The sequence below is a fragment of the Amblyomma mixtum genome, chromosome 3 (genome assembly GCF_055824585.1).
Source record: "Amblyomma mixtum isolate Tamu chromosome 3, ASM5582458v1, whole genome shotgun sequence".
Classification (NCBI taxonomy): domain Eukaryota; kingdom Metazoa; phylum Arthropoda; class Arachnida; order Ixodida; family Ixodidae; genus Amblyomma; species Amblyomma mixtum.
In genome coordinates this window covers 278,962,697-279,034,785 of record NC_143014.1, presented here as the reverse complement: position 1 = coordinate 279,034,785, position 72,089 = coordinate 278,962,697, and the positions used below count along the sequence as shown (strand labels likewise).

The 72,089-nt window shown below is 46.0% G+C and overlaps 1 pseudogene across 1 annotated transcript; it reads left to right on the top strand.

Moving 5' to 3' along the window:
• The first annotated feature begins 35,404 nt into the window (after window positions 1-35,404).
• LOC149354997 (uncharacterized) lies at window positions 35,405-67,438 on the top strand (annotated as a pseudogene). The gene is made up of 9 exons (XR_016289685.1): window positions 35,405-35,543; window positions 45,874-46,027; window positions 48,102-48,228; window positions 51,720-51,911; window positions 55,793-56,199; window positions 58,029-58,191; window positions 60,522-60,787; window positions 62,575-62,737; window positions 67,113-67,438. The product of XR_016289685.1 is annotated as an uncharacterized LOC149354997 (transcript).
• The last annotated feature ends 4,651 nt before the right edge of the window (window positions 67,439-72,089 follow it).

Here is a 72,089-nt window from a genome sequence, read left to right as displayed (position 1 = left end):
CAAGGTTTGCTGGATTCTTTAAGAAGCCGTATGACCTGCGATGCTCCCGGAGCCTTTCATTCAGTCATCATCGCGTCTGGCCGACGTATTCCCGGCTACATGACACCGTATTTTATACACAACCTTGCAATGGTGTAATCGTGTAAATCGTTAACGAAGGCGTCTCTGACGGCGTGTTTTCGGATGATGAAACGGGTGGGAATTTAGCGAGTGGCGGTGTCAGGGCGAATCTCTTGCATTGTTGACTAACGAAAATAAAAAGAGCTTTATATAGGAGGAGGAGGAGGAGGAGGAGGGAGGGAGCTCCCACGAAAGGATTTCTGAAAATGCATGCCTTGTCGTTGCCTGTTGAGAAGAAATGGTATGCAAATATGATTTAAACCGTCGCGGTTTGGTAGAGCTGGAACAGTTAAAAGGTGCAGTGAAGCTGCAAATCTTCACGTTTGACATTGAAAGCTTTAAAGCGATGCACGTTCATAGCGGGCGTCGACAACCTAGGTTTTTATTTGTCTCTGTATCCATTGCACACAAGGACAAGCAAATGGTTCCATCGGGTCATCTCGGATTTTAACTTCATTTGCACTTTACAAAACTTGATCTCAATCAGGACGAATTTTTCTTCAGCTAAGAAATTTCTGTGAAAGCTTTATAGCTTTCCTTTCCAGCCGTATGGCTGCGCTTGGTTGGCTGCCAATGAGTAATTACTCCTTTATTACTTGGCCTGAAAGCCTGTGAAGTTTGGAGAGAAAATACTCAAAAATAAGTGCTTTAGACTTGCTTGCCTTTCAAATTCACACTGCTAATGGAGTATTCGTGTGCAAGAAAGCTCCTCCGAGTGCAGCCGACCGAGCAATGAAACATTACCAATGGTCCCGAAGAAGAATCGAAATACGGAGCCACTGCCGGCAAACCAATGCGCTGTGCTCGGTACAAGCAATGGCCCCACCATGTGTGCCTGCCAAACCCGCACTGGCGCAGACGCGAAGGCTTCACGTCAAAGAGCTATATGAGGAACAAGAAATGTGGAATCTTATCGGGTATTTAATAAAAAAACAGCACCTTTTATCCCTTTCACAAATGCAACACTAAAAAATAATCCTTTGATAAAGAGACATTTATCAGGGTCTACCACTGACTTAGCAAAGAGCAAAACATGCTGCTGTGGTTCTGTACGGTACAGTGCATCTTCGCCGTGAAGAATAGTTAAAAATTTCCCGCCTCAACAAGGGCGGCGACGGCGCCATACAAGGACCCATGAACATTGCAATACTCGTCTCGGCGCCTTTTGCATCGTGGCGTTTTCCCCTGCAGACAACAGATTGCGCAACCACCGCACTTCGGCGAAAATCCGGCGTTGGCGGCTTTCGTGTCCTCAGTTCTGGCGCGGACGACTACGGATTTGCATCATGCGCGGCTGAACTAGGCAAATACCGTTAGCAAACTTACTACGCCGTTGTCAAATTTGGTAGGAAACAAATCTTACCGCAATAGTCAAGCTGTGCACGCAGTTTGACTGCAGACGAGCCAGTGGTTGAGGCGGGAAATTTTAAGTCTTCCCGACAGATATGCACAATGCTGTGCATGCAGCAGTTTTGAGGCGCGATGCCCACATATGTGCACGCAATTAAAATTTGCGCAAATGTGAAAATTTGTGTAATATTTTACGTTTGGCTTCTAATAGGTAATGTGATCATTATTTACAAATTACATAATTTTTATCTTTTACGTTTAATTGGCGCCTAAAAGAGATGCCAAAATTAAATGCACGCGTGGGGCCGTAGCCCGCAGACATGCCAGAACTATATATTATTAATAATTTTCGTCTCAATAATGTGTCAGCCTGCGTGTACCTTGGCTTTAATATATTTTGCAACCTTTCTTGAAGTCTTTACATTAGGTGCACCACTTCGAAGCCTAATTGTACGCTCGTTGAAACATCAGAAGAAATTTTTCTTCATCTCTACTTTCATATTACAAACTTCTATACGCTACATATATTGTCCGCAACTTGAGTACGCATCTTCCATTCGGGACTCCATCGCCCTTACCCTAGTAAAAGAACCAGAGGCTGTACAGAATCACTGCGTCCGTTTCATCTCAGATAACTATCACCGGACAGCTAGAGTCACGCTTATTATCTCTAGCCTTCATGTTTGACTGCTCTATGATTGCAGTATGCTTAACATATTTTCAAAAATTAGGCGGTAAAAGGTGCATGAAATCCACCTCTACGCATTATTTATGAGGCCAGATGGACAAAAAGATGCATCCCGGCCGCGGCGCTTGCATTTCTTTGGAGGAGAAATTCTAGAGGCCCGTGTACTGTGCGATGTCAGTGCACGTTAAAGAACCCCAGGTGGTCGAAATTTCCGGAGTCCTCCACTACGGAGTCTCTCATAGCCTTAGTCGCTTTGGGACGTTAAACCCCATAAACCAAACCAAACCGGATGGATACAAAGTGAGATAACTAAACTGCTACTCGCATAATTGGCTAAAATCAATTAGTGAAGTTTTAAGTGATTGCAGTAACTGGCAATGTTTATATAGAAACTTGTAAGGAAATCGCATTCCTAAAATTTGGCCGAATACTCCTAGCACGCGTGTATTTCAAAATACTCGCGACGAAATTTTGGGCTTGTTTCGCGCAATTGGCATGCAAGGCAGTGACGTTCGGCACGAAACTCCCCCGGCGTGACCTGGTGTTTCGCCTGCCAAGGGCGTAAAGCGGCCAGAGAAGCTGATAAACGTTTCCCTTTCATTTTCGACAGTCGAAACGTAAGAAGCGCCCGACGCAACAGCTGCGTCACACTAGTGAAGAGTTTAGCTATACTGCTACTGCCTTACTTGCGGAATTACGCAAAATCTGCCAAAACATTGGGGGCGAATATCTCGAAACTCTACCAAATAGAGTAACCTACAAATTCTACCACCTATAGACCAACACCATGTTTACAAACAAAGTGGGGGTTTTCGGCAGGCGAATCCGACTGGGGTGGAAAGAATGCTTGGGACTCATAAGAATTTACATGGAAGCAAAAGCTTTAAAATCAGTTTTCTGTTTTTACAGTGCACCTGTGATGAAGAACTTCGTGAAGAACAACGAAAATTATCCTAGAACACGCTTTTAAAGTTTGAAGAGTCATTTTGAAGGCGACGTATGTTTAAAACACCGCGAAACGTGGGCATGGGAGTCTCCCGCCGCTGGCGGTACGAAGTGGTAGCGCGACCCATAGAAACACATGTGAGCAAAACTTCCCAAATTATATTTATCGTTTCAATGAGCACCCATGGAGGCACGCCTCTTGGTTAACAGTTGGCGGGTGCTTTGAAGCAAAGTGTGACAAACTGCGCTTGATCCTTTCGAACCTTTTTCCTAAATTCCACAATAAATGCGCGTTATGAAGTCGGGCATACCCCCAAGAGGCTCTCTATCCGCTGGGTGTTTCTCTGAACTGCGCAAGCTTCTCGTGTAGTGGGACGTTTCTGCCGAGCACGCTGTATTCCCTTCCATATATTGTCCTTCGAACAATACCAAGGTTTACATTTGAGACGGTCCTCAAACAGCACGATAAACTAACTGCGCACTGCAGCAGATGACTAGCAATCTGATTACACATATAGGTAGCGCTGGCGGATGCCGCAGGGCTTTACCGGAGGCGGCCGGGAGTATGGTCTGCGGCGCCGTCTGCTACAGTGCGTGGTTCTACTTCGTGGGCTTTCCATGGAGTTTAAGAACTGATTTTTCCGGTGATTCTGTCCAGACTGTTTAGCTTGAGCGATGTTTTAGTGACCAAATGTAGCGCACACGGAAGAATGTCGGATGTAAAGTCAGACTACACAAGAAGCTTGTATATTCGAGGAAACACTCAGCCGACAGAACGCCTTTTGTAGGCATGGTTGGCTTCATAAGCATGTTTATCGTGGCGTTTTGTTTTAAAATGGAAGCTTTGAAATGACCACGCTTTCTCACATTCTTATTTAAAGCACCCGCCGACTGCTAACAAACAGCCGCCTTCATGAGTACTCTCTGAACCGAGCAAATATTTCGGGAAGTATTGCTTACACGTGTTTCAATAGGCCGCGTTCCCGTTCCGTAGCCCCAGCCGGCAATCACTCCCACGCGCAAAGAACGCGGTGTTTATTAAATGAATCTCCTTCGAAATGACGCTTTGTACTTTAAAAACTTGTTATAGGATGAATTTGGTTCTTCTTCACGAACGGACGACATCACAGGTGCATGTGAAATCGGAAAACTGGTTTGACAACTGTTGCTCCTATGTATTCCTATGGGCGCTAAGCCTACTGTTCACCCCCAAGTTTTTCGCCAGTCGTTCCAGCCGGCGACAGCAACGCCATCGTATCTTGTTTACGTAACATATCGGCGTTGGTCTATCTGGTATAAACATTAACGCTAGCCGCAGTTGTTCAAAACTTCATAAATATATTTTAGTTAATTTGTTGTCTCACGGTAAGAATTATCTTGCTTTGTGTCCTCGTGGCCGTATACCTTATGTGTAGTGATGGATTTCACTTACCACTGGGCGCCTAATTCTAAGAAATATGCAAAAGCTTAAGTGGGAACACACTACATACTGTCATAATCCCATATAACATCACAATCGTTATCTGCTGTTTTTCCCGTCTTTCGTAGCAATTAAGATGGTTCTCTTTTATAATATTTTGTTTGTTATGAACATGTACTTTTCATTTATATTGTTTTATTTTGTGTTCAGCTAGTCTGAACAATTTTCTTATATCTAGAGCTGTCACTTGAACTTCGTGTTATCCTTGTGTTGACCGTGTGATTCACTTTATCTTTAATGGGGAGGTCATGAGGGTAAAATAAATAAATGTGCGTTATGTTCGAAATAAAACTTGTGACTGTATCTATTGTTTACAGGTTGCAAGGTAAATAGACTGGTACCAACTACGGAAACTGTAGACTAGGAGCCGACACCTCCCCTGCATGGTTCCGCAGGCTTATTGCACAGGACGTTGAATATATGAGTACATTTTGTAATTATTCCTTTTTACCTCATTGTTTTTGAACTTCTCGCGCATTTTTGTCTTTGTCTTACTCATTATTTGTTACATTCTATTACAATAAGCGGAGCGAAAGCTAAAGGGCACAATGCCTAACAAAGGCTTTCGCTACGGTTGACGTTCAGCGAGTTTGTAAAGGAACATATTGGAAGAGCATTTGACAAGACCATTTTAAAATATAGACACAGATTCTGAAGACAGAAATGTGGTGAGATGAAATGTGGGTACCACATGAACAGAACAGCAAAAAAAATCTGCAACAATAAATGTAGTGAGCTGAGATTAACATAACATTTAACTGTTTTGCAATGACCAAACATCAGACAAAAATGAATCATATTCAAAAAATGAAAATACTACTACAGGCGATGATTTAAAAATCTGTAACGTGGTGGCACTGTTACCAATTGTAAATCAATACACATTCTCAGGCACAACAAAGCAGAACGAACAATATGTAAGTTGTACAAATCCAATGTCATGTTTCAGCAATAGTACTTTAAGAAACTTTTTGGAAAGTGGTGTGTTAAAATTGAAGAACGCGTCAATGCGATTCAGTAAAGGAGGTATATTTATCGTAGTCTGTATGTTGCCGGCCATAGTTCGTTACTAAAACGGGTGTCCTTCTGACTCCTCTCCAAAAAGAGAATGCTGTGAACTTCTGGATAGCCTAGTGGAAAACAGAATTTAATGCATTTTCTTAACCGAAACTGAACAAGGTTTTGAGTCGTATAGAGACACTGCCGGCTTAGCTCTACTAATAGAAGGCAGACATGTCTATTCCAAGTTACTTTGAAACCGTAGACCTAGACAAATTTTTGCGTCTTTGCTGAATCTAATTCATTATTGCGGAACCGTATAGTTATTTTACAACATAGAGGTTTATTTATTAGTGCCATGCTTATACATATACTTAGCTTTGTTAGTGTTTAACTGTAACTAATTAATAGCCAGCCAATGGCCGGCAACGAGTTAAGATAATTATTACCTCTATTCTGAAGTGGAGGGATCCACACAAAAGGAAAAGTTTGATATCGTCTGCATACATAATTAATTTTGGATAACTTGGATTACTACATGTATCATTGACATACAGATTGAACAATAATGGTCGAAGAATTGAGCCCTGCGGCACACCATACAGTACATTTTAAAGTGACGAAGATGCAGTATTTATTGTAACATAATGGTATAGATCAGTTAAATATCCCATCGTTAGGTCTAATGTACCACGTACCTCGTATGCCCTACCTTTAATAAAAATATTTCATGGTCCACCGAATCAAACGCGTTCTGAAGATCCAAAATTATCCTCATGGTATACTGTCTTCCTTCTATATGCCTGTTCAGTTTTTTTTTATTCCTGTAAACCTCATAGATCATGTTATCTTCTGTTATAAAACCTTTTAGTGTAAAGCTTATGACACCTTCGTACACTTTCGATAAGACGGGGACCTCAGATAACTGACGGAAATTCCTGGCTGAGTGATCCTTCCCACTGTTATGAATTGGGCACACTTGTTAGTTTGAGCTTATCAGGAAATATTGCAATCTGATGTATACTATTAATATAATGGGTTATAACGCCCAGAGATTAGATTGGAAATATATTTTATTGGAACTGACTTCATTTCTGCGAATCCAGCCACTATTTCGTTATCAAGATTTGATCTCAATTTCTCAACTTCAAGCAGTATAGTTGGCAACATTGCAACATTGCTAATTAATTGCCTGATATTAGGTTCGGGTAAGACAAGCGCTTCTTCAGGTGGGAAAACAGGACTATATTGTTCTCTGTGTATGAAGTGCTTAGCGAGTTAGCGGGAGCTTCATCGTCATTAAGGTTTCCCTGTGGTGAGGAAATAGGGGTAATTTCGGTATGAGAACTGCAGTTTCCAAGGTTTCTGACCTCTCGCAAAATTTTCCGGGGGTTCTTGGAAAAAACTGAGAAACTTTTCGCAGTAGTCTAACTTTCCTTTCTAGAAAAGAAAACTTCATTTTAGAAAAGAGGTATCCCTCACCTTTTTACTGCGAAAACATTCTCGTTCTCTTGCTTCCAGGAGGGACCCAATGGTATTAAAAAAAAAAAAGTTCTGAATAGACTTAAATTTCTGAATCATTAAGTAGATTCTAGCCGTCGGAAGGAGAAATGTTTTCATTCAAAAGTATGCCTGGCGCATAACGGTGATAGTAGCATATGTGCCCAAGCTATATGAAGCTATAAATGGCAATTAGAGCACACTGCTGCACGTATACTGTTGCACATATTGGACCGTTAAGTGAACACTTTCAAAAATTTTCAAAGATAGGCTTTTTGGGATAAAAATATTAAAAATATGGCTTTTGCAGTATAGTATTACCAGTGTTGGCGGGCACCGGAAAGACGGTGATTTGTATTAAGTAGTGAGCTGGTTAACTAATTTCTGATAACTAACTTTTTAACTCTCACAGTAGTCAAGTGCTGCAAATAGCGATTAGTAGCCGGTCGTTAGTAATAGCCATCTCATTTTTTAGAATTTCGAAAACGCGATTACTCTCGCCGCTGTGGTTCCTCAAAATTTGGCTGTATCGTGCTAAAATACATGCGTTTTCGAAAGCATGCAGGCAAAGCAACCCCTCCAGTGCACGTTACTAGTCACAAAAGCCAAATTTTGTCGAGCCGCAGAGCCAATGGAAATTGCGTTTCTGAAATTCTAAAAACTTATGTGGCTATTACTAACCACCGCCTACAAGCCTGTAATTGCAACTCGGCACATAACTGTAACAGGTAAAAAGTAATTACTAATGCTTGTTGATCAGCTTACTACTTAAGACGATTCACCGGTTTTCTTGTGTCCGCCAACACTGGTAATATTATGCCGCAAAAGCCACAATTTTACCTCAAAAAGCCTATTTTTGAATGTTTTTGAAAGTGTTCGATGAAGCACCCGGTGAACTATTGCAGACATACCGGTCCATACTGTTTCACATTGAATATACAATGTCTAAAATATTGTTGGCATTCATAAAAGTATGCAGACTTGTTGGTGTGAGGACGTGATAAAACAGCCTGCTCGTTCCAATGAGCCAGCGCTTTGTTTCACCCCAAAATTTCTGTGTCCAAGAAGACCTATTCAGAATAAAGAACTTTCACTAGAAAAACCTCCACTACGCTACGACGCACTCCGGCGTGGATGGGCTCCCGAGCAATTTTACTGAAATCTAGGCTCGCGGGGCTGTTTGCGTTTTACGCTGGCTAAACTGTGTGGCGTCGTCTTCACACTCAATGCTGCCAGCGGTGTTCAGGGCGGCTTCGGCAGTGATGATTGGTTGCACTGCGACGAGGATGGTTACAGTTATTCTGAAGTGCGTGAGCGATTTTGTTGTTACCTGCCCTATTTTCCGCACCACTGTGTTATAGGTGAAGACTACCTGAACTGGGGTGGCGTCCGAGGTGTTTTTTTCTTTTATGTTAGCATGCATGCGCATCATGTCTTTGCAAGTTTTGTTTACGCTCCGCGTTTGTCGGTTTGGTATGCGAACACAATTTTTTTCACTTCATTTAACTTTTTTTCCCGCATTTCTGAGGTTTAATTATAACACTTCAAAGCTCGGCTCTTAAACGTCGGCAGCTTTTAGAGGCCGGCTGTAGTCTGCACTCTTTGATGAAAGCTTCATCCCTCTAATTATAATTTGTCTGCGGACGGTGGGCAACTGTCTTCCGGTGGCTTGCCTTGCTGTAGCGCAGGATTTCTCGTTTGAGGCCAGCCGGAAACCCCGTTTCTTTGCGGCATTGAGCAGCTAATCACGATTGTTAAAAACAGGCACTGTTATGCCCCGCTTCCACTACAGTCCTGACACGAAATACTGGCCCGTAAAAGGTGACGCGAACAGGCTCAATTCCAGCAGTGGGCCGGCAGGACGCGCCACTTACACTGGACGGGTCGCGCGAGGAGAGAGTGGCGGCGCAGAATAAGAGCACGGCCCCACTGAGCGGCAGCATGCGCCGCATCTCGCCCCGGGTTACGCGTACGATGTGGCCCACGCACATCGCCGCCAGGGTCCGCCACGCGGTGTCCGTGCTGCACGCACGTAATCCGTCCTTGAGGATAGATTTATGCAAGTAACAATCCCATATTCTATCAGTTACCTGACTCTAATGAAACCTGGCAAACAAGTGAAGCCAATGACTGTTCACTCAGTCATAGATTCGCTTCCGTGTGAAACGTTTAGGCAGCTTTTAATACAGCAAGCACATGCTTTGGGATGATATATTTAGTCATTTAAAAGTAACCGAAAAAGTCATAGTCAGCTTTGCGCATCCAGAGAAGAATCCGAAACATTGCAGTAACTCAGAACATTTCACGTAGTCTCTCCCTCCCAACTCAGCTGTGGTTTGGTTAGGTTATGTTTGAGGGTATGGTTTGAATGAGGTCATGGTTTGAGCTATGGTTTGAGGTTAATGATGAATGCATTTTGTATGATCCGAGCTCTGCTAGCATAGAAGGGTTCTATTCACGAGAAGAACACAACGGGCTAGGACAATATAGTTTGCCTATTCAAACTCAATTCTGTTTAGCATTTCACCCTCGGCCCAAACGGTTTCAGGTCTCCGTTGTAGTCCACATCGGCAATTGGGAGCGGAGGATGATGAAAATGCAAAAGCATCTATATCGCTATATTATAGTTATATACTGCTAGAATTGTTATATTATACTTGCTCCACCTTGTCTTATTGAGTGTATTCCTATAGGAGGTTGTGGCCAAGTACTACACCTGGGCGGTCAAATCCTGTTCTGTTGAGGAAATGTGTCGTCGTCGCTTGTCACCGAGATCAGGCGTGCCCCTGGCCTGGTTATGTGATTCCATCTACACGCGATTTTTTTTTTGCCGGCGAAAATGTGCGTGTCCTCGCATTTTGAACCGCGGTCCTCTTGTATATGAGGCGGACGCTCTACCTCTACGCCATCGCTGCTATGACAGGTTTAATAGGAGGGATATGGAACAGACCTTTCTCCTGCAGTGGGCGTAGTCAGGTTACCGCTGATGGTGATCATAATGACATGCTCGAGACGCATGCTGTTAACCTTTATCCATCCTTCGGTGCTAGGAATGCAAGATGGCCACTGGTCACTTATCACCTTCTAGACTGTCTCTGGTCTTTGCTAGCATTTCCAGTGTCTCAAATAAATATATGCACCACTTTCTTGGGCAACTGACTCCACATGTTGTTCAGACACCGTCGTGATCACAGAAACCTGGGGTATTTTTTAACGATTCATTTCGTGATTGTCTAACTTCCTCCTCTGCCACTGGTAGCTGCTTCCAGTGACGTAGGCCATTGAAGTTGACGACACGCTAGTCAGAGTGGGAACATGCTCATGATACCTGTTATTTGCATAACGCACTCCAAGCCAAAGCCACATTGGCGGACTGGTGCCGGCGCTGATCAATGACGGAGCACAACGACGTGTTTTAGACGCCTGACAAGCTTCTTCCGCGCTAACTTAATCTTTTGAAAGAAAATGTGAGGCGGTTGTGCGGCTAATTGCCGCAGCGTGGTCCCTGCGACTCGGCCGGACTGCATGCAGTGGCGGTAGGATGGATAGTGGCAGCGCCGCGACCAACTGTTGACGCCTGTGATTCGTGAATTGCCTCGTCACCTTTTGCTGCTTTCATGACGACCGGAACGAAGGGAATCGCTAAAGAATATGGCCCTTGCAGGCATGCAGTTTGTTACCGTGCCAATCCTTATCCATTATTCTGCTTTTTTGCCACGAGTTAGCATCGCGTTTGATAGCACAGCCTGCGTCTAACAGTTCTCTCTAGCTATCAACCCTTAGGTCGCAAGCAACAGCCATCAATGATACGAAAGCAAAAGAAGAAATCAGAAAAAAAATGGTTACAGTATACAGCCCCTGGCTCAAACAAGCGTTCTTTGCGGTAAAATGGTTCACAATACACGTAATTTTCAATATGTCGTTGTGGCTGACAGACACAGGGGCGGTGTTCTTTTGGTCATATCAAACAACATTCCCCTCTCGCACAACTCGCCAACCGCGCTCTTGAAATTATGCGGGAATTAGCGGGCACTAACTGCAAGAAAATGGTGCAAGCCATGCGCTTCTGTCCGCCTACTCCATGGTGCTCATTTCTTATTGGACTTCTTGGTGAAACTAATTTTGCTTGCGCATGTGTTCGTTATCACCGTTCTCTTGATTCTGCAGTTTTAATTTTCGAAACTTAGGCTTGACTACCAGGCTTTCTATTTTATCTTGATTTCTGAGGGAGGCAAAATATTTTTAACGCGATGGTGTTAAGGGCCCCGATGTACCAGAAAACCTGGCGTTGCCGGCGTCGGCATTGTCAGCGCAAAATAGGGTGGCGTTGGGCCGTGGCTACCCACCGGAGAAGCAACTTAGGTGGCCACCTACGTCACGTGACCTTGTGGCGTCGCCACAAACTGCCCACCTAGTTGCGAGCAAACTGACCACCGTGACAGGTGGCTGTCAAATGACTGACTGATCGCGAGAGGTCACGCAACTTGGGTCGCGCAATTAGCCCCACCGGTGGCAGCGCCTGCCATCTCAGGGCAGTGGCGCATCCCTTAACCGCTACACCATTGCGGAAGGAGTGGATAATGACCAATTCCGCTTATATGGGGATCAGATCATTAACGCTATCGTGGCATATCCTTAAGACGGAGCCTAAGTGTCCCCTCTATTTTTTTTTTAATTGTGCTTGGATTTCCCGTTACCTCAACTGATTTCCGAACCTTCCACAGATTGTAACAACGCTTTAAACTCCCATGACCTAATTTTAATCACTCTGCCAGACTGTGTCACAGCAATAAGTTGTCCACCTACTTCGAGTGTCCATTCGCTAAAGTGGTTTCATCAAATACCAGCTGTTATAAATTGGGGAGAAAGAAAAAAAATACTCCACACATCTACCATGGAGCAGGCTTATGTGTAATTTATAAAGAGCTTCAATATTTATTCGCACAATTCTTGAGACATTTTTGCTAGCTTGTTGTGTAAAACTGGACTATATTTTCATTGAAAAATGAAGACCAAGCTGAAAAATTCATTCCTGACCGTATCATTCCTTTCACTGGGATGCCCAAAAGACGCGTTTGTCGAACAGAAAGGATGGCTTCTACCGCTCGGTCAAGCTAGCAACAAGTAAGCTTTGTAACTGGAGAAGTCAACAGTTCTTGCGAACGATGAATGGAGCAACCCGCTCAAGGTCACCGCACAGCACCTCACAGTGATCAGTATCCATTTTTTGGGAACTGAACACGTGTGCTTGATGACTATGTTGTGTCTTAATTTGCCCAATATTTTCTCGCAGGCTCTCACCTGAGCTCCAATATAGGGCTTTGATCGAAGCCAGCTGGTGCGGAAGCGTAGGAGAAATGCCGTTTTGCATAACACGTACATTTTCCTTTCATCAGAAGCAGCTAATCGCCTTACTTTAACGCACAATGATAGTGACGCCATTGATGCATCTAAGCTGCCAAGACGACAAAAAAAAAAAACGATGGAGAAGCGCCGCACGAGCGAGAAAAAGGCACAAATACGATGCCAGCCACCGTAGGAAGAGGCGCCCATTCTCCTTCGAATGACGCTAGCGCCAGTCGTAGCGGCGGGTTCTGTCCCTCCTGAAGAGTTCTTTCACCACACAGGCTTTAAAGACAAAGTTTCGTACTGAAGCTTTGTGCCTTATTTTGGCAGTCGTTAGAATAAGAAGCAAGCAACAGTGACTACAACACTTAAATTGGAACGTAATAGTAAAGAGTTGCTGAAAGCCACTAAGGTTTTCAGCAGCCGGCGGTACTTACACTAAATCTGCCATGAAGGCGTCCACTTTCTCCCTGAAGTCCGGCCAGTTGTCGAGGGTGTCGCTCACGACGCGACCCACAAAGGGGACCATGGTGGCGAATATGGCTCCGCCTACTACAAGGTTCCGCACGCTGCACCATCCGTCCGTGCCTAACCCGTTTGCCCGGTAGCTGAAAACCAGGTACGTTCCGAGCGCAAACAGCACTCCCACCTTCGTCACCAGCTGGCGCTTAAAGCGGGCCGATTCTCTGCAAGAAGAGATAGGCAATCTATTCACTGCCTATTCTGCCAGCATTGGGAAAACGGTTCGAGATTTTATGACCCGCCGGATAACCCGAGTATGCGGGAGAATCAGAGCGTCTACTATGAATGGGGATAGCTAGGTGCTGGTGAGTAACAAGACTGGAGTGCGAAAACTGCCCGGTTCTTGCCTATCCTTCAAAATAACAGCTTCGAGAGCCGAGGCACTGCAAGCTGTGCTGCGCAAACACTAAAGTCGGACTGCCAAAAGTCATCCTTCATCTCCATTCGAAGCATATCACCGCACAATACACACAATAACTTATGAGGAGTTAGGTGTTTCAATGACTTTAGTCAGGCTACATTGCGAGGGTTCTTACCTGACTCCCACAGATTTTCCGTGGTTGGGTTTTAGTGAGCGCTACAATGTTCTGTCATAACTCGCTGCCACCGTTACACCATCTTGTACGGCGTTCGGCTGGTGAGCATGAGGATGCATTACGAAATCCATTTCTTTGCTTTGCACTACGGTGCCTCGTTCACTCTTCGTTCTTCCACTCCCTCTTTTGCCACTTCTCTCACAGCACGGTTGATGTGTTCACCGAGAGTGAGACAGTTACTGAGGCTTTCATTGTGTTGATAACCAGTACACTCTTCTCGCCTTCCCAGATTCAGCCTGCAGTAATGCATCACGTCTGCTGGGTTTCTGCGTCAAAAACCTTAACTTCGTAAGCAGCAATTAGAGCGATAGAAAGCACCTACTTATATTGCAAAAGGAGAACGTTTTTTGCATTAAAGCATGCCGCCTTGATCTTTGCAAAATACCGTAAATCAGTGGTGCTCTCCAGAGCCGAAAGCTGCCTCCTAATGCTTTATAGATATTCTGCGCACTATTGCTGCTTTTACCAAGCTGAAAGCGGGGATCTTCAACCAGCGCAAACCTGTGCAGCTACTCCAGAGCCTTAGAGGTGAGTGAAGGACTGCGAGAGCCAGGATGAAAAACTTTACATTTCCAAGCATATACTTATATCTGCTCTGTCCTTCCGCGCAAGCTCCTCGAGATTATTACAGCCAAGACCCCCGCAGGATATTCAAGATAGGGTATCACTCCCCGAAAACACCGTCGAACACGTCGAACAGCAGGAGTGCATTTTTGCGAGTAGATACCTGCTATACAGTCTCATTGCTAATATTCTGAAAAAATCAGCCTTGCCAAGGTCTGAGAAGTCTTGGCGCAGCTCGTGTACGCAAAGTATGCACACGCTATATATATATATATATATATATATATATATATATATATATATATAAGGGAAGGGGAATGAGGGGCTCGTTATGAATATGAGAGAAGCCAACAGCCACAGAAACCAAGGGGCACAGGTGAATGTTTATTTATTTATTTATTTATTTATTTATTTTGTGGTGTTGATCAATTTAGAGTATTAATGAATATTCTATCGCTTAAAGGTAATTGATTAATTGCTTAGCGAGGGCCTCGGTTCTGTCAGCCTTGACGCCATAGGAAGCATAAGAGGGTTCTCACACACAGCTTCCACCCTCGCCGTTCGATGGTGTTCTACGTCACACCAGCGGTAACTCAGGACGTTCTACGTCCGCCGCTTACGAACGTGGGTGGCGCTGATGAACACTCTCAAGGTTAGGCTATTTGTAAACATAAATACCCCCGAAAGCAGAAGATTTGACAGCCGTTGCCGTAGCTCAGAGGTAGAGCACCGGACGCGTAATTCGGAGGTCGTGGGTTCGGATCCCACCGGTGGCATGTGGTTGTTTTTTCTTCTGCTTTTAGACGCAAACCCAAGAGTTAGTAGGATGAGGAGGTCAAGAAGGCGATAGAGAAAAGTCAGGAAGCATCCAGAGAACAAAGATTTTTCAAGAAATGGGGGGAACCAAAAGCTGAAGTAGCCAGAAAAATAAAGGGCATAAGGGAAGCATCCTATTTGATCAATGCAAAAATTATAAGAAAGGGGGCCCAATAGATGTCAAAAGTAAATAAGAAGGATAGAAAAGAACCTCAGAAATTTTGGAAACATCTCAACTCCATCAGTATTAAGACTAGGCTAGAGCAAAGGTTTATAGTTGCAGTTCACGGTATTTGGCTAGAAGTGGATGAAGCAGTGGAACATATAGGGACAAGGATAACCGAAAAATTTAAGAACAAGGAAATGTCGCACATAATTTATGAAAGCAGCATAGACCGGTCACTGCAGTTGTTTGGATTCTACAAGAGAGTGGGAAAGGGCAGAGAGTAAGGTTCCTTGTAGTACGTCGACAGGACAAGACGGTATTCCGATTATGTTAGTAAAGATGCTAGGACCAAAATGGAAGCAAACATTAAGAGACGTAGTGAGCAAAATAATAACAGATGGGAAAGCCCCAATGAATGGGGATTAGGCAGAATGAACATGATACAGGGAAAGGTGCACAAAGCTGGCATAAACAACTACCGTCACATGACAGTGACGTCTGTGGTTTACAGGGTGGTGATGCAGATTATAAAGGACAGACTACATGCATGAGTGGAGAACGAGGGGGTGCTAGGGGAGCTACAAAATGGGTTCCGGAAACAAAGGAGGTTGGAGGAAGATCTGCTTTCAATGAGGCGGTGTATAGATTGCTGAAAAAGAACACAGACCCCTATGGCTGGCATTTCTGCATTTCTGGAGACGGGCGCTGACTACCAAATGGTTTATTTAACTTCAAAGGCACATAATTTATAGGTACAACCATTACTGATGCAAAACATCTTTCTCATGATCAAGCGATAAACCTTGTGTTTCCGTAGAGACATTGCTTATTAACACACACGCCACAGTTTTAAAGAGCAAAAAAAGAACAAGAAAATCGATATAAAACCGGCTTATAACCTTGCATAAACAACCAATAACTTGTGTTTATCAAAAAATAATTGTACATCTCTCTGCCAGGCTTTGTAAAAAGCGAAAAGGGGAAAAGGCGAAAAGAAGGAACCAATGTAGATAGTTAAAAACATTCGTAGCAAAGCAGTATCAAAAATCAATAAAGGCGATCCCCGTAAAAGGGTAATCAAGACATGGAAATCGCAGGAAAGACGGCAGTAATCACTTTCCACAAAAAGTAAACCGCATAACCGGTCGGTCCAGAAATCGCAGCTTTTTATCAAGCGGTTCAACCGAGGATGTGCTGACACTTCCCTCCCACTTTAGAAATAAGAAAAACTTGGATAATCTCTCGCTCCTGTTTGTCTTGTGCGCATGGAGGAAAAAAAAACTGAGGAGGGAGCGTCCGGCGACATCCTTGAAGCCTAGTCTTAACAAGTAAAGATATAGCAAAAAAAAGAGAGTGTGTCCCCCCGTGATCGTACCACGTGATAGCGTGAGGTAAGGTCAAGCCCCGCTGCGCGCGCGCATGCGCCGATTAGCGCGGCAGACTAACTGTAGATCAACTTCCTTGCTGTAGACGCCCGCGCCGCGGGTCGCGCATACGTGCGCACTAAAACGTACCGGAATCAAAACATAAAGGACCGGCTCGGAGAGCGAAAAACTGAGGGAGAAAACGACTTCAAAACACTCGGCTTGCGAACGCTGGTCGCGTGACGTCATGCTCCCTCCTCAGTTTTTTTTCCTCCATGCTTGTGCGTATGCAAGAACACTAGGTGTAATTCAAGAGCGGCTCACAACCACGTTCTTACAATGGTATGCCAAAAAACCGCTGGATTTATTTTTTAGGTTCAAGTTGTATTCTATAGCCGTGCCGTTACAGCATCTTCCCATTTGTCTAATTTAAACACTATTGCAGTAAGTTTGATCTTGCATTTTCTGTACTTTGCGACGTGTTTCTCAGTGCATTATTCGTGCCTGCGATCCCTAAGCATTGTACAGCCTTGTCATGTTTGTACGGGGCATAGAAAACCACGTAGATTCGTTAACTATAACCTGGCTACTCGATTCATGGTTTGCATTTCGGCCTCTGTCGCTTTGTAGAGCAGGCTTAAACAAATGCTGGAAATAACTGCACTTGATAACCAGCACAGACAATTCGAGCCACTTTGTCATCGATGTCAAAACGTGCAGGCAAGATTATTGTAGCTGCCTGAAGATTAGTGCTAGCTACAACCCGTTTTATCAGCTTAGAATGAGCGCTGTCGAAAGGTAGTGCACTTTTCTTGAACCTAGGGTAGCCCACCCAGTTCACATGGGGCGCAAACAACTTTACGAGGACATCTAAAGACTGTATCGCGTTTTCAACAGAAAGCTCACTGTGCTGAAGATGCGTAGGATTGCAATAGTGGCAGTCACCATACTGTTAGGGTGCACCTCTTGTTAAAAGGCAAAGTAATCGTCTACGCAGCGGTACACCTTCCTCACATGTAGGCCAATAAGGCTTTCTTGAATTCTTTGGTCCATCGCTGATAGGTATATCTCTCACAGCACTGGAGCAACTGAGGAATCTATACATATTCTGGACTTCTGTACATTAAAATGATAACTGAAGATGATCGCTGTGGATTCTAAATAGAATTAAAGTATACCCATAAACTGGTAGGAACTAAGTGTAGCGGCTGTTGTCTTCACGAGGAAACGTTGAAAAGTCAACGACGACAGTTTTGAAAAACAACTCCGGTTGATGTATAACATCAGGTCAAAAAGTATCAGGCAAGCCGCATTATGGCATGCAATTTTGTAATCACACAATGTCATCTTCTTACACCACCTCATTCAAAGAACTGTTTGAAACAAGTGTCCGAGTACAAGCATTTAGGTCTCCCTTTTCTCCTCACTTGTCTTGGTAAAAACATATTAACTCAGTATGTAATAATGCAATGAAAAGGCTCGGATGCCTGAAACGTACACTTTGTGTTGCCGCCCAAGAAACTAAATTGGTAACCTAAAAGCTATAATTCGTCCACTTTAGGAATATGGGTCAATAATCTGGAATCCTCATAAACTGAACCATATCAGTAAGCTGGAATCCATCCAGAGGAAATCAATACGGCTTATTTGTCGAAGAGATGACAGAAATTTTTCACCATCATCCACTCTTCCTGCCATAGGTCTTTCCTTCCTTTGTACTCGCCACAACAATGACTGTTTAAAATATTTTCATAGTATTGTTCATTCATCCCGCTTTCTTTCATTGACTGAGTATTTGAAATTTCCAAAACCTTCATTTGCAAGGAGCTACCACTCAGTGAATGTACCATATATTCACGCACGCACAAACGTGTTCAAATTTAGTTTTTTTTTTTCATGTGTTATCTAACGATGGAACTCTTTACCCTGTGATGTGGAATCAAACTGTTATAAATCTGTAATTATTATGTTGAATCATTGTTCTGTGTTTGGATGCTGCTCACTGTTGCATACGTTGTCCTTCTCTTTCTTTATTTCCTTCCTCCCACTCTTGCAATAGACTCATCGAGGCTGCACTCTATGTAAATGAATAAAATAAATAAAATAGTTTATTTTAGTTTAAGTGAGTTTGTTTTATGACATTATTTCCGAAGAAAAGTACCGCAATAGTAATTGATTACTGATCTGTAATTCTTAAGTTACTTTTCGTGGCGGTAACTGAAACCTGCAATGAGTTACATTTCAGATGTAATAATTGTAATCGTAATTGGTTACATATTTTCTGTAACGCGTACAAGACTGCAGCATGCTGTACGGCTTTGGGGCGGGCACTGTGTTACTGAGATAGCAGTGAGAGCAATATTCCTCAAAACGGCGCTATCATGGGAAACTTCGGCGTGTGAAGCCTTCACCACCCAGACGCGCCACCGCCCTCTCACCCACCCATTTTCAACCTCCAAAAAGCCTTCCCTCCAACTGCCTTCTATCCAACGACATGCACCGTGTGACGATTTATGGGGGTTAATGTTCCAAAGCGACTCAGGCTATGCGAGATATCGTAGCGCAGGGTTCCGGAAATTTCAACCACCTAGGGTTCCTTAACGTCCACTGAACTCGCACAGTACAAGGGCCTCTAGAATTTCGCTTCCATCGAAATTCGTCCGCCGTGGCCGGGTGCGAACCCACGTTTTTCGGGTCAGCAGTCGAGCGCCGTAACCACTGAGTCACCGCGGCGGATTTGCACCGTGTGAAGCCGTAGCCGAGGCTTCAGGGCATGAGTGAACGGAAGCCACCATCCACATGCAGCGTCGAGAAACCTCCACCCCCCCCCCCCCCCCCCCACCAGGAGCCCAGGAAGCAGAGGAAAGAATCAGCGGCAGCGCAATCGTATTCAAAGACGCAATGGGAAGGCGATAAACGTAAAGGCGAAACGTACAACCGACACTACAAACGCAGATTAGTCGCATCACATCGTTTATCGGCCGCAAATTTTTTTTTTTTCCAATTCATAGAAAAAAGTACGTCGATAGCTTTGTGCGAATTATTAGGAAAGTATTCCAAAGCTCGAGGATATATTAATTTTGTTTTGAGTAATTTTTAACACGCGCCATTTGATCCGTTCAACAAATTTATTGGGAGGATATTTGATTCACAAATCGAACATTTCGAAAATTGGCACAATCCTTGTCAGCTGCTTACACGATTTAGTTTCGGCGCATAGAGACTTACTCCGCTTTCGTATGCATGCCGACGAGCTCGTCAATGATGTAGCGCGAAGGGCAGATGTGCAATCCTCGGGCGCTGACGGCATCTGACCAGACGGGAAGCGGGTCGGTGGGCAGCGCAGCGTCGTCTGGGAGCAGCTGGTGACGGCTGAGTGGCAATACCGCGTAGCACTGTTGGACGGCCACCAACCCCTCTAGAGGGCCCAGCTGCAGAGGAGAGAGCGTGGTGGTCTGGCCATGATCTGCTGTAGACGACATCTTCTTCCCGTCCTCGCCAGGAGGTGGCTCTTCTGGCGCAGCCGGACATGCATCTTCAGGCACCACAACCTCGATGTTACCTTCCTGGGCAGACATGACTATAAACTAGAGTTTTCTTCTTCCTCAGCACCACCGAATTGTACTACGTGTGCATTGAAGCCGTCCTATCGTAGCTCTCCTTCGGCCACCAGTGCATCTGTGGGAGTGAAACCGAGTTCGGCAACCACATTTTGAGGCAGTCGAAAGGCAGAAAGCCACGCAGGTTACTCAAAAAATTCGAAAAATGCGGAATGGCTATTGTGTTGTAAATATGGCGGGTGCGTGCGTCGTCGACACCCGGTTGACTCTCTTGGCAAATACTGAAACAATATATGGATGCATAGCAGTACCCAACGGCGGATTGGCTGTGCATGTCTGTACAGGCCGCTCCTATTCGAGGGAGAAAAAAGCCTTGAATCGATGATATTACTCTATAATTATGTATGACAAGCACACTTTTTCCTGTTTTATGTAGTGTTTTCCTCTTGACGTATCATATACAAAAGTAACGTTCCGTTTTACTGGCGACATAAAAATTAAAGTTGTTTTATGCTTTCTTGGGATGGCGTTGCGCACACGAACGAACATACACAGGAAGAGGCAGAAGAGAGAAAGAGCGCAATCTGCGCTCTTTCTGACTTCTGCCTCTTCCTGTATATGTTTGTTCGTGTGCGCAACGCCATCCCAAGAAAGCTATGCACGAACTCGCCAAGCAAGAATTTCTTCTACATTACTTGTTTTATGCAAACTGGTTTTTCCGTTTAAAATTGAACAGACCTGTAGTTCGATCAGTTTATTTCATTTGGATGGATTCCAAAGTTAGGTTTTTAATTTTCGTCACCCGTTTCGCTTTGTACCCTTCATTTCGGGTTTCTCGCTCTGATATTCGCATTTTTTGCATTTCTATTTCAGCACATTATAGCTCAAAGGAGTATAGGGACGTAATTTTAATTGCTTGTTTTTCATCTCTTTAATTATAGGCAAGACATCAGAATACATAAATCACCCCGTGGTATTCACCACGACAGCTAAATAATTTATAACTGAATTACTTCTTTCATGTTGTTTTGGGTTTGGAGAACCAAACGATCGCTGTGACGCGAAAGGTGCATTTAGGTGACGTGAGGCATGAAAAAAACTCAAGTACAATCCCCGATACGTCGTTTCATTCACCGCAATGCTTTAACTCTTTCGCTACCGCGCCATAGGCCATCGTTCGCATATGATCGATTCAAATCGCCCGCGCAAAAAAGCTAATTTTGGAGCGTCGTGGACGTGCTACGCCATCTAGTTAGCGAGCACAACAACTGCTCTTTCGATTGCAGCATTGGTTTCAGTGTTTTGACATGAGGGGGCGCCGTGAAAAATAAAACTTTGAACGGCCGCGGCAGCGTCAGCCGGAGAAAATGGCGTCCGCGTCGCCGCGCGCTCCTCGAAAGCGAAAGCTGACACCGAGCACGTCGGCCGGTTTCGGTTTCGTTTTTTGCGATGAAAGCAGAGGTTATTAGTCGGGCAACAATGTACAAACGTCGGATTTCGGTTTCGACAGCGAGATTTCGCCTCGGGGGCCTGGAACGTCAGCGCGTACTTGCATATAAGTTCTGTTTTCGTTCGCTGTGTGTTTTCTGCGGTGCATACGGTTTGTAATTGATGACAGTGGTTTATTTTTGTGCTTCAGGGTCTTGACAACGTATGACGAAGACAGTTTGCCAAATGCTCAAGGTCGCGTCGCGTTTTTCAACCAAGACGACAGCTAGGTGTCCATATCGGCACATCGCTGCAGAGCGGCGCTCGGAGATTCGCTCCACTTCTCGACTTTTTTTTTATACTCTTCACAGCGGAAATGATGAAGACCGTGTGCGGAAACACTAATAAGTATGCATGGATGAAGATTTTCAGCAAATTCGGCGTGACGGCTCATGGGAAGACGTGAATCTGTTGCATATTCTGATGTTCATTGGAATCATCATATACATTGGAATTGTTGACCTGCCATGACTGTATCTCTCCTGAAATACCAGAATAATCTATTCTGGCCCTCTGCCATCAAAAATCAGTTCTCAAAATTGGTTTTTCCCTTTTTTGTTTTTTTTTTTTTGCACGTAACGGACCCGGATAATTCAGTGGCGGCAGCTTCTATTGGCAAGACTTGGAAAGTGCACTGGCTTTTGAACTATATCGATAAAACTTATTTCATCGATCCTGATGTTTTAGAGCTTGCCTAAAATGCCAAATTTTATCAGCTGGCTTTCAGGGAGTAGCTCATTCAAGAAATCTTCGGGTATGATGAGGGAAAAGAAGTCCATGCCCCCAATCCTCTCATAGAATGCATTCAACACCAACCGAAAGGAATGAAAAAAAGAAGAAACTGCAAACTCGGCTATCAGAGAACAAGGGAGGAACAAAGATAAAACCTTATGTGAAGCACTTGTCAGTCTACCTCTGCTTCACATTTTCACCCCTGATTGCTCTTCACAGTGGCACCACAGTCATGACCCATGACTTGACAAGCCATGGAAAGTGCAGTAAATTTTTCTCATAGCTGAAACTGTGAATAATGACAGCTATAAACTTGTGCAACAGTTTGTATATTCCAGTTTTCCTCTAATCAAGTTCGGGCTTAGTGCAGCCGGTAATTTTTGTTTTTGCTATATACTTTTTTTGTGTTTTTAGTGAATTTCACATATAAATGTTCATTTACTTTTGCACAAACAACTCTTCTGTTTGTATCATTCAGAAGTGTAACTAATAAGCTACAATTTCATGCATTGCAATATGTGCTGGCTGTATTAGTTCTTGTGAAAAAAATTTTTCTTTCAGTACACTCCAAATTGTGCATTTTTCCACGGTAGCGAAAGAGTTAAGCCAGCCTCCTCCAAGAGCTGGTACGACAAACGGCGTGTCATAGTTTATATTGCTGCAGAAGCTCTGTAATGTTCGTTTGTTCACGCTGAAAATCACCGAAACGCGGGGTTGTGATGAAAGGTGCAACGAGATTTTTCTGGAATTTTTGTAGCCCCGGGCAACTGAGTCGAGGTTGCTCGAGATTACCGTAGATGCTTTCAGTACCTTAGCTCAAAACTTGTTCGTCGCCTTTAAATTGAGCGCTGCCGAGAGCGGCCGTGATTATATCCTTCGACGGACAACAAGCGCGCTTGTTGCTACCGGCGTAGCCATTCTTTTTTGGGTGCAAGGCAGCCCGATGAAGAGTTCATTTCAGTGCCACACCAGTCTGCTTGTCTGTTGCCTACGGCGTTGTCACCACCAAACTAGAATATTGAAGCTTTTTTCACATCTCACGTGTCCTAAGCACACATCACACGTCATACCCACCGTTAAGTTGTTGAAAGCGAAGTAGCGTCAAGAGTAACTTCAATTATAAATCGTTCAGCGGTCGTAGTGGAATATCATAGGGTGATCCGCGTATACTTATGTTAATGGATCATTTGAAAAACAAAAACATGCAAGTAAAAATTTCGTGCGTATACTCCTTTAAATTGCTAATGCGCCACCAAGGCTCATCGCATCTGTTTAGCGTGACCTTACTTAGGCTCACGTCCAAAAATATTTACTTTAAATGGCTAAAACTAGTTATGATTTATGCTTATGTAAAACAGGTAGGGCATCGTTTAGAGCGTCATGTGCAGAGAAGGCATTGCGTGCGATAAACGGCGCTGGTGCCGCAGCGTCTCTAAAAGGACACCGGCGCTCATCTGCTGGCCACTTAGAATTCTTGTGACTTCTGAGAGACAAAGAGGACAGCATCATCATCACCGTTCATCACACGTCCGGCTCTTGAGCAGTTGCTTCACTGTTCTGGTAAAAAGAAAGTTCTTTTGACGAGTATCCCTTCGTGTATCAGTTAAAGTAGCATTAAGGATATTTTCATCGAATTTTTGTTCTCAGGAAAATTTGATTCTTTCCGTTTTTTTTCTGGCTAGGAGTACGCTCATTCAACCGCGAAAAAGATACTTCTGAGAAATTTTGTAGTTGAGAATAGTAAAATTCAGGGGCACTTTGACTGTCTAAAGTGTGTAGACGCGAAAGCGTTTTCCGCACCATTTTGCCTATGTGTGCCTGGTGACGTCACCACAGCATGATGTCCCACATAATTAATGACGAAGTAATGACAAAATAATAATTAGTGACTAATTACTGATTAATGACTACATGCTAATTAACTGCTAATTAATGACACGTAAGCTTCGCCTTTAGGAGTGGAACGCGACAGCGTGTTGTAGCGCTGTCAAGCAGCCCACGGAACGCCACCACCCGTTCGGTGCGATGCCTTGCCCTTTGAACGCGAGGCTTTTTTAGGAAAGGAAATTACGCAGTAATTCTGTGTCATCTCGGTGGACACCCGAACCGCACCGTACAGGAAGGGAGGAACGCCACCACTCATTCGGCACGACGCCTTACCATTTGAACGCAACGCTTTTTGAGGAAAGGAAATAGCGCAGTAATTCTCTGCTATCTCGGTGGACACCCGAACCGCACCGTACAGGAAGGGAGGAAGTGGGAGTGAAAGAAGAAAGAGAAAGAGGGGCCGTAATGAAGAAACTGAAAATTGTATCTGAGGAAAGGAAATTACGCAGTAACTGTCTCGCATATCTCGGTGGACACCCGTCAAAACGCGGACACATCTGCCGACACGGCTGCCGACACGGCTGCCGACACGGCTGTCGACACTGCTGCCGACACGGCTGCTAATGACAGTATGAGGCATTAAAGGCTTTCGCATTAATAATGCTAATGCCCCCCCCCCCCCCGTTCTCTTGATTAAAAGTCATGGTTCAAAATAAAAAAAAAAGCTTGCACCAGCAAGCTAACCTAAATGATCCGTGTACGAAAAATGCGTACAGGTCATAACTCCTTGTTTGTAAAAATGACCGTTTGGCAGCATTTGGTTTCTTTGGCTTTCATAGCTTATAAAGTATGTTCCTTTTCATTAGAAAGCAATAATCTATCGATATAGGCCTACGTCACTTTGACTGTGGTGTACCTTGAAGAAAAGGCGGTTGGATGTAGGCCATTACGTTATGAGAGGTACTGCAGTCCAATATGACTAGCCAACCCACAGGAAGAGTGTCTAAGCGTTTTACATTATCTGCTTGTAGGAGTCAGATGCGCGGTTCCTTTGTTGTTCATATTCCGAGACTGCCCAGAATTTTTTGAACAGAGAGGGCCCGAGGGGCGGGCAGGCAGTAGGTCTACTGAAAATCGTTGAATATAAATATACTTCGTATAAATTTCTTGTGCATTAACGTTTTGTCACATCACAGAAGATGACCGGACGAAAGGAGCAGTCATTACTCATACCCTGAGATTACTCATACCCTGAGATCCTTTTACTTCAATCGAATTGCTCACAATGACGCCAGGTATTTTGGCTCCAAAACGCTGGCAACTGACACCATGTCGACATTCCTCCACTTGAGTGAAGAATGATAGCCCATGCCGGCGTCTAGAGTAGGTGGAAGCATGAAAGGCACTGTAAGGAATAGCGTAGCGTTATCTAGGACAGATCCCTCCCGAAAATGCTGGCTTTCAGCCTGGCACGCGTTTTACCGCTGAGGAGGCGGGGAAGGGGGTGGGGCGTTGAGCGGAAGTAATGTTTACCTGCGAGTCGTGCGGTAGCTTTCCTTCCCACACATACAGCGGCGGATTTAAGGCACGGAATATTAATCTGGGCTGAGCGGTTCTCATCCCTTTAGCCCCATGCTGGGGAGCTCAAAAACTCAATTCTGACGATGGAAACGCTTTCTCACCCTCGTGCCGCCACGCCCATTGTCGCGACTTCCGAGTGATCTGGAGAGAGATTAGCAGCAATGAACTCATATGCCATTCGAACGGAAAGTTCGACCTCAGGTTTGGCGTCACGTTCGGCTTCGTGTTAGCCGTGGTTCCCGCACAATGTCTGGTTGAATCCGCCGAACATGGGAGCTAAAAGCACTTCATTCTTATTATAAAATGCTCTGCCAGCTTGCGAAACCCCACCGCCTATATATGTTGACCATGATCAAGCTTTCGACAGAATGATCCCTGATATTTGTGGCCACATGTCATATTTTTAATCTTTTATTTATGGCAAACTGAGCTTAACCCTTTAATTCGGAGTGTGTTGCGAAACCGCGACATAATCTTTGGTTGTTGTGAACGCACTGCTACACGGAGCGTTATACAAGGCTTGATGTCGACGGGCTCTCAGTTTCCACCGCTTTCCGGTCAGAATGTAAGGGGGGATTATCAGCAAGCCGTTCGAAGAAAAAGGACGCGCGAATGTGCTACTTCCAACCAGCGTCCAGAAATTGCTCGTCTCATCTGATGCTAACTATTGCAGAAAATATAAAGCAATGTTTAATCAAAAATTATTTACTGTCTCTGAGACTTATAGCTGATGCAAGGTCTCCAATTTGGTCTTTCATACAGCTCGCACTAGCTGCTTAAACTGTACCAAATGCTAATTGTCTCGAATTAGTGGCCTAGCGGTTTATAAGCTATTAGCGGGGCTGTATTTTCTTCATATTGGCTGTTCACTGTCGGTACGTTGGTTAGCACATTCTGGAGGTAGTTATATATCTCTTTGATTCCTTCCTAATCTGGGCATTAAAGGGGTGAACTTTAAATACAGGCACCATCAGTTTAAATATTATTTTTTGAGTTAAAAAAAATAACCACGCGCAAACGAACTACGACTAAAAAATCCCCGATGAGCGACCACGGCATAGATCCTCGCGAGAATCCTGATGTTAGATCCAAGTAAGCTGAGAATTTATCAGCTTGGAACTACAAACTGGGCAGATTGGAAGAAATAATTTTCCGAGCTTGTTATTAGAGTCAAACCAGGTCCGAATCTTTCTGTTCATAATGTAGTGAATGGGACATGGTTTCGAAAGCTTTTCAAAAATCTAAATATAAAGAGTCCGCTTAACCTCCTTTGTCAAAAAGAGGCCTCAGTTCCTGAAAAAAATTGAAGCTGTACAATGCATTATAGACCCTTCTTAAACCGATGTTCTTCTGTCAAATGCAAATTATTAATTATAACTTGGCTTATTACATCTGTGCATAAAATATATTAATGTACATGCATGAAATGGATGGAAGTGCTATGGGCCTATAGTTTGAAATGTCTTTCCTTGAGCCGTCTTTATTAGTAAAGGGAAGCTGAGGAAAACTGTAGGCAGTTTTGTGTACTAAGTAAAAATCGATTAGATGGCGCATTCGTATTTGTCCTACAGAATAAAGGGGCATTCATTGCTAGGAAAATTGCCTTTAAAAGTTTTCCCACCACTCGATTCCATCTCGGGACGTGTACAACCGGCGATGTTGCGTTTCCTTCACATCCTTGTTTGTGCGTGAGCAGTTAGCTTTGTGATAATGAATGATGGACTCGCCCAGCAACCTGCTCTCTTAGTCTACAACTAAAAGGGGTCTGTCATCATCGCCTTGAACTGAATTAAATTACAGTATTTAAAATACTTTTCCCGGCAATTTGTAATGTAATTCATTACTTTTCAGGGCTGGTAATTTCGTAATGTTGTGAATTACTCTGCAGCAGTAATTTCACAGCCAAAATAATTTAATGCTAGCAAAATTAATTTTGTTGAATAATGAGTCAATGCTTCTCCTTGCATCTGCCATGCTTTGGCCTCGCGTTTGCAGTGTTGAGCGTCTACAAAGCGAGAAAGTCACGTGGCCAGCAACAGCCAACACTAGCCAGCCAGTACACCATGGTGCGCGCGCGCATCAGCACAGCCTATTTGAAGAGTCTACAGAACTACTGCACATAATCCGGCACTGCGTGCAGTAGTACACACAGAAGCGCCAAAGGGCCACCAGGAGAGCTCCACGACCATGACATGCCATACGGTGCATTCACACAGACGCACTTCGAGTGCTTGAGCGAGTACTTCCCTCTAGACTGCTTCATATATATTGTCACGTCGCAGAACTCACAAGAAGTTTGAACTCACATCTAACAAAATTGGTTGTGAGTTTTTTTTGGGAAAAAAACTAGCTCGTGCGGCCGCATTTGAAGCCCTCTTTTTAACTCAAAGACAAGATAGTCGACAGCGTCACCGCGGCGACATGCAATTTATGCCCGCCAAAGTGCCTCCAGAACGAGTCAATTGACGAGCAGAATTGGAAGCTTGTCTGCGTCCCGGTGCATTTCTGGCACGATTTGTTGTGAACTAGCAGTCGACGCCCTCCCGCTGTTTACGCGGACGACAACTGCTGAAAAATCAGGAGGGTGGGATCATATTATGCACTGAGCAATGAACTTCTGATTGAATAGCGATCAGTTATACATATTTTGCGATTAAGGTGACCTCATCTACGTCAGGAAAGCGGTTGTGCAATGGGCTATGGCTACCTTTCTTCAATACAGGGATAAAATAAGTTTATTCATAGAGGCACAAATGAATAACTGAAGTGGATCGGCTTCATACAACTGGAGGTATAATCGGAGGGTGTCGGTCTGGAAATGGAAGACTACATGGGCACACAGAATGAGGAAATGGACAAGGAGATCACAACCTGGGAGGTGTGTGCCGCACTCGAGGACATAAGGAGGGATACCTTCCCTGGCGGAGATCGGGTGACCACCAAAATGCTAGCTAACTGCTACGACAAGTCTTTGGAGGCTATCACGGACTTCTTTAACAAATGATGGTTGGAACGAAAAGTTCCAGAGGAATGAAAGGTGGCAGAAGTACTGTTTATTCCGAAAGCCGGTAAAGAGATCAATATCGACAACTTGGAGCCATTATCGCTAACGTCGTGCATCGGCAAGTTGATGAAAAAAATTCTATGTAAAAAAATTTACATACATTTAGATAACAGTGGCCTCTTCCCAAACACGATGTTCTAGTTCAGGCTTTAGCATTAGCATTTTCAGTTTGAAGTATTTCAATTTAACATTAGATCTCAAAGGTGCCTTTGTTAATGTCGAACATATACTCACAAATTTACAGGAGTGTAATTGTGATGTAAGGATGTATAATTATATCTGAGAATTTCTTCTGAAACGAAGAGTTTGGCTCAATGTCCGAGAAGTCAGGTCAGAGTACACAAGACTAGGAAGTATAGGGGCACACTGAAGGGGCGGTGATATCCGCTTTGCTCTTGAACATTTCCTTATTAGGATTGCCGAGTTGGCTGGGCAGCATACAGGGTGTCAAGCACGAGCTGTATGCTGACGACATTGCGATTTTGAGCTCCGGAGAGTCAGTTGGGAGCATGCAGGAAAGACTGCAATGTGCAGCGGATACCATGCAAGAATATGCTGATATTTGGGGACTCCAATATACAGGAAGAAAGGAGACCCTGACCCTGTTATAGCGTTTGTGGGGAAGAGCAAATTCAAGAAGTATCACTTGCGAAAATCCTAGGTTTGTTAACCCTTTGAGGGTCAAATTATTTTGAAGAAAACTTTCCCAGGTGGTCAAATTACTTTATTGCGGATCATGAATCTACAAAATGTATATAATAGAGAATAAATAGTAAAAAAAAATTAGGAACAGTACTTTGGTGACAGCATCACACACACAACTGGAAAATGTTCAATAGAATTTCACGACCGACGGTGATAAACAAGCTAAGAGCAGCACCAATAAAGATAGAAATCAACTTCCGCCGCCTCTGCAAGAGAGTGCCCAAAAAGAGAAAACATGTTTCGCGCGACTCCGTTGCGATCCCGCGGCGGAATCAAAACCGCGTAGGCGCTTTGCCGCAGAGAGCGAGAATACCTCGCGAGCAACGGTGATAAGCAAGCTAAGAGCAGCTCCAATAAAGATAGAAATCAACTTCGGCAGCCCCTGCAAGATAGTGCTGACAAAAAGAAAACTCAAATTTCGCTCGACTCCGTTGCGATCACGCGGCGAAACCAAAACTACAAAAGGGGTGTTGCCGCAGTCTGTGCCGCCGCGCTGAAGCTAGACATAAGTTCTGCTTATCTCCGTAAGAAGGCAGCACAAAATTCAAACACTTCTTGTAAGTCCTAAGAGGTGGCAGCACCCCCCAGTGAGGACGCATTGTTCTTTTGGCGCAAAATTTCAAACGGAAGATCGAAACCGTACCCGTACGGCAAAGACCTTGCGGGACAGAAAACCGCCGCCGTACATATACGGCAAAAACCTTCAAAGGGTTAATAGATGGCAAGGGGCAACAACGGGGAAGGGATTAGGCGATTACAGGCAACAACGTTGCAAGTTGCGCTAAAGATTATTAGAATATCAAACCACAAGCATGGACTTGGAGAAAAAGACACCATAACGTTAATACAGGCTTTTATTGTGCGCAGGATCGCTTACACAGCACCATATCTGAAATAGAAGAAAAGCAAGAATAACAAGTTGGACGTTATAATACGCAAAGTATATAAAAGAGCAGTTGGTATCCCAGTCAGCGCAGGAACAGAAAGACTACTACACATGGACATTCACAATATTTTAGACGACAATATTGAAGGCCATTCCATTTCAATGAGAATACGGTTATCAGGAAGTAGGACAGGAAGAGACGTATTGGATAGACAAGGGCTTCTGTGCATTTGGTCTATGGAGGACATACAGGACTTTGATGACCAGCATAAAAGCAAGATCGCGGTTCAGCCTATTTCGAGAAATACCCACCCGGAATTTCATAAGGAAAAAAGGATGGCTTAGGGCCAACGCCATCGGGAGAACATGGGGCTGGATGAAAGAGGCAATTAACGCGAATGCGGCAGGACCAGTCAACGGGAGATCAAATATAGCATGCACGCATGCCCAAGGGAAATTAGTTAATAGGGAATCAATTCGATGCCAAGAATCTATCAGGTGGAGGAGGAGGCGTTTGCTTTGGCGATGGTTTCCTGGAAGGTTTCGTGTGCAATTACGGACTCCCAGACTGCATGTGGAAGTCATACCAGAAGAATTATTGGTAACCACGCAAGCAGAATACTTAAAACCTAAGAAGACACAGACTTTAAATCCAGAGTCATATGGACTCCCGGACACTGTGCGAGTGTTGGAAACGAAGGCGCTCACGCCGCGGTCCGCGTGCTATTACCCCGAGTCCCAGCACAGGCCCAACATTCGCAGGAACATAATTATTCAGAACGATTATTAGCTACATTGAATTACTCCATCATTTGAGATTACCAAGGGAAGTATCGTCGACCAGCAAAAAAATCTAAATAGGCAGCAAGGGGTCATCCTACGGAAACTGCAATCAAATACTTTTATAAACCCAGTCAAATTCAGCTACATGTTTCCCACTTCTTACGATCCACATTGCGCCTTCTCCGGTGAAGTGGCTGACTTATATCATATGGTATATGTGTGCCAGATGAATCCAGGTATTCCAAGAATCAATAACGCGGCAACTGAAGACTGGGAGGCCGCACTGCGCAGCTCACATTCAAAAGACCAGCTTTCGCTGGTGAACTGGGCAAGTGCGGCGGCAAAAGCCAACGGGCTCCTGGAATGAGGGCCCACCCAACTAACTGCGATTTCCTCTATGCATTAAACGTTTTCTCACTCACTCACTCACTCACTCACTCACTCACTCACTCACTCACTCACTCACTCACTCACTCACTCACTCACTCACTCACTCACTCACTCACTCACTCACTCAAAGCATGATTATATCTGGGAAGAAACGACGACTATATTTAAGGCTTCTGAACATTCTCCCTGGGTAAATGAAAGTGAAGACGCGGTGTATTTCGCTCAGTTCTGCTCATAAAGCTTAGCATATCAACTCTAGACGACTACCTGAAGAGCCGCGAAATTTTAACATAGAATGGTGAAGCCGTGGGCTCTGCCCTCAATTTCTTTGGCAATTAAATTTTTTTTTCCTTTATATAGTTCCATTATACAGGGTGTCCACGCTAACTTTAGCCAAGGGTTAAAAAATCAAATCTTTGAGGTAGGCCAGGGAAACCACTTCCATACATCTACCAACCGGCTTGCGCATCATACGCAATTCTTTGTTTCGCAATTAATTAATTAACAATTAAGATTGTAAGGGATCGTTAGTGTACGCGGGGTCATCGGAACGCGGCTGGGGGCGCTCAAAGCGAAGCGTCTCCTTCCTCGGAACGCGGCTGCTCGCGAATGCGCCGGGAAATACGGGTGTCCCCCGCCCCGCGGTACCGATTCGCGCACGTGCTGGCACGAATGTATATTTGTGTTTGTTTTTACTTTATTTTGTGGTAGAGAGGGTGGTCTACCTTGTAGAAGCCGGAGGGCTGGCCATGCTCTTGAAGAGCCAATCATGTTAAGAGTGCAACATGATTGGAAGCTACCAAATGTGGGCCGGGCCTTTAGGGCTTTAAAACCGGGCCCCGGAGCTGGAAGCGGGGTTCTGGGCTAAGATGAGATGCTATGCATCTTCGGCTACGCCGAGTAGGGGCCTCCCCTAGTGTTAGCCAGTTCCACCTTTTTGTTGTTTTGTATCTTTTTGCCCTTTAATTTGTCTCGAGTGCCTAAACTTGTATATGCAATGTAAATAGCTGTATATAAACTTCAAGTATTCGCCTTACCCCTGCATCTCAACTGATCACAAGACCGTCTCTGACGGGGCACCCCTGGTGCGAAGGAACGCTTAAGTCTTCAAGTGAACGAACCGTCTCTTGCGGGGCACCTCTGGTGCAAGGAGGAAAGAGAACCTGTGAAATTTACTAAGCTAATTTTTCTAAATGCGTAAATATTGACTTCAGACAGCAAATGTGAATAGCAAAGTTGGAGAGCACCTTCAGAAACCCCCATTTCATTTATTTGCGATAAAGAAAGCCTCACGTGTATCTTTTTTCCGAGCTCCATAGAAAGCCCGCGAAATACAAAAAAAATCACGTGAGTAGCTCATTTGCGCGCCACAATTGTGCTGCTCTCAACCGTGGCTTCAGTGAACGAAATCAGCTGCTGGCAAGGCGCGACGACCTCATTGCTCCGGCAGGCCGATATGTCAACGGTGGTTACGGCGCCCGCGAGAGCCAGTCTGCAAGCGTGACGGTGCACGTTGTAGCGAACACGCCGGGCATCGTGAGCTATGAAATGTGGCGAATAAAACTCGTCGCATTTGCGTTAGTTACCTTTGGCCATTTCATAGCTAAAAATGCCCGGCGCGTACGCTGCAACTTGCATCGTCACGCTTGCAGACTGGCTCTCGCGGGCGCCGTAACCACCGTTGACATATCGGCCTGCCGGAGCAATGAGGTCGTCGCGCCTTGCCAGCAGCTGATTTCGTTCACTCAAGCCACGGTTGCGAGCAGCACAGTCGTGGCGCGCGAATGCGCTAGCGACGTGATTTTTTTTTTGTATTTCGCGTGCTTTCTTTGCAGCTCGGAAAAAAGACACACGTGAGGCATTCTTCATCGTAAATAAATGGAATGGGGGTTTCTGAAGGTGCTCTCCAACTTTGCCATTCACATTTGCAATCTAAAGTCAGTATTTACGCATTTAGAAAAAATATCTTAATTGTTAAATAATTAATTGCAAAACAGAAAATTGCGTATGATGCGCAAGCCGGCTGGTAGATGTATGGAAGTGATTTCCCTGGCCTACCTCAAATATTTGATTTTTTAAACCTTGGCTAAAGTTAGCGTGGACACCCTGTATACAATGAAGAAAGCGTGAACCGTTATAAAATTCAAGATGCTCGCGCATTTATTAGTATGCACTGAACATCTGTTAACTAATTTATATCTGTGTACGGTCAGGCGAACACTACGGTGCCGGGGTCTCACCGCAAAACATCTCCTGATCTGATGTGCAATTTTCTGTGTCCAAAAACAAACTAAATTGCTCCTTTAACGCAGAATATTATGAATGATTCCTTAAATATAGGGCATGGTCAGGCGCCTAACATGAAACTTCCTTTCGGACGGAGGCAGAGAGAACATAATTGTTTTTTGGGAGGGAAGGCCGGCTGAAGGATGTTTGGTTTAGATTTAACGTGCCAAAACAACTCAGGCCATGAGGGACGCCTTAGTGAAGGGCTCCGGAAATTTCGACCACCTGGGGTTCTTTAACGCGCACTGACATCGCACGGTACGCAAGCCTCTAGAATTTCGCCTCCATCGAAATTCAGCCGCCGCGGCCGCGATTGAACCCCCGGATTTCGGGTCAGCAGCCGAGAACCATAAGCACTGAACCACCGGAGTGGATTGGTGAAGGAGGGGTAGGTAGCTTAATGCGGGGAGGGTGGGTGGTTATGCCCCCTCTTTCCGACGCCCTTTCGGCGATATGCCGATGCAACTTTTTTTTCGCAAGAGTAATTTAATGACACGATTCCTTAAAGCGAGGCAAATACAAATCTTTCACACTCATGGCCCAGGATGACAGAAATGAAAGAGGGAAAGCTTTCATGCGAGTAATGCGACAGAGCGAGCAGACAGAAAAGGTAGGGTGAAAAATATCGACGGTGCATGCCCTGAAGCTGCCGGTTGGCGACCGAAGTGTCCGCTTCCGCCCCGACTGGCCTGAACCCTGCAGTTCTACAAGTTTATTCTCCAAAAGAACCTCGAAATTTACTGTATGTCCAATGCAAGAGCCCTATACTGCCTTCAAATGTTATCCGCCCTACAAGGCAAAAAAAGCAAAAAAAAAGAGTACAAAAATGTGCTAAATGGTTTTTGTTTACTTTGCGCCCAAAAATACTGCACATTTCAAGAGCTGAATTTTCAGCAAAGCCGGTAGGTGCCTATTCTTTCAACCTTCTTCCACTGTAAAGTTCACTGCGGCAGTGGCTAAGCTATTTGAGCATTCGCCTCGCATGCAGGAGGAGCAGAGTTCGATCCCGAGAGCCGCCGAGTACCCAGCGGTGAAACAATGGAGTGCAAGCTTTTTCCTGGCCTGGTGCTCGGCTTATCTAGGGTGAACTGCCTTGAAAAGGGGTCTTTTACCCCGCGTTGTTTAGATGAAGGTACCTTGTGCAATAGCGCTCCTTGGAAACAGCGGCCCTTGCGCCGTAAAAATTCATCATCATCGTCCACTCTAAACTCCTATAAGGAACCATATCTTCTGCCGCTATGATGGTTTCTGAGACAACCGTAAGTACGCCGGCAATCATCAAGGCTGCCGTGAAAGCATGCGCTAACTGCTAGTGAGAGGCAGGCGAGGTGGTACTCTGAACAGCGCCTTTGTAGGCAAGCTGGTACTTTCAAGCAAATATGCGGCAATTCTAATTTCCCGGCTTCATCTAGCTGCACCGACGTGCACTCTTTCTTTTGCGCGCGGCGTGACGCCTAGCACCTTTATCGCACTTGCGTATACCATAGACAAATATTTATAGAAATAGAAGCCGAAAGAATTCTTGTCTTATCGGGCTTTCGTTCTCTTTTTTTGTTTCGCATTTGTTTTTCCTTTACGCAGCCCTTATCGCTTTCCTCCAAGGCGAGTCGGCGCGGCAGGAAAAATCAGTTGGACGCCTCGGTGGCGAACACGTACCACGAGGGCACACAAGAACTGGTCAGGGCATCGGAATGGACGCGTTGTTCACCTCTCGTCGGTCGCCTGTGATGTCTCTGGGCGGCGGGGCCAGTTGCGACGACCCCCTCGCCACAGCCGCGGCTGTCGGTGAGTACTGTGCCTATATGGGAGAATTACGCTGAGCTTCCGAACAGCTGCGCTTAACGTAGTACGCTTGTGCGTTAAGAGCGATGGCAGACCGCTCTCCCGGATGATTTCAGTCCTCGCTTTATCAGCAGACAGCGTCGTTCGTTGCGACTGCGGCTGCTATTCATAGCCAGGGACACGCTGAAGGCGGCCCTTTCCATTGCGCGAGCCGGAGCTATGCGGCTTTTCGCTCTTCTTAATGCGTCGTGGTTTTAATCCACGCCTGGCGGCGTGGGCAGCTCCAAATTTTTTTAGTAATATCACGCTTGCGTCGGCCGAGTGTCAGTTGTGCGCCGTACTATGGAGGGTAGAGGCAGAACCAATGAGATTGTAAAATAAACTGTAATATTGTACAACGTGCATTGGCGAAACTATCTGGAGTACGCGCGTGCGCGCGGAGCGCACGCGGATGGCAGCAGAAGGCTGCTGTGAGACATGGCGCAGTCTCGACGCCTTGTTGGCTCGCCGCGCTGAGACGGGGCAACCGCTCACGCGCGACGCTGGCCGAGCCGCGACGCTCTGCAATATGGAAGCCATAGAGAAAGTAAGCCTGTGCGGAAACCGTGCAGCTTGTTTTGGCTCTCACGCTTCGCAATCACTGAATGTGGCCGCCGTGAGTGCGCAAAATAATGATAAAAAAACAGAACACTACAATAGCAGCGCAGGCAAACGTTGCTTGCGGTTTTGAAGCTTGCAGCTGTAACCAAAGGTGGTCCTTTAATAGACGGCGTTGCCTGTGTAGTTCGGCCATGAATTGTCCAAAAACGATATGATTATAGCAAGACTGAAATAGCATCGCTGGAGCCTCTCACTGCGTAGGCGCACGCTAGAAGACTGTTTTCAGCAGATCTCATAGGATCAGCGTAAGTGCTTCCGGACCGCCCTACGGGAGAAGACTACGCATTATGTGAGCGTCAATTGGCGGTGCCTCTCAGTGGAATGCAACCAGAGAAGCAGGTGCAGCTATGCTGTCAACAGCATCGTGGGAGGTTCGGATAGATGTTTTCAATCCTAAAGATTCAAGCGAGTTAATAACTCTAAAGGAAGTAAATGGAAATTTGGACCCCGTAGAAGCAAGTGTGGAACATCTAAACAGTCATTTCAGCCAAGTATTTACAGACGAGGCACCTATTTCCGAGCACTTTCAGCTTCCCGTTCCACGCATTGCTTATCATTCTAATCCTATCACTATCACAACAGATGGGGTTCTTCGGGCGATTGATAGGCTTCCATTAAATTTTAGCCCTGGTCCTGATGGCATAGGCACAAAACTTCTAAAGCTAACTTCTCATGTGTCGGCATTATTGTTACCACTTTTATTCCAGCAGTCTTTGAACAGTACCTGTGTTCCAGACGATTGGGGAACTGCACTCATTATACCAATATTTAAGTCTGGAGATATTACAAATCCCAACAACTACCGACCAATTTCTCTTACTTCAGTGTGCTGCAAGCTACTGGAACATATAATATTTACCCACATCATGAAACACATTAATGCAAATGACCTGCTACTTGAAAATCAGCATGGTTTTCGGTACCGGCATTCATGTCAAACCCAATTATTTGAATTAGTCACGGATCTTCATTCTATAATTCATAGCGCCTTGTACACTGACGCAATTTGTATTGATTTTTCAAAAGCCTTTGATCGGGTAGCTCACAAGCGCCTTATCAAAAAGGTGCATAACTTGCAGCTTGATCATCATACTACAAAGTGGATTGAAGAATTTTTAACTAACAGGCAGCAATCCGTATCTGCTAATAACATCGTATCTGAAACTAAAAATGTTAAATTAGGTGTACCTCAAGGATCCGTCTTAGGTCCACTTCTGTTTTTAATTTATATTAATGACATCGCTTCAGACATTAGCTCCTCCATACGTCTTTTCGCTGACGATTGTATCATTTATAGGGAAATAGCTAATCCTAACGACGTTGTCGTCTTGCAAACAGATCTAGATAGGTTAAGTACTTGGTGCAGTGTTTGGCAGATGGATATAAGCACCGATAAAACCAAACATATGACTTTCTCTGCACTCTCTAAAACACCAGTAAACAATTACAGTATAAATAATAGCGTCATTGCGAGCTCATCAACTTTCAAATATTTAGGCGTTGTTCTTTCCCCGGACCTAAATCGGCATAGCCACATAGAATATATCACTAGCAAATCTTTGAAAAAATTAGGCCTGCTTAAACGTCGTTTATATCTAGCTAACCCTGACACCAAACTGCTGGCCTACACATCTCTAGTTCGGGCATCATTGGAATATTGTTCGGTAGTATGGCATCCCCACCAAGAAAACTTATCTAGCTCTATAGAATCAGTGCAAAATAAGGCAGCACGCTTTATTTTACGGTCGTACTCTCGATTTGAGAGCGTTACTACAATAAAACAGTCTCTAAATCTTCTGCACCTCAACATACGACGCAAATTCTTTCGCCTATCGTTGTTCCACTCCCTCTACTACAACCATTCATCTTTTGCACGGAGGCACATCACAGCAGCACATCACATATTATCTCGAACCGACCATGCGCATAAAATTCAAACAATTTTCGCCCGCACAAAGAAATATCAGAATTCCCCGTTAGTCTTGGCTCTAAGGGAGTGGAATGGTTTACCTGCTAGCATTGTAGCTATCACTGAACCATCATCTTTGCGTTCAGCGCTACTAACATTTCTTGAATCAGGCGCAGCATTGTCGTCTGTTTGAACTTGTCGCCTTGTACCCCTGCTTTGCCGTATGCGTGTACATATTATTTTTGTTTATTGCCCAGTGCACCATGCCCGCGATGTATAAAAAAAAATCAGAATTTGATCATTAACACCTAGTTCTTTTGTTCTCTATCTGTATTATGCATGAAGTGAAGCTTGAGTAGTTGTGTTATTTGCTGCCCCCCCCCCCCCTATGTAATGCCCACCCGGGCCCTTAGGGTATCTAAATAAATAAATAAATAAATTTGGTCAATGGCGTTTAACGTCCCAAAGCGACTAAGGCTATGATGGACGCCGTAGTAGAGGTCTCCGGATAATTTCGACCACCTGGTGTTCTTTGACGCGCAGTGATATTGCACAGTGCACAGGCTTCTAGCATTTCGCTTTCATCGAAATGCGACCGCCGTAGCCGGGACCAAACCCGCGTCTTTCGGGTCAGCAGCCATGCATAGTAACCACTGAGCCACCGCAGCGGCGGCAGAGGATTGGTTACATTCGCTTGTAACAATGACTTAATGGCAGCCACCAGTTTGAGCGGTGCCGTCGCTCTGAACAACAATGGTGAATTGGCATAACAGAAACATTATGCACGCCATAGTTGCTCAGTGTCTATGGCGTTCAACTGCTGACCCGAAATATGCGGGTTCGGTCCCGACCGCGCCGATCACATTTAGACGGAGGCGAAATGTTAGAGACTTGTGTACTATGCGATGTCAGTGCCCGTTAAAGGACTCCCAGTGGTTGAAATTGTCTGGAGCCTTCCACTACTGCGTCCCCGATAGCTTGAGTCGCTTTGTGGAGGTAAAACCCACAAGTCAAACTAAAGTTCACCTGGAATCTTTGACGATACAAACGACCTGTCACACCTTGAACCGAAACTGCGGAAATCTGACAACTGCTTACGCACGCTCCCTGCGACCCCTTTTCAAGCATACATGAGCTCGCGCACCCGCTTCTCGTTTATTTGCTTTGAACAAGGTTGCCGTATGCGAGCCGAAACGTCTTTTGTCTATTGTTTTCTATGTTGTGGTCGGCGTCTGCAATGTCACGTTTTGTAATTCACCCCTACCAGACGAGTTTTCGTCCAACTATTTATTTCATAAGCCCAACTAAGCTAAGAAACATTGGGAAACAGGCATGAAGAACAAAATTGTTGCGAAAAAGCCCCCAATTCCCGCCCTTCTCTCCTTTCGGCGAAGTTATTATCTCTAAAGTACAAGGCGTTAGCAGAATGCCTTTTGGGCGGATCAGTGCACCAGTATGCCTAAAAGTACAAGAAGATGATATACAATCTGCACTTCATGTTGTTCGTTAATCTCAAAATCCAAAGCAATTTTTAACATCGTTTTTCTTTTGGGAAGGACAATTTGTCGTGTTTTCGTGCTTGTGAATGCGTGTGTTTGTATGGAAGATGGCAAACACCTAATAATATTTTCGCTAGTTGTTTTTTTTTTCTTCAGTGTTGAGTATGAAGTAGAAAGTCTAGCGGTAGGAAACGTGCGAAGGTCTGCATTGTCTTAACTACTTGTACGGATTTGTTGAAAGAACACGTGATCGCTGCTGTGGGGCCTATTCACATAAATCATAGACCAAAGACCTCATTTCTAATTTGTTAGACGGCCTGTTTAAGGACATCATATTTTGCTTCAGAAAGACTTATCTCCGGTGCAAGCACTTGGTCAAAGCTCACCTGACTATATTTGGACCACTGAGCGGCCAATCCATAGCCCCAAGGCTTAAGGTTTCTAATATATCATAATATAATCTCAGTGCACGTTAAAGAACCCCAGGTGGTCAAAATTTCCGGAGCCCTTCACTACGGCGTCCCTCATAGCCTGAGTTGCTTTCGGACGTTAAAGCCCAATAAAATAAACGAAACAAACATAATATAATCGAAAATGTCTGGGGCCAACCTTCGCAATATTGGCCTTCTGAATCTCCACCCCGCCAATTGAGGCGACAGCAGGATTTCCCAGGAATACGATGAATTTCCTATTGGAGTTTATATGTTTACACCTTGCGTGCGCTCGTGCACAGCGGCAGCAAGCTTCATTTGCAAAACAGCAGAAGGGTTGGGATGGGCGCGTTGTTTCCGTATCCCGTAGTGTCGGGAGGCCGCAGGCAGTACTGCGGATAAGAGGTGACATGCGAGCCTTCCGCGTGCCTGCTCACCGCGCAGATAAGGACCAGGGACTCTGCAGCGTAATCACAACAGCTCAGGTGACAACGCATACAAACAGCTTGAGCTTTTTGCGCCTGTATATGCTCCCACCAGCTTCGCAGCTGCGCTCTATGTTTGGGCGCTGTACCGGCTTTCGGTAGGCACTCGCGTGGTGTTACTAAACAAACTGAGCAGTTGAGTAAAGTAACCTTAAGAGAATTTCAAATTGGGCTAGTTGGTAGTTAACATGGTCAAACATAATTGTTGCGCACGAGAGTTTGTGTCGTCCCTGTTTTGTCCCGGCTTTTCAAAAGCGCAATTATGTTTGACCAAAGTAACCTTCTTTCCTTTCACTCGTCCTTGCTTATTATGAAGTCACGATACAGTCAGGAAGTGCCTCAGGTATTCGCAAAGAAATTCAATACTGTTGATTATTATAGCCGTGTATGTTTATTCGAGCTTGCGAAGACAGAAAAGTGCCTCCCTGTCTTCGTGACACGTCCTCCCCTAAAGAAATGCCACGACTCCAAAAAAGCAGTAAAAAAGGCGGCATTGAAACCGCTGTTAACCGCTTATCAGGCGCGCCGACAGACTACAACGTCAATGAATGCGTAGGTGTGTGCCGGCTGGGCGAAGCGCGTAGATAGTTGAAACCTGGTGGCCGCAAGACGGTGGCCACACATTGAAAGCGTTGCCAAGGCCAATTTATACAAGTGGGAGTTTGAATGTGGTCTAGAACCAAGCGCCTGCTACATCAGTTAGGGCTGTGGAACTGAAGCGCTAAAGTGAAATTAACGGACAAGCAAAAATTACACAAAGTTAAATAGGTTACAGTTTAGTTTAGTTTATTGGGGCTTAATGTCCCAAAGCGACTCAGGCTATGAGAGACGCCGTAGTGAAGGGCTCCGGAAATTTCGACCAACTGGGGTTCTTTAACGCGCACTGACATCGCACAGTACACGGGCCTCTAGAATTTCGCCTTCATCGAAATTCAGCCGTCGCAGTTGGGATCGAACCCGCGTCTTTCGGGTCAGCAGCCGAGCGCCGTAACCACTGAGCCACCGCGGCGGGCAAATAAATAAACAGGTTACATATTAGTGACATAACCCGCTCTGCTAACACTCTCTAATGTCCAGCCAATCCAGACGTCAGCGCCGATTCCTCCTGTATGGGGCGGAGTTAGGCCAACTGGTAGTAATCACACATGTTATCTACCCCATATAATATACACAGACATGGACAGAGAGGGAACAGGACACACGCTCTCTCTCTCCCCGCGTCTGTGTATATGCGCACGCTAGTTAACCTGTTTGATTCCGGCAATCAAGTAGCCCATTTGAGAGCCTTAGCAACTGGAAGTATTCTTGTCATGACAACGGTATCCAGAAGAAAAAATTGTCATTCCCGAGCGGCATTCGAACCACCGCCGGCGAAAATATAGTAGCTAAATTTCCCGGCATATTACGTTCTGCGCCCATATGCCTAAGCTTGCTTCGCAGCTGCATCCTTCGAACGTCTTCGAACATCGGAGACGAAGAGGCTGGTCTACCGTTTGCCGTGGACGCTTCAATCGTGATAGGTAATGTTGCGTCCTTGAAGCTAGTCGTCGCCTGCAAGGGTCTCGGTGAGGAACATCTAACCGCGCAGGAGAGCTTGGGAAGTGCCATGACATCTGCTGCTTACGTGCATAACGAACATATTAAACACAAATTTTGTTTAACTTTGCAATTTTGGCTGCAATATAGGAACTCCACTTACTACGAACTTCGGTTATGGCGGACACAAACGGCGCAGTCGTCATGTTCATTATAAGTGGGCTCGACTTTATAAGGTTCTGCTGGCTTCCGAGTTACGCTGGGTAAGCGGATATCAGACAGCCGACTAACTTCATGAAGTTAATACACAGTAAATTAAAGGATCAATGGCAAGAAACTTGGGAAAATGAACGTCATGCCCATCTTGGGAGAATACAAGACATTCAGGCATCAGGAACCTTTTATAGGAGTAAATGTTTGCCATGCTTGCAATGGACATGCAGCTGCTTACTTACACATAACTTCCTCCTCTATGTGAAAAATGTCGAAACGAGCTTACAGTAAACGTCGTTTTATTGTCATGCAGAAAATAATGAAAAAACAAATTAACGAAAATATTTTTTGCGCATTTGAAACGAAGATATTGCCCTTCACCCAAAGTTGTTCTTAGATCAAAATACAATTGTTGATCTTTCTTGCATTTTTAGATTTCTTAAGGAAGCACATGCCTCAAAGAAACTAATTTCATAAAGTATAGTCTATTAAACACAACAAACAGGTAAGCCGCCATGGTGGCTCAGTGGTTATGGCGCTCGGCTGCTGACACGAAAGACGCGGGTTCGATCCCGGCAGCGGCAGTCGAATTTCGATGGAGGCGAAGTTCTAGAGGACTGTGTACTGTGCGATGCAGTGCACGCTAAAGAACAACAGGTGGTCGAAATTTCCGGAGCCCATCAGTACGGCGTCCCTCATAGCTTGATTCGCTTTGGGACATTAAACCCCATAAACCATAAAACAACCGCAACAAACAGGTAGTTTTAACTTCGTGTTTAGCACATGACAGCTTTAGCTGCTTATGCAGCATAAAGCACAGCAGAACACAACAGAACCCTCAATATCACGCTACGAGTAACTTTTGGAGCCATCGTATGGTGCACACGATTGAAAGACGCCACCCAAAACTTGTAAACACCTCTTGGACACTCTAAGCAGCTGGGAGGTGAGCCTGCAAATTTTCGGTGGGTTTAACTTAAGAAGGCCGCACTTGGAACGCTTTCGTAAGGCAATGTCAGACGTAGATGAAACGTCTTTTGCCTCGTCTTCCTTGGTAGAATATTCATCTTTTAAACTCTCTTGCTCATCATGTATACTTGCTTTCTACCAGAAATAAAGTGAATTTGAATGTAATGCGAAGGCAAGTTAACCGCGGGTCCTTAAGGGTAACGGGGCCGCCGCGGTGGCTCAGCGGTTATGGTGCTCGGCTGCTGACCCGAAAGACGCGGGTTCGATCCCGGCCGCGGTGGATGGAATTTCTTTGGAGGAGAAATTCTAGAGGCCCGTTTACTGTGCGATGTCAGTGCACGTTAAAGAACCCCAGGTGGTCGAAATTTCCGGAGCCCTCCACTACGGCGTCTCTCATAGCCTTAGTCGCTTTGGGACGTTAAACCCCATAAACCAACCAATAAACCAATTAAGGGTAACGGGGTGAATTCCAAAAGAAGGCAAGCGTAGCAGGGGACGGCAGAAAGTTAGGTGGGTGGATGAGGTTAAGAAGTTTCCGGGGGTACGGTGGCCGCCGCTGGCAAAGAATAGGGTTAATTGGTGAGACATGGGAGATGCCTTTGTCGTGCAGTGGGCGTAGTCAGGCTGATGATGATGATGAAGGCGTCAGTCATGGTGTCATCGTTTCAGCAGCGGCGACACGCCGATACTCATTGGCTTTCGTGCGTGCCGCCGCGTCTGACGCTGTGCAGTAAGCTTCGCTGAGCACAAAGCTCTGTAATGTTCCGCGGGTGCATCCGCCTCATTCCAGTCTATATAGGAAATTTGCTGATGCTCTGAGGGAGCAGCCTTACACTCACCAATGACACAATTTCACTAACTTCAAACATAAATTGACTGCTGACCCGAAAGACGCGGATTCCATTACGTCCCCGGCGTTCACATTTCGATGGAGGCGAAATGCTAGAGGCCCGTGTACTGTACGATATCAGTGCACGTTATAGAATCCCAGGTGCTCGAAATTATCTGCATCCCTGTACTGCGGCGTTCCTCATAGCCTGAGTAACTATGAGATGTTAAACTCTGTCAAATCAAATTCAAACATAAATTTCTCAAAGTGGTGCGACCGGGTAATGAAGCCCTCCGATCTTCGGCGGTTGTCCAGGCTAAGATTACTGAGCCTTCAGTAGGGCCATACACTCCTAAGCAGACGTTGCGAACGTCGCCCTGCCGTCTCCGAAAGAGGGCCTGTCTGCTCTCAAATCAGCGGCCCACAAGGCTCCTTCACGTCGACGGAGGCTAGAAACTCGTGCACCTGCGGCTTCTCCGCAGGCCCCTAGCGCCTCTAGAAAGGCAATCGGTGTAACCCCCGGTACGTCGGCGTCTTTTACGTTGCAAGGGTGGCACAGGTCTCTTGAGCGTGTAGAGAAAGAAAGGTACCGAGGAACGGGCCCAAAATAGAAGTAAATTAGTTTTTTTGTGCACACTCTGAAAACAAGCCTGTTTTTTTTTGGTAGTGAAGAACTATACCGATATTACAGAGATGCCAGATTTGTCAAGAATTAAAATTTATAAATTCTTCCAGGGTGAGCACGAGGATGTGAACAGGTTTTCCTGAGCGGTCGCAGTTATTACTCAGTGCGGCAAGCTACACATGACAAAGTCCGTGTTAGTGCAATGGAAGTCATGGACAAACCAGGGACTTTTCGGGGAAGTTTTTCTCTGTAGTTTTCGCATTGGACACACGCACAGATAACCCGCCGCTTTATTCGCACAGCATAAGAGAAAACCACATGCCAACTACGCGGAAAAGTCCCCACAAACCACTTTTTAATTTCGTACACAAAACTAGAGAAGCTAAGTAAAAAAAGATTTCACGTGATTTTATGACGAGGATATTCCGTTCTAGTCTAGCTTAATCATAGGAGAAAATACCTTTCTTGATGTTTCCAGCGTTCTTACGTTCTTAAAAGAAGCCTCTAAAGAATGTGAGACATTTCAGCTTCGATGTTTTGTCAAAAAGAATACACATACAACCAATCGCTTGGCGCATAACGTCCTTAGTTGTGTATGTGTCATGAAACACAATTCAACCAAGGCGCGGCTGAAGCACCGTGCCAGACAGATAAACGCGAGGCAGGGAGAATGCTCTGGTTCCATCGCTGTATATGCACGTGGCACACCAAAGCAGACTTAAAGCACTTCTTTTCGCACAAATTTTCTCTTGAGTCATTCTAAAACTTTGCGCTCAGCCCACTTCGGGGCACATTGTCCCTTGGGTTCGTGCCCCCGTGGCTTGGGTTTGGGCAGTGTCTGCTCTCTGGCTGTATATTCTGGCCACGGCGAGGAACCGGCTTCGCAGAGACATGATCCTCGGAAAGAACATGCACAGTGGCAAGCGCTGTGTTGAATAAAAAGTGCTGGAAGAATCCGCCTTGTGCATCCTTGGTATTGGCTGTATGCTGCGCTACACTTGTGTCCACCCCGACAGGATATTTCCCTATTTAATCGAATCAAACAAAATGAGACTCGTTGCTGCCGTGTGCTCTGTTGTTTCGCTCACCCTGGCCAGCTGCTACAATAATACAAAAATAGCAGGTGGCAGTGCAAATTCTATATAGAAACTAACACACGGGCCCATTTTCTTCGCAGAGCTGCTGAATCACGGTGGCAACGCGGCTGACGCGGCGGTCGCGGCGGCTGCAGCGCTCCAGGTGCTGAAGCCATACGCGACGGGAATTGGAGGCGACTGCTTTGCCCTCTTCTACGACGCCGAGGCTCGCGCCGTGCGGTGCATCGACGGAAGGTGTGCACTTGCATGGCTACTATCTGCTTCCTTCTATTTAGAAAATATGTTGTGCCTCAGAAAGCACGAGTGCAGAGACAGGCAAGAAGAAACAGCGACGATGCCGAGTGTCACTCCCTCTGCCATCAGGGTCCTTCTGAGATATGGCTTCAATGATCAAGGCGGATTAGAGTGACACAACGTCCTTCGGCAGCACTCTGACGATTTCATTTTTTTTTTGCGAAGCTCGAATTCGTAACCATAAGCGGACAAAATCTCCACTGCTGAAGTAGCTCAGCCACAACTGGCTCCCTATTAGGTAAGCTTTGAATCGGGCACACGTGGATGTCTAAATGCCTGCTCTTGGGATATGCAAATGAACGAAGTCAACAGTCACCGGAAACAAAGAAAGCATAGGATGAATTCTAAGGCGGAAGCCTTTAATGGCTCATCGTTGCCCGTCCGTCCGCGATAAGTGTCACTCTATAGCTGTCAATCATTCTGAGGACGTCATCGGTGGTGTATACGCCTTAAGCAAAAATCATTAAGTCATCTTGAAATAAAAATAACAAAATGAAGTAAAATAATAATAATAATAATAATAATAATAATAATAATAATAATAATAATAATAATAATAATAATAATAATAATAATAATAATAACTGTAATAATTATAATTATAATAATTAAATTAATTAGCATCACTTAATATTAAAAATAAAAATATCAAAATAAGTTAATAAAAGATCAATTTCTTACACAATAAAAATAAGAGTTAACAAAAATTAAGTACGTCCTCAAGAGGCGTAGTATGTCGTAACCAGAAATGACGTCACCTATGACGTCGTCATCGCAGTCTATATATGGAGCTTCGACCACCCCTACGACTCCACCTTGGCAGCTGCCGGCGCATGCGCGTGACGACACTTATGGCATCATCACCACTGTAACAGGGACCGCTGTAACAGTACAGTACACTGTTACAGTAAACAGGCGGTAGTGGTTTCGCCTCAACGCATTTTAGTTAGAGTACAGTTCGTGTTCGTGTTTCATTCGTTGCTAATAGTACGTACATATCGCCACAATCTCAGCTGCCGATCTCTCCGATGCCAGTGCGCTAAGCCTTTCTTGCAGCAGCAGTCTGGACCTCCGCCCGGTCGGTGATGGTGCTCTTGTTCGTAAAATAAAAGAACATTATTGCATTTTTTTCACTTGTTCCTTACGATCGCACACTGCGATTTAAAAAGGCCACAATTTCATAAGCAGCAAACCCGCTATCGAAATCTGTGACTCACAGCGGAGCAAAGCAGCAGAGCAGGGACCGCAACACATTTAGCGCAAGCACATTTGCGAGCACATTCAATGCTTGAAAACTGCACAGGGCTGCCTCATCCCTCAGTAAGTCTTCTTTTCGCTGATCAAACTGCTTCTTCGGAGACTAACGTCATCGTTACTTCTGATAAGACAAAAACGAATTTGAGTACTTTCGGGCTCAACAGGAGCGTGGAGAATTCATCATCTCGGTTGTGTAGTCAGCGCAGACTCCTGGGTAGTGTCTTTTGCGCACGCGGACAGCGTAGACGCTCCAGATTCGCAATGGAGGCGTCCACACATGATCTGGTTGTCCCTACATGATCTGCGGTCTGTGGTAGGCTCTGCGGTAGTGGAAGACGTCGTGTGACTGAGCGCAACCTTGACTGCCCAACGCCGTCAGCGGACACGCTAAATACACCCTCTGACAGAAGGAATGCATGCAATGGAGGCTATCAATGCAAATCTAGCCGTAAGCACTGCCAAAGCTAGATGTGTGTTTGGAGGCATCCATATCAGAGGAACATGAGGAGTGTTTCACCAATGCGTTAGCCCTCTAATAGGCAGGAGAGCTTTGGTAATGAGGCTGTAGCTGGCACCTTTGAGTGGAAGCGATTAGACAAGTGACGCCGCCTGCCGCCTCTTGAGTACTTTCTCAACAGACGAGCGAATCCGCGTCAGCCCAACTCGCTAGAGCCGGTAACGCTGCTCAGGAGTATCGGTCATAGATTTGCATGTAAAAGAGACTCTCACCAACCGGAAATATTCATCATGTATGCAGCGGCCCCAGCCCGGCCTCGCTGACTAGGGAGCTGTTCGCTGCCGGTGCAGATAGCGGCATGGAGGCCACCGTGCCTGGTGCCGTCAAGGGTTGGTTCGACACTCTGCGCCACTGCGGCAGCGGACGGGTAATAAATAGCCTTCCTTGCTCTGACGCTTGTTGCTCAAGCAGGCTTTTCAAACCATGCCGAAGGCGCTTCCGCTCGATCTCTGGGCTGAGCACTGCGTAAAGTCGAAGGCAACTTGTCGCCTCATGTGTTGTTGAAACAAAATAGACTTCGGATGAGAAGACGCTCGGGTGCTGCCCGTGCATCAGTGCTTCGGATTTTAGTGTTAGACATTTTAGAAGCGGATAAGCAACCGGTATTTACACCTTTCATGCTCGTACGCGAAAGCGTATGAGCATGGGAAAAGAAACATCCGCGAAAAAATTTCCCAAATAAAGCTTAAACAACGGGGCAACAATAACGTTCAGTACAACGATTACCGAGTGCATGCTGTTAGTTCTAAAAATTACCCTGGCTATTGAGGATACCAGCTTAATTTAAACCACATGGTTCTCCGAGAGACAACCTTTGACGAACGTACCTCACTATTACTAGTAACGAGACCCGAGGGCCCGGATTGCAAGTTGTTTTCCACCCTTTCACAAAGAGGTCGAAGAGTGCTGCCATAATCGACACCGGACTGCGGGAGACACTTGTCCGTGCCTGCTCTTAGAGTAGGAGATAGTTGAGGCACGGACCTCCCGCTCACTCTCCTCGTTGTCCAAAGTTTACCTGCCCCGTGGATAGTGAATAGTTCTATGGAGCACGACACCTCACTTTGGGGAAGTACGCGATGTTAATGAGCAAGATCCTGATGTCTTAGCGCATGCTTCTCGATGGCGTTAAAGCACGTGGTTATCACTACGCGGCGCTCCAAACATTAGGGGTGAGGGCTATGGCGTTGCAACATTTGGGAGGCGTGTGCACGGGCCTCGTCGATTTCAGCGTATAGTGAGTGTAATGCATGGGTGGACATGCATCTTACGCAAACAGAGTTCAGTTGATTGCGCTTTTGCTTTTATAACTGAGACGCAGTAATAGAGGTTATCAAACTGAAGTCGTGGCTGCTTACTGACGACTAATAAGAAATAGTTCCTCTAAATTAATTATTGTTTCATTAGCTTATAAACGAAACACAGCCTCACTCGTCGAAAATAAATTTCACGAAAAATCGGAACAATAACAGAAGACATCGTCGGTCCTCGGCGACAAATGCAGAATTTTCCAAAAGCCAGTCTATTTTTCAAGAGGCATTGGAGGAGCAATCAGTTAAGAAAAGCGGTGGGAGAAGTAGAAGACTTTGCGGGCTAGTTGCTTCATTCTGACATAAATAAAGCAGCACGAATGAAGGTGCCCCGTTTTGCCTTCGGGAACCTTCATTCTCGCTGCTTTACTTTTATCATAATAGACCAACTAGGGCGGCAGAAAGTTCTACTTGCATACTTTTGTTATACAGTCGGCCCTTCGTTTTGTGTTTCTTCTCCTACTTCACAACTGGATGCCGTCGTCAACATCACAAGGCCAACTTGCCACGCCAGGCACATCACGCTCTGCCTCAAGAAGGGATTGGTTCAGCGCTCTTTTCTGTCCCATCTTCGTCCCACCTTGATTCGCGGTTCTTTACTTATGTCGGTGGGAGAAATGCAGCTGTTTGAGGCGACAACAGCATACGCTCGAGATAAGAAGGTCGAAGCAGCGTGAAAACTCCGAAGCAGCTGCGTAACACTGCCGATATCGCAGGTGTTCGATCACTGCTATCAATGGCTGCTGCGAGTGTGCAAAGAGTGCCTTTTTCAAACTAGGATCAGATACTTCACCATGTCAGCCTAGTGGCTAAGGCGATCCGCTGCTGAGCCCTAGGATGCTGAATTGTGGGTCACGGCCGTGGCGGCCGCATTTCGATGAAGGCGAAATGCAAAAACGTCTACTGTGCGATGTCAGCGCCCGGTAAAGCAGCCCAAGGTGGTTGAAAATAATCCCAAGCCTTCCAATATGGCCGCTGTCGAAGCTCACAGGCTTATTTTGCATACTTTCCAGGCCTGGAGGCAGTGCAGAAATCGGTGGTAAGTCACAAAAACACTGTGCTCAGTAATAATAATAATCAATTTACAAAACGACAGGAAATACAAGTCTTGATGTCTGTGACGTCCGAATTGATAGTGATAGAGGGAGGAAGGTCGTTCCAGTGATGTGCAGCTTTTAGATCCCATGCATTTTAGCATTTCATAGCAAACCAAATAAGAATTCAGTTGCTCTACCTGTAGTCGAATAATTATAGTGCTTGGAGCATCAATGCTCATTGCAAGCACATACAGTAAGCCCCGGCTTTGATAACAATGCCATGGTTTGTCAGCTGGAAAACAGTCACAAAATGAAAAGATGAACAATACAAAGGAAAGGCAAAACATGGACCGCAATCCAGATTTTCCCACCTTCTCCATAGTAGACTACATCTGCCTTTCCGGTAAACCAGTGTTCAAGTGTATCGATATGGTCTATCTAAACCAAATGTGACGGGCGAGTAAGTACCCTTTCTTATCTATCCTTTCTATTACCTTTGGGTTTTGCCGAGTGGAAAAGCTGAACAACTCACAATCCCCGGCCTTTCTATGGCACGCTCCGCCGCGGTGGCGCTTTATCTGCAGAGAGATTCAAGCATCCTTGTACTAAAGAGGAGGCAACGTGAATGTTCCGCGTAGAATATCTGGTGACTATATTGGCACATATTGACACAAGCATCGCAATGATGAGTGATCACTGAAAAGTAAGAATTTAACAGGGATACTTGGGAAATGAGTCTTTGACCCATTTCCCAAGCATCACTGTTAAATCCTTTTCAAGCATTTCACCCTAAAGTAGCCGAGCACCAGACAGGGGAAAGCTTGTACCCCTTGTATCACCGGAGAGTACCCGGCGGCACAGGGTATCTAACCCCGCCCCTTCCGCATTGAAGGCGGATTCTCAAACGACTAGGCCATCGATGCTTTTTTCCCCTTTTTGTGTAGGCCACCGCTGCGGTCACCATAATTGAACTATCCTTTTATGTGTCACAATTCTGGCTCTTCGCGCACCGCGCTGGGCACAGGCTAGGTACCCCAACTGCCGGCATCCTAGGGCTTGAAAAGTTGGGGTACACAATGGTGGAATCGAACTTAAATAGCTGTGTGCACCGTCGCTTGTACAAAAGAGCCGCATGTTCCGCTTCATACTTTGCTAACAAAACAGTTAAAAGTTACTATAACCCGCTGAAACCAAGTAAGAAACCATTAATAAGAAAGTTGTGGATTGTCAAATGAAACTTGATAAAACATATATTTTTTTAAAAATACCTTTGTCTGGAACACCTCTTATCAACAACAAGAATTGTGCATTTACAGGATCATAGCGCATCTGTCTACGTGAATCGGAGCGAGCCATTTCAACGGCGAGTACCGGAGCACTGCCGGTCATGTGGTGGTCGGTATCCTCCTCGGCACGATCATTTCGTGCTGCATTAGCTTCTTCGCGCTACCGCTGTAATATGCCACTGAAAGCTGAAAATTTGTTTCAGAAGACTCCTCTCGTGCACGCAGGTGACAATGCAAGAAGTGCTCGCACCAGCTGTGCGCCTAGCGCATGAAGGCTTTCCGGTTGGCGTTGCGAACGCGTCCACCTGGTCCACGTACGAAGCCAAGCTCTGCGGCCTCGTGGGAGGCCGCTTCTTCTTGCCCGTGCCCCGGGCGGGGCAGGTGCTGCACAACGCGCCACTCGCCGACCTTCTTGAGGTGCGCTTTGGGTATGCATGCGTGAGGCTGCCACATTGTCTGGTCGTAATTATTACGGAACCACGAAAGATCGTCAGACTTTTCAGATCTAGATCCGAAGGCAGCAGTTTTTTGTGAGTTGTCAACATGAAGTACGGTCTTTCCTCTTAAAACAGCTTTTCGTTGACTGTCGGCTGCGGTTGATGGGACGCCGAGTCAAACTCCGCCCAATATTTGTTGGTAGTGCAAATTGATTGTTTGGATGATTTTCGCCATGCTGATGTTTCATGGACAGCAACAGAAACACTTATTGCCGGGAAAATTCTATATTAAAGCAACTTTTTTCTCTGTCATTCGAATCGAACTCACGTCGTGAGCATTGTAAATTACTTCTTGATCACCGCTTGGAAGTGAATGGCAATGTGGCTAGGCTCGGAGGTCCGCAACAGAAACGAAAGCAGTGACGTCACCATAGTTAACTCTAAGGAGAAGCCGGTTGCAGCGATACCTTCTTTCATTTTTTGGCCTTTCTTAGCCTATAGCTCAGTTTTCTTTGGTACGAGATAAATTAGCGACAAAGGCCAACTTCTATTTCTCTTTGGTGTTCCTTTTTAGGGCATAGTTTTTCTTTAAGATATGAAAATACTACAGAACACATGACATTAAGTACGACGCCAGGCACCAGAACCATCAAAGAAACAAGGACCCCGTGCATAACCTGCTTTCTGATGCGAGTGACATAAACCCATGGCGGGAAATTCTGCCATGTTAAACAGGCCTTCAGGGGATGGTTGAATGGTAATTGCGCTTCGGCAAAATACCAGCATTTTTTAACCGTGAAGAGGTGAATCTGGCTGGAAAAAGTGCTGATCAAAGTCCCAATTTCTCCATTTCTTCTCAACACAAGATTGACACACGGGTGGCGTTGCGCGGGTGAGCATACCTCCAGAGCCTAAACTAGAAATAATAAATCTTGCTCTTCTTCGCACCGTGAGAGCTACAGAAAAAATAGGGAATTACTACCTCTACATGCACAATAATGAAGTGGAGACAACTAGACTGTTGGTGGGTATATTTTGGATATGTCTATGCACTAATTTCTCAAGACGAATGTGAGTGCTTTATTGCCTTGCAGAATGCGGGTGATATAGGGTGCGTATTCGACGACACATACCATTTCTTTATTATTCTTGAAATACAATCCCAAGTAAGCACAGCCGATGCCAGTGTGCACGTTCTTTCCGAGGAGGATCATGTCTATGCAAAGCCGGTTCCTCGTCGCTGTCGGAGTAGAGCCAATGAGCAGTGCTTTCCAAGCCATGTTGGACACGACCTCAATGGACATTGTGCTAAGAAGTCTGTTACTCGGCAAGCTTTCGCATGGTCCAAGTGCGGCATTGGTGAACAAGAAAGTCCATTACGTGATACAGAGGGTGTTTAAGGAAAGACGAAGTAAATTTAAAACGTACGCTCTTCAACGCAAAATTGACCGTGCGCATACATGCCTGTGGGCGTGGCGGAAGATACAAAGCGGGTTCCAAGTGATAATCAGCGGACTATTTGACCAGCATCTGTCAACATTGAAATATCTCGTTCGCAACATAGCTCGTTCGCCTGCTCTGTGCCCGTTGCTCTTTGCTTGTTAGCTAACTACTCAGGGCATTCCAGAATTTCTTCCTGCTGTCGTGTTCCCCGCTCGTTAGTACTTTCCTTCATTCGCTTATTAGAGAGTTTTAGCTGAGCGTTTTTACGGCCAGCGGAGAGGAGCGGACGAGCGCAGCCGCCATTCATTGTGCATGCGCACGTCGCTGGGCCGTCCAGCGTTTTTACGGAGCGAAGCTTACGCCCGCTGGGCTTACGCCCGCTGGGCTGCCTATCGCTCCGCTCAGCGGAGCGATAGGCAGCGCGCGAACGTGCGGGCGTGTATGGGTATTCAAGATGGCAGCCTCTTTTGTACATCTAAAACGCGACACTTACTCACAGACTCTACCTTTACTAAGCAGTTTCAGCGCATTATTAGCAGGCTTAACTGACATTCTTTTCATTCTAACTCGAATTGTGACCTATAGGTGGAGCAGCAGGGAAGCGACACTAAGCGACTCTACTCCGCTCGAGAAGACGGGTGATCCGCCCGGCTAAAACTCTTTTCTCGCGCGCCTCTCCGCTGGTATATCCGCTCGCCTGCTCCGCCACGCTGGGCGTAAAAACGCTCAGCTAAAACTGTATTATTTCGTTCGTTCACGTAGTCGTTCGATCGTCTGTGATTCACTTGTTCCGCTCGTTCACTTGTTTTTTTCTCTGACTTTCTCCCCTATGCCTGCTCTAGTGCGCAGTTGTTTTGCGATATGCTATGTCCAGCTTCCTTGCCTTAACGCCGACTAAAAAGAGTGAGCTGCCTGTATCCACGTATATATAGTAAATTTTAATTTGATATGGTTTCGGAAACAAGTCTCCTGAGGGAGTCAGGTGTGCCGACAGTGGTAAAAGCCATAACAGGCGAATCATAAGCACGGCATAAACAGGCGACGTGACACAAAAACAAAATGCAGCACAGAGAAGCTGCGCACGGCGGCAGCATCACGCCAGGTGATATTCTAGAGCATGTCGCGGTGGGCGGTTACGCTTTCGATTGTTAAAACGTGTGCATAATATCTTAAAAGAGCTCTTTGATGAACCCTTCATCATTAAAGGTTTGCTTACCTGCCCGCTTTCCCCACGTTTTCTTTATGCTGGTTCAAGGCATCCGCTCAGACTTAAAGCCAGACATTGCGAACAACTAATTACAATCATCAAAGCAGTCGTGTCGGCAGCTGTACTACCCTGCCCCTTACATTCGCGGCGTTGTCGCAAGGTGCGAGCAACGAACTCCAATATGAGGTATGATGTGAAGTTAAAGGACGAAATTATGAGGGAACTGTGCATGCTGCAGCGAAGCACACAATAAGAAGCAACAGGCGGCGTCCTGGAGGCAATATAGATGGACGAAAACAGTCTGAAGGACCTTCAATGCCCTTAAAGCCGTAAAAAAAAGAAAAGGTACCGCAACCATATAAAGCGCCTTGCTCGACTGCCAGACGGCTGCTTCGAAAAGCAACCCTGTCACGCTGGCCGCCAGAAGTTGGCGCCGGCGTTGGTGGCACTGAACGCTGCGCTCGAGTGGCACCGCCTAGCCATTGCAAGTTGCATATACGCACAAGCGTTCCCCACACTGCTCATTCACCTTGTGCCATGCATACCGGGAGCCTGGAAAAGAAGCGGCAATTACAGGCTAAGGCTGGAAAGAGTGGTTACTCGGTTTCACTCCACAGAAACGGATCGAGAACAGAATTGCTCTTCCATGTACCAGAATTGGGTCCTGATCTATGCGTCGCCGCACTCCTAATCACAGGTGGAAGCGCATAAAACTGACAGATGACATGCTTGGTTCATATGATGAAAACCAGCAGTTGAATGCCATGACAATATTGCTGATTTTTGTTCACTCGGACATTCGCTCGACCACTCCGACATTCGCTCGACCACTTTTGGTAGCTAGCCCTTTATAAATCAGGAATCGTACCCAGATAATATCTTGGAACCAAGAATAACACCGTTTTGACGTAACGCATGAGTAGTTCTGCCAACAGACATTGCGTAAGCACCTGGTATGCCTGTGGTGGGCAGCTTACCTTTCTTCAGCACTGCACAACCTTAGGAAGTCGCCTAAGGCTGTACGATAGTCGGAAGACCAGAGTTTGTAATGGGTTGACTACAGCTTACGGTTACAAGCACAGGCTTACGAGAAGCTCTGACAGGGCTACTGGAAATGTCGAGTGCTAGAATGTACGCTGGCACTGAGATGTGTAAATACTTCAGTCGCGAGCATCTAGGGCGAGTGATCGATTTAACTGCGAATGACGCAGCGCCTGGGCCGTGACGGCGCGGGCGCCTTCTACGAGGGACCCGTGGCTGAGGCAGTGGCGACAGCCGTGCAGCGCGCTGGCGGTGTGCTCACCTCCGACGACCTTCGCCGGCACCTGGCAACGAGCGGCGATGGGTTGGTGGAGCCGGTCAGCACCACGTACCGGGGTACTCGAGTGCACACCACGCCGCTGCCCAGTCACGGCAGCGTGCTCCTAGAAGCACTCAACATCCTCGAGCGTTTCGAGCTGCGCCAATTGGACAGAGCTGCCTATGAGCACCTGGTCGTGGAGGCACTGCGGCTGGCGCTCGAGGATGGCCTCGGGTGGGTGGCCCACGGGGGACCCGCCCAGGACGGCAGGATGACCTCCAAAGAGCATGCGAGGACCAGGCTTGTGGATCCCGAGCGGTGAGGATAAGCAAGTTCGCGAAACCTGCTTCATCGACAATTCCCTCAGTGTTTTTGTTTCAGCCTCTGCGCCGATAGAAGATGTAGACACTCATAAGTTCTGCACACCCACTGATGCACATGCTTCGCTTTCTACTGAACGGTAATTAATTGCGAACAAGGTTGTAAAGTGTGCGATTACGTCTTGTTGTTCAGTGAACGGTAAATTAATTACTGAGAGCTCTCAAGTAGTAGGTTTCTGTAAGATGCAGTGTAAGTTTAGGAAGGCGCTTCATGCCTGCCATCAGAACAGAGCCAAACGATAGCCTTATGAAAAGTTAAAAGAGGGGAGGTGAGATGAGGTCAAATGAGAGGTGGGGGTGCTGTTTGGAGTGGCTGTAATGAGTGCGCGTAGTTGTGTGAAAGTTTGCCTTTTTTGACTAGTTACGTATACTGGAAAGGTTGCTTTGCTGTGTGCTTTTCGAAACCGCATGTATTTTGGCACAATGTAGCCAAATTTTTTCGAGCTACAGCACCACAAAAAATCGCGTTTTCGAAATTCTAAAAACTGATTTGGCTATTACTAACGACCAGATACAAAAAAAAACATATTGCAACCAGTTGCCTAGCTGCGATAGTTAAACAGTTAATTATCGGAATTTAGTTGACCACCTTACTAAAGATAATTCACTGGCTTTCCGGTGTTCGGCAACAACAGTAATACTATGCGGTGAATGTCATATTTTAACCCAAAAAGCCTATTTCTGAAAATTACTCAGTCTTCGCTGGAACACCTGGAATGTTTATAATTCTCTCTTACAATATTCTACCTTTGCTTCACATTTGGTGCGAAAGCACTCATACGATCGTCAGAGCCGAGCGAAAATCTTTCCTGTGCGTCTTGCATCTTGGCTGTGCTTCTTGCTTGTGCATCGCTCTTTGCCATACCAAATGTGACGCCAAGCGGCAAGAATTTTTCCCGGGCCACTCCGAAATTTCACCACGGCTGATTCGGACCAGATTCGATGTCCAACCATGACTGACCGTGCGTGACCCGAAGGCGACCTCCACAGTTCGAGATTTGCGCCATCACGTTACTATGATGTCGCTTGAGTAGTCACCATTTACGTCACAGCACGCCATACATCGGTTTAGGCGGAGTTAAACCCAAACTAATTTTATTGCTTCTCCACAAGATACATCTATCCGGAACTTTTGTTTCGCAGCCGCAGTTGTAGCAGGGAACTGATGGGTGTGAACCTGTTTCATTTTTTTGCAGCGAGACTTCATGTTTACGAAGCCGTTCACTGATAGACAGGATGGTTTTCAAAATTTGTCTTTCTGCACCTTAAAAAAACTACATATACAACCCCACTCCACACGTTTCACAAGCGGGTTGGCCTTCTTCATCTGATCACTTTGGGTTAAAGATTCATATTGTGAGATAGCGATACGAATTTACAAAGTCTCCAAAAAACTTTACGAACCCTAAAGGTCACAGCCACAGTATTCGATTTACGTATATGTACTACTTCGCGCATGTAAGGCATAACCTCCGGTATCGCTGCCCATAGAATGGGAGAAAAGCCGATCAACTGCAGCTTCAAAACCTGTTTGTAAAAGCTTTCCGTCGTCTTGTGGTTGGCTTTCGTAGCCGCAGTCCTATCTATGCGGTGGGTGGGAACCTTTTCCATTCCGCAGCTACAATTGCGATTCGCGAAATGGGAGAACACAAATCTAGCGAATTTTATGAGCGGCAAGCATCGCACACTAAAATTTCAAAAGCGCTCGGTTTATACATGTTTTATTTAAGGGTTTTTATTGACACGCGCTTGTTGTCATTCCCACAGAACCCGGGACTGCAGAGGAATGCGGCTACCGACAGCTCCGGAGCAGTCCCATACGGTTTTTCTGGTGACAGCCGACGGCAGCGGCAACGCTTGTGCCTTTATCAACAGCAACTTCTTTGGCTTTGGATGCGCTGTTGTCGAAAATCATGGATTTGCAATCCACGTAAGTCGTACATGCACCCCCCCCCCCCCCCCCCCCCCCCCCCCTTACCCCACCATCGTTTTCCTAGAAGCGACTTTGCTCCTGTGCTGCTGCACTCGCGTTTAGCTAGCGCGGGTTAATTTTGGCCGCTTGAGGTTCTTTAGCATGCATAAAAAACCAAGCCGGTAAGCGTTTGCACCGTTCTAAATGCTGCCGCCGCAGCCGGGATCAAATCTGCGGCCTCGTTCTTGCCAGTGAAATGTATCACCGCTGAAGAATCAGACCAGATGACGAGCGGATTCTGTCGGTGTACCGATTCAGAAAACTACAACTGCTGGCGTCATCTGATATCGAAGAGATAGGGACGCTGGTATTCTGCATCAAGCAAACAATGTGGAGATAGCTGGTCATTATTCTCGTTTCTAACATTCCAACAGATTGAGAACAGAAGTGATCGTTAGTGCCGGACATGACGCTCAATGAGAGCGCATCCTGCATGGCTAACCTAACAATCTTTTCGTATGCGACGACGGACGGCAGCGTTCGTGCTCTAGACCGCTTGCAGCTAAACTTAAGTCCGTTGTCCAGTGAGTGGACATGCTTCACCACAGGTGTCATGTATGCTGATTTCCTGCTACACGTGCAGAAAATTATAATATTTTCGGGTACACTCTTGCGCTGATAATTTACTTGCGCAGAGCAAGGGCCAGTGCCGCGTACGCGTGCCCGTGCCGGCTTCGGGCAACAACGGACCTGTCCGCTCCTAGTCAAGTCCCTGCAACTGACATTCGCAGTAAAAGAACAAATGGTGCTGCTACCGGTTCCGTCCTTCATGGTCTATAGTAATTCGCGTTGTGCTATTAGAAACGTGTTTTCCAGTGCAGAGCTGATGGAATGGAGGAGATGGAGAAGACACATCCGTACTGTATACGTCTGCTTTTTACTCCCGTTGTTTGCAAAGTGAGGTGGGCACTCCGTTGCGACAATAAAGTCCCATTTCACACATTCTTTACTTTTCTTTTATGCACAGTCACCTCTCTTACTGTATTGGGGAAACACTTTTATGACTTATCTGGATCTCTGATCTGACTGCAAAAGCGTGCATTAAGTATTTTCAGCGAGCACTCATTCCAGTAGATACCTGTTTAGCTCTGTCCATGTGCTGCCAATAAATGCATTATATGAATTGAAGATAGCTCAGATAAATCATACAATCAAGGTGACGAATGATCCACTACCAATTACTTTTTTTCAGTTTCTGTCATGAAATACAAGAGCTGCAAATTAACTAATTTTAACCTACCTTCCTCTCATAATCTCTATGGGAAAAGGCTCATTAAATTTAACGGAGCACTTGTTTGGAATTCTTTGCCAGTTCATAAAGCTAGCCCTTAACTTTAGCTCAGCTATAAAAAAAAAGTACTTTTTGATGTATAAAAGAAAATTGCAACTGTATACTCATTGTGTTGCTTAAGTTACATCTGTTATGAATCAGTTGTGTATTGTATTCTTTCATTTCCACGCCTGCTGCGTTTGTGCTTGTACCCTTTGTTAACCATAAATCCAGAACTATTTAATGTATTTGGTTCCAGCAATTCTTTTGCATTTTGCAATATATGGCGTTTTCTTCGTTTGCTGTTTTGACGTCATGCTACTTTTATGCTGCAGCAGTCGTCTTGCTCTTCTGCTGTGTGCTGTTTTATCGTCTGCGTTTTGTTACGGTACAAAAATGAAAAGATTTTTATGGGTCACGCCACACCGATGTTGGCATGCCAGAGAGCATTGTTTTGGATTTTTTCGTCCAGCTGGCTTTACTAATTGTGCACTCCGTACACGGGTCTTTCTTCCTTTCATCTCCTGTTGTGGCGTGGCCACGGTAATCGAGGCCACGCGAACTCATGTTTGTAGGAGAACGCCTCGTCGCTGACCCACCCCAACAGCTAGGTTTGATCGATTATTTGAATAATCACCATATCTTGTACAGCAGAGTGACGATGGTAATTAGAGGATCTCTTTTTCCTATGTTGTGCACTGAAAATTGCGCGCATCGGTTTACAGTATCCTCGTGAACTTGAAATCTTCTTTTTCGAGCGGCCCTTTTAGAAGCACCGAGTGTCATGCTGGTCGACAAGCTTCTTTGAGAATATTCAGAAAGCAGTGTAACGCCTGTGAATATATTGGTGCCTTTTTTTAGCCGCACGTTGCTCGCCCTCTCGCAAGCGCCAGGCTGTGCAGCTTGCATTTCCGTGTGAACAGAACGGTAGCACGCTGCTTCCTGGTCATCTGGAGGGCCATAACATGCAGCTTTCTTCCAGGAACTGCCGAGTTATGTTTTACATGGTGTACCGCAGTGCCGCGGCCGAGGATTCAACGCCCTTGAAGGCCATCCAAACTGCGCGGGCCCTTGCAAGAAGCCATACCACACTCTTATGCCCTTGCTGGTTACGGACGCTGCGAGCGGCGACTGGTTGGCCGCCCTAGGCACAATGGGCGGTTATACGCAACCCCAGGTGGACCTGCAAATATTCCTGGCAATGGCCGAACGGGGACTCGACCCACAAGCAGCACTCGACGCTCCGAGGCTCTACATCGGCGCCGGCAGAACCCTGCGAGTGGAGTGAGTGCGCAACATGTAGACGCGCACTGAGAGGGGCACCACGCCAGTCGGCGGCGCAGCATCGATTTGGAGCTCGTTTCTTTCGGAACTGGTCAGAAAAACCACTGATTACATTTACTCTTACTGGCAGCGAGAAGAATGGTCAGGCTCATAATCACCTAAAGTACACCGGATACGAATATAACACGGTTCACTATGCGCAGGAAATTGATGCTCTTTTCTACTAGTTCCCAACAACTTGGAAGCACTACAGGGATCCTTTTCCTTTCTCTTGACCTATAAGTCCTTAGCTCCTGAGCTCGTCCCGAATCGCACTCCTTCGGGAAGTAAACTATGATGACCATGTAGTTTTTTGTTGGAGGTGTAGCTGACAAACAGACGTCATGTCGGTGGTTGCATTTACTCAGTGCCGTGGGAAACTTCAGTTTAATAAGAAAACTTTTGAAGCAGGTGAGTCATGCGGTCTAATTTGGCGAAGTGCTTACGATGTCAGGCTATAGGTTTCTTTTCTGATGGTGGCTACAGTTGAAATCGATGTAAGGGGTCACTGCTCCTCGTCGGCGCGCCCCTCTATTTTTCCCGTGTCGAACCTCAGACTTAATTGACACGTCCTTAGAGTGCCATCACTTCTGCGCACACTTGGTTGCCCCACACGCTGTGTATAGTTTGGTTGGAAGTAGTCTAAAATCTGTTTTTATGGTTTATAATACAGTTAACTGCATCCACTAATGCTAGAACAATTTTTACACATCGGAATCACAATCAGCTGCAGCTGCTTCCGGCCTGTCTCACTGGCTACAAGTGTCTATTAAAAAAAAACAGTCACAAAAGTCAAGGTACAAGAGAAGGAGTGTTCACGCCACAACGATCTCGTTCTCTTGTCCCTTGTCTTTTGTGACTGTTTTTTTTTTTCAATTTACAATGTACCAAGTGGCTCGCATTTCAACCCTTCTACAAGTGTCTGTTTGGAAGGTTTCGGCAACAGCTTTGCTAAAGGTCGGTTGAGGGAAGTGCTGTGCAAACTAGATAAACCTTTTCATGTATTAAAATTGGCTGAGACTGAAGTCTCGAACCTACAAATATATAACAGCGTTGTTTTTTTTTACTTTTAAGGTCAGCGAAGTGACTCAAATTGCGTAGTATGAAATCTATCCGAAGGGGCTCAACAGATAGTTTCATTGCTGGTACCTTCGCCCTTCGCCCTTCACAGTTCAGCAGATTGATGCTGTTTTACCCCAAATATTGCTTCGGACATTATTTCATATTTATACCCTGGTATTTATTATCGACACCGTCGTTCTTCCTTTTTACAGCGAGAACACAACGTCGCTATGATCAGTGTGGCAGCGCTAAAAACTGTCACGCTGACAGCGGCTCAGTTATACCCACTGTACAGGAAGATGGAAGCGATGTTTTGATTGTACGGTTTTTAAAACTGTCACCCGTGAAATGCCGCGGCGCGAGCTATGGAGCTTCTATATCGCAGAGTGCCTAATTTTTATATATCGTTTTTGATGAATTACTTGAACGGGATGTCAGGTTTTACGACGAAATAACAACGCAGCAGCACGTGGCCTTCTGAACTGCGTCAAACAACATGGCTGCATAGAGCACGCGAACTTCAAGCGCTGAAAAATGGCGTTCGCAGGGCTTCCTGTCGCCGCGGCTGTCTTCTCATCTCCTTCAAAACTAAGATCCATGCCAGTTCAACGAAATAATCGCGGTGCCATTCTAACATCGCTGTTTCCCAATATCACGGCTTGATATACTGCACTCACGCTCTGCAGTGATCCGTTACATCTCGAAGAAGGATTCCCGGAGGACGTGGCAGCCAATCTCGCACTGAGGGGCCACCGCCTTGAATCGTGTCGTGTGCGGCGCTTGGACCCCGCCCCCAGAAGCATTGCCCACATCGTCACCCGAGGCTCCTGGTGGGACAGCACCGCCAAGGTGAGGTCGAAGGGAGGGAGGTAGTCTAATTGCTTGCCTTCCCGAGAGATAGAGAAAGAGGGTACAGTACTGGTTTTCGTAAAAGAAAGACGCAGCTTACCTGCTGTTACATTTTAAACAGGACCTTCTGTCTGGCTGAGCCACAATATTTCCAATTTCCAAAAAATCTAGGTCTACCCAAAAAATCTAGGACTACCCAAAAAATCTTGAGCTTTTCGCTAAGGCTTCACTCATAGCCTACATGCAGTTTCGGACCGTTAAACGTTGCAAACCGTGAAGCACAACCTTGCTGTCATTACTGCGACCTTTCTTGGCAGCGAAAGTTTCGGGGGGGGGGGGGGGGGGGGGGCTGCACTTGAAGTCAGCTGCATGGGAGCTCACACCCGAAAATTAACTGTTAGAGTTCTCTAGAAGAGAGACATCAAAGGCCTTCTTTGTCACACCTTGCGTCAGGGTAGTTCTTGATAGTCTTGGAACGAAGGTTCTGCAAAGTCCGCTACCACCAGCAATGAATTAAGGGGGGGGGGGGGGGGGGGGCTAAGGTGGCAGCAGCCCAGGGCCTCCCTCACCTGCAATAGCAGGAGAAGGGGGGCCAATTATTCTAACCTGCTTACTATATGGGACCACGAGCAATATAACTTCGAGCGACACGTATGAAGCGAGAAAACTATAACGAGGTGACGGGCCCCCATATAACATATCGTCGTTTAGCCAAATCAGTTGTGAAGAGCTTGCCGAGCTGCAAAAACAGGAATCCTCCGCCACCCCAGCGGGGTCCCCTTCCTTACGAAGCGATGTGGGTTTGCTTACGGATTGCGGAAAGGTTTTCGTGGTTTCCTATCAATCCCCTCGTCCAGTGGTGTCGGAAGATAGTGTGTTTCAGAATCCTGGCGTCGGCATAACACCCGCTTTAGGACTCCCGCTTCGGCGCCAAGCATTCCGCTGGAGCTGCTTTTATTATCCGCTAAAAATCCAGTAATGTTTAAAACCACAAAAACCAAAACTACAGTGCTGTGCTCGATGTGAAAAATACTCGCATTGCGCCCTTTGCATGGCGTACAAATGTAAGGGTACGCAAAGCTTTAGCGTCAGAGCAAGGTAGGCAAAACGACATCAGAATGCGCAGCGGCGTTTGAAGCGGCGTCTACTTGTGCGAGTATCGTATACAGACAGTTGAAATAAACGTGCGCAGTATAGAATCCATCTCTCAGCTACACGGGTGGATTATTCGAGTTCTAATTTCGCGCAGATATGGCATTGGGTTGTCAAAACTGTTTTATACGGTTTTTTTTCCTTCGCTTTACCCAGTTGAAAAAATTCAGACAATTACGCTACTTCCTAAAGCGAAATTTGAGCGCAGCTCATCAGCTGTTTCAGCTTTTCGATAGATTTAGGCAAGGAATTCGAGCAAGACATGTATCTACAATTACAGTTAACTTGTTATTTTTCACACATATTCCTTCTTCAAGAAACACTCCACTAACATTTCTTGATTGTCGTGAAGGAAGCTTTGTGGTCGGAGAAATAGATGGATATATGCTAGACTTGCAGCACCAATGCCTGGCTCTCAAAGACGAGGTCTATGCAAGTATTTCGTGAGCTTGTCACAGCCGTGGGAGGCGTTACGAGCGAGAGGAACGGGATGTTCTCCTGCATAAGTGGTAAAATTTCCTGTTTGTCTTTATATCTACATTAAAGTCCCCATCCTTCCTGCCACCCTGGCAGGTGGCAGTTAATGGTTGATCGCAAGAGTTCGCTCACCGTTGTCAGGGCTAACGCATGCAGCCCCCATATCTCTCTCATCACCCCACGTGCCCATAAGCGGCATTCAGGCGTCCACTGAACCAGGGAGACATCTATGCACACTTCCTGCTTCCTCCCTTCTCATACGGCGCGGTTCAGGTGTCCACCGAGATATGAGACAGATACTCCGCCATTTCCTTTCCTCAAAAACCAGTTTTATTTACTTCCCTTTTTTAAAGTGATCGGAGTGTAAAACCTCAACGCCAAAGCCAATGAACACAATGAACACCGACGGCCTGTGGCTTCAGCGCCGCGTTTCTGCCACAACGTTGTCAGTGCCAACGCATGCAGCGCACATCTGTCACTACCTCAACGCAGCTTAAAGCCCGATTGAGGTGTTCACTGTTCCAAGAGGGCAGTTATGCGCCTTCCCTCTGCTTTCCAAGCTCCTGCTCCATTGGTTTCGCAGCTTAAAGCACGACTAGGGTGTGTACTGCTGGTTACGAGGGACAACGGCGACGGTGACACCGCGAAACGCAGAAACGGGTGCCAAAGAACTGCGCTCTAAAACAAGTCAGGCTGTGCTAGCTTCTTGGAAATCCCCCAGTCTCACTTCGCGCTCCGGCGGCTACTAGGAAAGCGAAACACTCGTTTGTGGGTTTATGTTTAGGTTTATAGGCTTAAACGTCCCAAATCAAGCCCGGCTATGCGGGACGCCGTAGCGGAAGGCTCTGGATAATTTTGACCACCTCGAGTTCTTTAATTGATTTTAATTTAAATGGCGCTGTAATTGTGTCAGATATCTCGGTGGATACCCGAACCACGCCTCATATCGCATAGTACACGGGCCTCTAGCATTTCGCCGCCAGCGAAATGCGACCGCCGCGGCTGGGTCAATTTAGTTTGTTGGTTCTTTTTTCTTGGGATTGGTTTCGTAGAGCCAAGTGAAAAATTTTATGTTTTGAGGAAATACAAGGTTCAGTAACTGCCTCCCTCGCAGGTGTAAAACTCAACCGCGTCTTGCGGGGAAGGAGGAAGGTGTGAATGAAAGGAGAAAAGAGGCGATGTTGTGGAGGGCTCAGGAATAATTTCGACCGCCTGGGATCTTTAACGAGCTTTGACATTGCACAGCACACGGGCGCTTTTTTGCATTTCGCCGCCACCCGAAACGCGGCCGCCGTGTGACTGCGTTTGAACCCGGGTACTCGGCTCAGCAGCCCAGCACGCTAACCACTGAGCCAGGGCATAAATTCTGCTATTCAAATGTGCCTCACGAGGGATGTAGTGAAAGTTGATCGTGTACTCAAAGTAATTTTAATAACTTTTAATATTCTAACTTAATATACTAACGTGTGATTCTATTTCGTAGTCGCTGCCGGAGTACTCAGCTCAACTGTAGGAAGCTAGCTCAGCCTGCTTTTCTTTAATTCGTTAGCATTAAAGAAAACCATTAAAACAGTGCTGCGAACGAAAACCCATCGGTCGGCTTGTGTACGGCGGCCCTGAAAGAGGAGAGGAGGCGGCGCGAGCTACCATGCAGCCCCGCAAGTTGACGGTCGGCCCACGAGGCTCTCGTGGCGTTCGGGACTCGGCCACGGACGGACACGTGTGGCGCGTTCCAAGAGTCGCGTTGTGTTTTGAGCGCTGTAAAACTACTGCTGATGCGTTACTGCTGCATGAATCTCATTGACCGCACTGCGCTCTTTTAAATTTAGTGCAATTGAAACGAAACATGGCATATATTCCAGTAGTGCAGCAGGGGGCGGAACGGGGGGGGGGGGGGGGGGGGGTGATCAGTAAAGGGAGAGGTGCCTACATGCGCATTAGCCATGGGCTCCCTTTTTTGTTAATCCGGCCCTGGCTACCACCGAAGAATGACGCCTCCATATCCGATATCAAGAAGCTGTTGCACGTTCCGATCGCCCAGGGAATGCTGTCTTGGGACTTCCAGGAATATACGGCACAAAAGCCTCTGAAACGAGCTTATAGCTACTATTCCGACCGAAAGATATCAGAAATCCTGAATTTTGTTTAATAGAATGCATGACTCGAACAGAAAGACGGGCATTTTTCAAAACCTTGTTACTCAATGCCCTATATAAAGTTGCTTACTACTGTAATTGGCTGAAGCAATAAAATCCGTAATGATTGTATTAACAGGTGGAGGCTTTGCCACAATTAATGAAGTCTACTGATGCTGAGGTCCTTGTGTCCACTCGTCGGTCTCAATAGATTTCGGTCTGGTTTGGTTTTGGAGGAGTTTAACGTCCCAAAGCGACTCAGGCTACGGGGGACGCCGTAGTGGAAGGGCTCCGTAAATTTCGACCACCTGGGGTTCTTTAACGTGCACTGACATCGCACAGTACACGGGCCTCTAGAATTTCGCCTCCATCGAAATTCGACCGCCGCGGCCGGGATCGAACCCGCGTCTTTCGGGTCAGCAGCCGGGCACCACAACCACTGAGCCACCCCGGCGGCGCTCACTATATTTCATTACATCAGCTAGTACTTGACAGGTGAGCAACTGCAACCAAAGCAGTTCCGGCGCATTTGCTTTGGGCAATGTTCCGAGCATAAATTTGCACCGCCCGCGAAATATGAGGGAAAGCCTCCATTTTGTGTGCATTTGCAGACTGACGGCAAACAATCGGCCCCAGTCCTTTGGTTCGGCTGTGACCCCCCCGGTGTGACGGCATCGCAGCAGCGGCAACACCTATGATCTACCCTGACATCAGGGCTGTGCATTCACGCAGAGTGTCGCTCCCAGCTGCTCACTACGCGGTACAAGCGTACTCAGCGAGAGATCCCGGCCACAGCGCCAGATCAAGCCAACGCTGCTGCCTCGTCCCCATCGTTTAGGAGCGCAGTGACGTGAAAAAGGAGTGAATTAGTTTCGATTTCTGAATGTTTTAGGATGTCTAAACTGCACTGAAATGCATTAAAAAAATTAATACGAAACTGCTGTCACTTTATTGCTGCTTCATTTGCAGGCATGGTCGTCGAAACTGAATCTAGATGCGCTTCGAGAGCTGGTATTGAAAGCAGGCAGTTTTTCACCATACCTTCAGTATCCATGTGGAGTAAGTACGACGGCTTGGCATGGAAAAATATGTCGGAAAATGCTGTGCTTGTAAAAATGTCACCAAAATTACTGGTCATTTTCTCGGTGACTTGACGTATCATATTTATCGATAGGTGCCCTTGAGGATTTCTTCCTCGCTTTTTAACATTAGAGAGTTTTAGTATAGCGTTAGCGTGATAGCGGACCTAAGGGAAATTACGTTAGCGTGCCGCAAGCAACTTATCCCCACAGACAGTTTTAGTGTAGCGTTTTGAACGCTAAACGCCATCTGCTTGACATGGATGCCAACGGTCCTTTTAAAATGGTCGACATTGCCGCTAACTTGCCAGAGTGTAATATTTCCGAGTTTTTTAAACGCATTATTAGTGCAGCGTTCATTTTCGTCTGCAAAATGACCCCGAAATTGAAATAAAATGAAATAAAAACGTAAAACAGTGGCGCCATCTAGTAAAGGCAATGTTAACTACAAGCCGTTGGAGCAAGAATATTTGCCATCACATGACGTATAATGTTCAAAAAACTTGTGTAAATTTAATATAAACTTTCTTTACATAATTTAAGTCCATAAAACACCACGAAAAACCTCCAAATCTATTTTTGTCTCGTTCCAGACGTTTTTGCTATGTTTCTGCTGCGTTTCGGGCCGTTGCAGACGGTAGCAGTGCAGCTTGAGGTTCCATTAGGCTTGCGCGCTCCAGAATCGAGAACGTATCTCAAAAACTGGCTGAATTGCAGCTTAAACTTTATCGTCGAAGCAAGGTAAGTCATAACGAAAAGCAAAAACACCAGTAGTTGCCGGTAAACGTGCCGACCGGAATCGCAAGAGCTGCTGAATCGGCTGAAGCGGGCGGCTGTCGCTTGAAATTGACGCCGCCATGTTTCCACGCTAAAGGCGCAAACATAGAGTTTCTTACTACTACCTAGAGGGAAAGCTGGCGGCGCTGCACTTCAGCCAACATGGACGCTCAAAGCATCATGGGGCGGTGAGCTACTTGTTGCGGCACAGTCGTAGTTTTTCGGGAACACAGAGTGGCAGTACTAAGGCGTTTCATTCCGAAAACGTAGTGAACGTAGTTCGTGTGTGCGCAGACGACTTTCGCGCGAACGCAGTGTGCAAAAGCCATAGTAGTGAAGACGCGACGACACACGACGCCAATAAAAGGTTTTACTCTTCCGAAATGCCATTAAAAAACCTCTTAAAGTATCTAAACAACAACGTTTTTTTTGAAAACATATTTACTTTTAAAAGTGCGCCTGTTAATTACGAAATATTAGTTTTTTTAGTGTTCATCACTTGGCCAATAGGAAAGCTAGTCATGTCTTATTTTAGGCAAACTTTGCACTTAAATGCTTTTCTGCTCGTTTGTTGCAATCATTAGACAAGATATTGAATGTTAGGACGTTTGTAGGTATCAAACAGCTTTATCTTTCTATTATTTTTTGGCCAAAAGTTACAGTACCGCAACAAGTAGCTCACCGCCCCATGATGCTTTGAGCGCCCATGGTGGCTGAGGTGGTCACGTGGGGTCTCCATGCAAACTCCCATAGACGGCTTGCCAGCTTTCCCTCTAGGTAATAGTAAGAAACTCTATGGGCGCAAAAGCCGCAACTGCCGCAACGCTAAATTCTAAAAATTGCGTGCGTACGCTAACGCTATTTCCCCGTTAGCGTTCTGCGCATGCGCACTCTGGACCCGCTATTCCGCTATGCACGCAATTACGCAAAGCCCGCAATACTATACTCTCTAGTGTTTACTTTGCGGCATTCGGGGAGTTTTCCTTCAAACTTTCACTCACACTTGCTACTAACGCTCGGAAACGATATCAGGGCCCGTATTATAACTTTCGGTTGTTTCCGAAAGCGTCATTTTCGAAGACGTCTGATCGACCGAAACAACGAAATTGGATGAAGCGGTTCGGAAACAGTGAGAAGTGTCAAACAACCGGGCGGTTGCGTCTCGCAGATCGCGTACTATCTTATAGCGGATGCTCAGGGGCCTGAAGAAAAACACCGAACTCGACGGTGTGCTCCGAAGCGGAGCTTCCCTCTTCGGAATGAATTTGTTTGTAGACACTTTTAGCATATGGTGTACCCTGCTACCGTTACCAGAGTACCGAGAGCTCGAGCGCCGTCAGTGCGCATGCGCAGACCACCTTGAGGGCGCCTGGTGACGCTAGGTACCCGGCAGCTGCGCTGCCGCATCGGGACCAATCATCGCGTGCGCACTGGTGGTGGGCGCGGGCTCCCGCTACTCCAGTCACGGTAACGGTAGCACGGTACATGGTATGCTAAAGGTGTCCAATGTTACTACGTTTTTCAGCTCCTCAGCTGGCTGCAAAATCGAGCGCAGGGCTTTCGTTTCGCCTCATCTTGCTTGTAACCAAAGGATGGGCTAGAAATCTTTACTACTTTTAAGTCGTTCGACTGCTAGGCAAACCCTAGGCCTAACTGGAATTATCGATTTTGTGACACAGATGGTTGACTGTATCAAAACGAGATAACGCTCCTATGACTTGAGTCTGCGTACGTATAACGAAAAAGTGGCGATGTGACAAATAGCGTAACGTCCAGTAAAATGCTTGTTCAGTTAACAAGAACGTGCAGATGCAATTTTAGGTGTCTATTTTCTCTCGGAGCGTCTCACATCACTTGTCCTTCCTTCTTTATCTCTTGACGCGGTGCTCTGAATGGAGTGAAACAATGTACCAACTAGCTCAACTCTCCGTTTACCGCATATATGAACGTGTGCAGTGTATAGCAGCATGAACGTGTTCATCATGTCGATGGCCAGTCGTTAGCGAAGCTTTATTACACCGGCACGTTTGACATGGCAAAGGACGTTTCTCGGCGTGGCTTATGGATGTCGAAAATCTTTGTGCAGTGGCGTACTGCGCTGAGCTCGCGAGTTCGCTCGCGAGTTCGATTTCAGGCGTCAATGGAAGCTCGTGCGCTTCGCGCAGTGGTAAACCTCTCAAAACTTGGTATGCAGAGTCTGCTAACGCATACGTGACGGGAAACAGCAAGAAGTTTTACTTATCATCCATTTTATATATTGATTTCAGAAAAAAGAAGTGCGTAACAACGGTATCTGTCGGCTCTTGCAGTGCGTGCATAAAATGTATGCAAAAGAGATTACTGTCGGCAAAGAAGTCCTATCAGAGCAGGAACTTACTTTGAACGATGTTGCAGACGGCAAGTATAGGCATACTGCACTAGCTAGGCGGCTCCACCGCCGACTTTGCTGCATGCATTACCACGCGACCAGTTCCGCGTCCCCGTCAGGAAAGCTCCCCCACCGCTGCGCTTGTGAGCAGGAAGGGAAGGCATCTGTCACTGGCGTTCGGTTGCCCATGGCCGGAAGGTATAAGTCCATAAATAATGTCCAAGGTTTCCCAGGGTGGTGAAGCATTACCAGAGGCTGGATGCTTTTTATTTGAACCACATTCGCGAGTTGAAAGATGGTATATATTGAGCGATTGGACCTGATGTGCTGCAAAAAACACACAACAGTGTACCGTCAAAGACTGAGTTTACGGAACTAAAAACATCTCAAAGCCAGCGTTTGTTCGCTCACATCTTATATTTATACTTTGTTACTGCAGCTACTCCTCTGCAGGCATTTTAATTGTACCAAGAGCAACGGAAATACGGGTCTCGCGTTGCGCCAGCACATAACCTCTGTTTCCAACTTGGAGGACAGTGACTAGCTTTCCCAAACCAGCCGCGCACAAGCCCGCACAGTTTCTAGAGATATGCTCCAACGCTCAAGTTCTTGCTGTGCACCGAAATTTCTGCAAGAGGCACAAGCCCTCGGGTTTGAGGAGTGTGTACCTGATTTGTGTTTATACCTCGCGTGTTGCGTCGCATTTGGTTACCTTCCTCTCGAATGCAAGAACTTGTATGATGAAACACAGTCTAATTTATTCGGCGTTCCCAAGACCAAATATATCCCGTGAGGAAATGAGAAAACTATCTTCTCTCAGGCGCAGAGGCAAATTTGGCGCCGTTCTCAAGTCGCACGATTATTCTCGTGGTTTCCAGTGCTTCGAAGCTCAAAATTAAAGCGTTCTCAAACTGTGCTATCAAGTTTTTTTTCGCGTTTCTTGTACAGATAAAAAAATCCTTCACTGTGGCGACTCCGCCTGTTTTGGAGGACATAATTACGGCTCTAGTGCTTAAGCCTTTTGGAGTCGCAATATTTATTGATGTATTCTCTGCACATTCGTGACGTGTATTGTCTATTAGAGGGGTTATGCTATAGCGTAAAGAAATGATAGATTTGTTAAGTACAGTTTATGAAACTGCTTAACGTGCTTTAAAGTAGGTGGAGAAGAAAGATAAGTGAATACGGGGGCAAGCCGCGCATGGCAGTCGCTAAGCCGGGCAGATAGGCAACTGTACCAAGCGGCTTTTTCACTATGCGCAGAAGGCCGGCTTTTGGAATTTAGAAAAGGGTTCATGCTGCCCTACGGGATCTATGTTAGCATTGATAAATGGATCGAGCGCGAGCCGTCTGCACACAGTTGA